General features: G+C 38.4%; 1 pseudogene; it reads left to right on the forward strand.

The window, feature by feature from the left end:
- The first annotated feature begins 22,842 nt into the window (after window positions 1-22,842).
- On the forward strand, window positions 22,843-24,634 carry LOC122729491 (annotated as a pseudogene).
- The last annotated feature ends 47,455 nt before the right edge of the window (window positions 24,635-72,089 follow it).

A 72,089-nucleotide genomic window follows, 5' to 3' on the forward strand; every position in this document is an offset into this window, starting at 1 on the left:
AAGGAATCAGGGAAAATTGGAGGAGGGACAAGCTTCCAGAGGAAAATAATGAATTTCTATCTGTTAAGTCTGAAATGCCTCTAGGACATATAGTTGGAGATATTCAACAATGATTTGTCAGTTCAGGAATGTATCTCAAGGGAGAGAGCTGAGCTGGGTAGATCAGAGAATCATGTGCATTGAGATGATAATTGAATCTATGGAAACTGATGGGATCACCAATGGTGGGCAATAGAGAGTCAGAAGAGGTAAGGGTCCAGGGCAGAGGCTTTGGGTACACCCACAGGTAGGGAGCAGAATATACATGAAGAAGTAAAAGAGAAAGGGGAGAAAATAGATAAACAGATAGGAAGAGAACCAAGAGAGGAATATTGTGAAAATCAAGAGAAGAAAGGGTTTCCAGGAGGAGAAGATGGTCAGCAAATAAATCAAAAAGCATTAAGGTTGAGAAAAGGCCAACAGATTGAGCAACCTTTCAAAAAGATTTCGAGTGGTAAAGTCAGAAGCTAGACTGCCTAAATGACAGTATGACTATATGAGTTTAGATCTAATGGAGTGACCAGATCTATTAATGGTTCTGTTTCAACTTGGAAAGACTTCTACAGTGGAGTCTTTGACCCTAATCTGTTTCACTTTTCTATCAATGACTTAGATGATGCTTATCCAGTTTACAAATGACACAAAGCTAATAATGAGAACACAGTGGTTGCAGGATCTGAAAAAGATCTTGACAGGCCAGATCATAAACTGGTAAATGTGGTCGTCCCCCTGTTTTTATCCAGCCTGTGAGCTAAGCATGATTTTCATATTTTTAGATAAAGTTTGTACCAAAATAAACAGTGGGCTGTATTTGTCCTGCAGGATTTGCTTCATTGACCCCTGTTTTAGATTATTGGCCAAATTCAAACAAGATAAATGAAATAGGGATAAATGTGGAATCTAAGTGTGGAATCTACTAATTTCATAAGTATTATATGGGAATATCATAGTTAGTTTGTCTTTTTAAAAAATCTGGGACTTTTGGAGGATTGGTAGTTAAATAAAGCTGATGCAATCTTAGGCTGCATCAAGAGGCATAGCTTCCAAGAATAAGTACGGTACAAGTCCTCTGTACTCTGCCCAGCTCAGGCCACATTTGAAGTTTTACATCCAGCTCTGGACTCCACAGTTTAGGAAGGTTGTTGGTAAGCTGGAGAATGTCAAAGTTAAGGACAACCGGAATGGTGAATGTTTTCAAGTGCATGCCTTAAAAGGGTCAGTTGAAGGGGGACAGCTAGGTGACGCACTGGATAGAGCACCAGCCCTGGATTCAGGAGGACCTGAGTTCAAATCCAGCCTCAGGTACTTGACACTTACTAGCTGTGTGACTCTGGGCAAGTCACTTAACCCCAATTGCCTCACAAAAAAATTAAAAAGTTAAAAATTTAAAAATTGAAAAGGGTCAGTTGAAGGGACTAGGATGCTTAGCCTGGAGAAAAGAAATTTCAAGTGGAACCAGAAAGCTATGTCCAAGTACTTGAAAGTCTTTCAAGTAGAAAAGTTATTAAAATTGCTTTGCTTGACTCTGGATTAGAACCAGGAACAAAGAAAATTGGCAAAGAAGAAAATTTAGATTTGATACCAGGAAAAAGTTTCATAGCAATTAGAATAACCCAAAGGTGAAATGGGCTGCTTTGGAAGGGAATGTGTTTTCACCACCTGTATCTTCAAGCAAAGGCAGTTTCAGAACAAGTCATGTGTGTTTATATTAATTATTCTTTTGAGGGAATTGGACTAAAATAAAGCTTCTTAAATTGTGGCATCATATGGGATATGGGATTGTGGGATCATATAAATGAACGTGGTTGTCACAAAAAATTTGGCAACAGCACAAGGTTATGTATAGCTATTTTATATACTGGGGATGCATAAAAATATCTTGGGCAAAAAGGGGTTGCAAACTGAAAAAGTTTAAGAAGCCCTGGACTTGGGGCAGCTAGGTGGCGCAGTGGGTAGAGCACCGGCCCTGGATTCAGGAGGACCTGAGTTCAAATCTAGCCTCAGACACTTGACACTTACTAGCTGTGTGACTCTGGGCAAGTCACTTAACCCCCACTGCTCCTCAAAAGAAGAAGAAGAAGAAGAAGAAGAAGAAGAAGAAGAAGAAGAAGAAGAAGAAGAAGCAGCCCTAGACTTAAAGACCTACAGGATCATTATGAACTCTGAGATTTGTGAATGAAAGGAAAAGAAATAGTGGCAATGAGTGAAGATAGATTTTTCTCAGGGCTTGGCTGGGAAAAGAATGAGAAATAGAGCCTAAAGAAATGATATGGTTAAGTGAAAGTTATTTGAAGATGGGAAAGACCTGGCCCTACAACAGATAGTACCAAACTAATTGCAGCTGAGTGGTGCTGTTCCATTACCTGTGGAGGTGGTGCTACTGAGGTTATTTGAGGAGGAAAGACATCTACATTTAGGACTTTTGGAAACTTCTGTTAAGACGCTTCCCTCATGTAGGTTTTTCAGTTTGTGCATTGTACACTTCAGCGTGTGTCTCTGCTCTGTATCTTGATGGGCACAGAAGATGGCACTTGATGCCATCTTCATGTGGAAAGATGCTATTATTCAAGAAAGAACTGAGGCTGTAATCAGATGGGCTGTCAGCAATAGATCTAGTTGCATCTCTGTTATGAGGCTGATTTTTATACTACATGTACATATACATATATAAAATATATATGTGTGTGTGTGTGTGTGTGTGTGTATGTGTATATATGTATGTATGTATATAACCCATTGAAAGGGGCCAGCTAGGTTGCACAGTATAGATAGAGCGCTGGCCGTGGAGTCAGGAGAGCCTGAGTTCAAATGTGACCTCAGACACTTACTAGCTGTGTGACCCCCGGCAAGTCACTTAACCCCATTTGCATTAAACATCCAGAGCTATCTCCAGTCCTCCTGATATCTATCTTGCCACTGGACCCAGATGGCTCTGGAGGAGACAATGAGGTTGGTGACCTTGCACAGCCCTTCCTCACTTAAATCCAATTCACTGCTAGTCATGACATCACCCTGGTGTCATGGTCCTCTTGGAGAACAAAGGACAGACATACACATGCACATATGTACACACATAAATATATAACACATTGAAACTTACTCCATTGCATTATCTGTACTTACTCAATTAATCATTGACATGGCCTTAAGAAATTTGCATTTTTTGTCTCCCCAGCACCAAGCACAATGCCTAGCACATAATAGGTGTTTATTCACAAGTTTGCTTAAAATGATAAGACTTTAGGGTTGTAGTTTTGAGGGGACAGTAAGATAAGTATTTTTTTATTTTCATTTTTTAAAGGATAGATTAGCTCCTTGACAATTTGAAAAGTTTGGTTAAAAGGAAAGTCTAAAATTAATGGGCTGAATTCTCATTGGTCATTTTCCACTAGCTGAAAACTACTTTTAGATGAGTCAATAGGTGTTCTCAAAAATAACAATGTGGTTTCTATCTAGATGTACAACAATTTCTTCTTTGGGTCCTGGAGAAACAAAATCTTTCTTATGTGGTATGATGAAAGGACGATATGTTACTGTCACCATTCCTGGATTTAACAGAGTTCTAAATTTATGTGAAGTGCAAGTGTTTGGCCAGAGGTTTAAATCACCTAGTACTTTCAATCCACCCACTGAATTTAGTTTTGAAGGAACAGCCATTGGTAAGTTTGTTTTCTAACCTCAGATGAATAGATTCAACTTCTAGGAAAATTTCTTTCTGTAATATACATAGTTTAGAATAAAATTATTTGTTAAAACCAGTATTAAATATAGGATGTTAACCAAATTTGCTTTTTCTTCTTTCCAAAACTATGCAAATGAGAATAAGCCAGACATAATTTTGGGTAGGAATTTGTAATTCCAATTTAATGTTTGTTAACTTTTTCTATATCAGTAATACTTATACTGCATTGTTTATATATAGAAGCAGAGAGGATGACGATGAGTGAAAAGCAGAGATGGTCAACTCTAATTATTTTGTTTCCTCTGACAAGGAAAATTATATTCTTTTGGGAAAAGATAAAATAAACATGAATAATGAGTGATTGATACCCAGAACAAGTAGGACTATAGTAATAGAATGTATAGCGACCCTTGATCAAGTCAGTCAATAACATCAGATAAGCTACGTCTTAGAGTTCTGAAAGATTATTTCTGAGCCATAATCTGTCATCTTTGAAAGATTGTGGAGAACAGAATAGATATTGCAGAACTGGGGAAGAGCAATTAGTCTTTCAAAAAGAGAGATAAGAATAGAGCCTCTAAAAATTATAATCTAGTGAACTTGACTTCAAATCCTGGCAAAATTCTGCAATGTATTATAAAAGAAATGATTAGTGAACATCCAGACAAATGAAGCAATGATTACAAAGGGTCAGAATGGCTTCCTGTGGGATGTGTGTGTCAAGCCAGAATAACCTCGTTTCCCTTTTTTTGACAGTTACTAGAATAGTTGATTAGAAGCAATGGTGTATATATAATTTACCTAGCTATCAGGAAGCATCTGAAAAAGTCTCTCAAGCTATTCTTGCGAAAAGGATAAAACAATATGGAAAGGATCATTAGAAACTCATTGAATGACTGGAAACAAATAATAGTCATTGGTCAACTCAGAAGGAGATCTCTAGCAAAAATGTGGGCTAGACACTGAACGGTCTCATTTTTTATCAGTGACTTGATGGCAAGCTCATCATATCTGAATACGATTTAAAGCTAGGAGATGTATTTGATCCCCTAGTTAACAGTCAGGATCCAAAAAGATTTCAACAAGCTAGAATATTGGTCCAAATCTAATAAGATGAATTTTTTTAAACTGAAAGGATAAGTATAAAGCTTTAAACTTGGATTTAAAAAAACAATGGTATTACAAGGACAAAAGAGGGGAGCTATAGCTAGAGACATCAGTATATCTGAAAAATATCTGGGGGCCTTTGAAGACTTCATGTTCAATATAATTCAAAAGCCAAAAAGGCTTATGCTGAATTTAAAGATATTCTGCCCAGAATGAGGGAGATGGTAGTTCTTTTTCACTTTGCCCTGGTCAAATCATAACTGGAGAATGATGTTCAGTTCTAGACAACACATTCAACACATTGTAAGAACAACATTAATGATCTAGAGAACATAAGAGGGCAATCTATATTAAGGGAACTGATGCCCACTTTAAGTAGGGAGATGATTAGAGAACACCTAGGTGTAGTTGATCAGTTCCAGTGACCAGCCTCATTCCCTATGAGGATTATTTTAATCAATTGGGAAATGTTTAACCTCAAAATACAGATACAAATGCTCATCACTGCACAAGATATGTTTTCAAATATTTCAAGGGCAATGATATAAAAGACACATTAAATTTGTTCTACTTGACTCCAGAGAGTGTAACAGAGCAATGGATAGAAGTTGTAAGAATGCAAATTTAGGGGCAGCTAGGTGGCGCAGTGGATAAAGCACCAGCCCTGGATTCAGGAGTACCTGAGTTCAAATCTGGCCTCAGACACTTGACACTTACTAGCTGTGTGACCCTGGGAAAGTCACTTAACCCCCATTGCCCCGCAAAAAAAAAAAAATGCAAATTTAGCTTCACAAGGGAAAAGCTTCCTAAAAATTGGAGCTATCCACAACTGGACCGAGGTAGTTCAGAAAATAATGGGTTCCTCCTTGCTAGTAGTCTTCAAACCAGAGCATGAGGTCTACACTATGGCTATGTTGTAGGCAGTCTTCTTGTTCAGATGTAAGTTAGTCTCACTGGCCTCTGAGTTGCCTCTCAATTCCAAAATTCTGTAATTCTATAATATGGCCAAAGGTTTATATTTCCAAGATTACTGAGCAGGCATAGGCTTCTTCTTGAACTTACAGAGATAGAAATAGGGATATTCTTAACATTATATTCTCTAGGCCAGAATAACAATAATCAAAGAAAAACATTTTAAGAGTATTCATACTTTATATTTTATAGTACATTGTAATTCTCGAAGTTCTTTTACCTCATTAATGTGATTTGATGTAATAATCTTTAGACCTACATCAATCTGCCTTCCAGTTGAATTAACCAATCTCATTTCATCCCTCTCTCTCTCTGTCTCTATACATATGCATGTATGTATATTTTTGTGTATATTTGTATATATGTGTGTATACATGTTTGAATTTATATATTCAGTCTACATATTTAGTGGAAATTTCTATGTGTGTTCATGTATGTATATGTAAACACAATCACAATACGTATAAGTTGTCTCAATTAAATACGTAGATTAATTGAATGTTCATTCAACATTTACAAATGTAGATAGAAATGTAGTAAGATCACTGGTTAGTATTATAGATGCCATATTATTTAACTGTGAGTCAGAATTGAATCCAACATGCAAGCAATTAATTTTTCAGTGTTATGGGAAAAGAGACATTGAAGAAATAAATTCATTGATAAGCTATCGACACATAATCATTTCATGATTTTATGGTAGCATAGGTTTGAGGGAGATGGCACAATGTAATCAAGCAAACAAGGAGCAGGCTCCATTAAAAGATGCTATGTGCTAGTCACTGGGCTAAGGGAAACGAAATCAGAAATGAAACAGCCCTATCCCTTAGGGAGTTCACATTCTATTGGATTAGATAATACACACATACTACATATATATGGAATAAATAATAAAGAAATACAAAATAATTCTGGAGGCACTAGCAACTTAAGGGAATAGGAAAGATTTCATGTGAAAGGTGACTTCGTGTAAACTGCTCTTGGAAGGAAATTAAACATTCTAAGAGAGACTGAATAACAACAACAACGGTCTGTGTTCCTCCTGCACTTTAGGGCATTTATTGTGAGTGAAAAGCTAGTAGCAAAATTAGTATGACAATTGCTCTGTGCCCTCTGTGAGGAAAATTCCTAACTTTTAAGCAGAATTTAGCTCTCTGCCTTAAAGTACACTTAACTTCTGGCCTCTTTGTGGTTGAGGCTGGACTCAGGCCATAGGCTGGAAACATTGGGGTGATATGACAGTGTCTGTGGATAGAAAGGTACCCAAAGAGGAAGTTGGAGGGGAAAAGTAAACCTTTTTCTTAAAAATCTGTATGGCCTTGAGGAGATGAGTACAATTAGTGGTATTAGCTCTAGTCTTCTGGTCTGAGATGCTTGTAGGGCTGATAGATTTCAACATATCCTTTCTCTGTCACAGTTTAGTTCTACCTTCTCTTTTTCCTTTTGCTGGTTGCCCAATGGTCTCTGTTTCTTTCTATCTTAATACTGTGTATGACCCTATTTGTCTGTATATGTTTTGTCCTTGGAAGTTCCATGGGGAAATCTTATCTAACTCTGTATATCCCCCAACACAGTGATCTGTACCAAGTAGATGTTGAATAGATATTTGTTGAGATGTATTTTTTTTAATAGATGGAACATTTATCTCCCTATGGCGTTTATTGTAGCATTTAAACTTTGTAATTTTCACAGAATCACAAAATTTTAGAGGTGGAAAGGACTCTCAGGGTCATGTAGTTTAAAGTCCTTATGTAGGTATACCTTTTAAAATATCTTTGAGAAAAAGTCATCCAACTTTCTATTTGAATATTTCCAATGATTCTTCTCTTGTTGCCGTTCAGTCATTTCAGTTAGGTCCAACTCTCCATGACCCCATTTGGGGTTTTCTTGGCAAAAATACTGGAATGGTTTTCCATTTCCTTCTCCAGCTCATTTTACAGATGTGGAAACTGAGGCAAATAGAGTTAAGTGACCTGCCCAGAGTCAGACAGCTAGTGTCTGAAACCAGAATTGAAATCAAGAAGGTAAAGCCCTGCACTCTAACCACTGCACCACCTAGATTCCCCATTTAAATACTACCCATTACTTTATGAGGGAGCCTATTCCTTCCTTAGAAAGAGCTGAGATCTAACACCCTGTAACTTCATTACATTTAGTATCTGTTCTATCTGGGAGAATACAAGTCACCAACTCTCTCTTCCCGTCTACAAATATTTGAAGACAGCTATCATTTATCCCCCAAGTTTTCTCTTATCCAGAATATGCATCATTAGTTCAATCAACTTATGTTCAGATGACATATAAATCTCCCCTCATTATACTGGTCACTACACTATCCCACCACAGATGTTCTCTGGTTTGTCAATATTTTTCTTAAAATGTGGTGCCCACATCTGAACCCAGAACAACAGATGTGTCCTAAGGATTTCAAAGTACAATGGGACTGTTACTTCTGCACTCTCTATTTTTCTTAATAGAGTCAAAGATTTTCCTGAAATTTCAAAATAGATATATCAAAAACTAAAGTCTGTTTATAGGAGATTATTATAGGGAATTACCAAAGGAGCTCCTTCTATGACTTGCCCACATAGCCATTGTATGGCAGCAGCAACACTTGAACCCAGGCCTTGAATCATGTTTCTCTGAAGTCAACTCCATCCTTTATGTTATGTTTCCTTTCAAAGTCTGTATATATTCTACTGAAATAAAATAACAGTAAATTAAGATAAATAAATTGACCAATATCTATCAGTTCTTAGATGAAAGCTGTAGTTCACTATGAAGAGTATTTCTTTCTACTTGTTTAATGAATGAATTTCTTTTGTGGATGGGTACCTATTTCTGTTTTTCCTTTCTGATTACTGACATATTTTACCTTTATGTATCATCATTTCAGTTGAAGTGTCAAAAAACAAAAAAACCTTCCAATCCAGTACCTTAAATCAATTTGGAGTTCCTAAAGAAATTTACAATGGGAGCTTGGCAAATGATTTTAAAATGGAATCTTGTATTGAGACACAAAGAGAAGAAGATCCTTGGTGGATGGTGGATTTGCAATCAATATACCCAATAGAATTTGTTTCTATCATGGGTCGGAGAGATTGCTGCCAAGATGAGATGGATGGAGCGCTTATTCTGGTTGGAAATTCACCAGAAAATGGTGGTAAATTAAATCTCAGGTACTGATATTTGGGCAATTTGAGCTTTTATCTTTGTTAAATATGAAACCATTTATGGATAATAAATTCATACTTTATCTGAAGAATTATAATAATTCATGTTTAAGTTTTATTCATTATTAATACTTTTTTTCAGTGGATTTTTATCATTTTAAGTTGTCATTTTGTAGGTTATTTACAAAGAATGTGCCTTTTTTTTGCAGCACTTGGTTCAGTACAGTAAGTACAGTACTTATTTGCCTTATGTGGGTGGTAGAAGACCTGGTACCATTTCCATTTCCCTGAAAGCCATTTGTTGTTCAGTCATTTCAGTCATGTTTGACTCTTTGTGACCCTGTTTGGGGTTTCCTTAGCAAAGATACTGCAGTGGTTTGCCATTTTCTTCTCCAGCTCATTTTACAGATGAGGAAACTGAGGCAAACAGGGTTATATGACTTGCCCAAGGTTACACAGCTATTAAATGTCTAAGGCTGGATTTGAACTCAGGAAAACCTTCCTGACTCCAGGCCTGGTACTGCACCACTTACTTGTCCTATTTCTATTTCTATCTAACATATTAAGACTATATCAATAATTCCTATATCTCCTAGATTTAATGCATACTTAAAAGTTTCTAGTTAATCTCTGTAAAAATTTTTTTTCTTTTTCCCTATGCTATAGTGATTTAATTTAGTAATTTTATGCTATTATTAATTTAGTGAAAGAACTGGAAGATGTGCTTCCTTCCTGAATTACTCTATTGCTTTCATATATCTTGTATTTTCTCATCTGTGTGCATGCTTCCTCCAAATAAAATGTGAGATCCTTAACAGGGACTGTTTCATTTTCTTTTCTTTGCCTGCTCAATGCCCAGCATTGTGTCTTGCATATAATAGGCACTTAATAAATTCTTGTTGAGAAAATGAATGAGCTAAAATTTGAATTGTGGAAAGAGAATGAAATTTGAAAAGACAAATTAATTCCTTTCATTTTCATAATATGAGGCTTATCTTTGCTTATTAATTAGGGAGAGGTACTAGACCTATAATTTCATTCATCTAAGGACCTCATAATTAAGGAATCTCCCTTCTCCAATTCAGGTCAGCGCCTTCTCTGAAACTTGTAGTCTTAGAGAATTGCTGGTACACTGAGAGGTAGTGACCTGAACCCAGGTCTTTCGGGCTTCTAGGCTGACTTTCCATCCATAATGCCATATAGCCTTCAGAAATAGCTTAAAAATATGAACAAAACCCCCTTGGTCAACTCTCTGTACTTATTTAAAATGAATGTTTCATTAAAATATGAATGATGCTGATGATTATTTCAATTTTCCCACATCATTTTATGTATTTAAGCACAACTTGTAACTAGAGGATATCCTCCCACGTCAGTGAGGGAAGTGAAATATGCATAGTGATTCATTTGATTGGTAGTTGTGCTTTGTTCTATGAGATAGTTCCCGATGTTTAATGGGTGACAACACAGAGAGGTTCAACAGAGCTAGAAGACATAATTCATACTATTGAAGAATTGACTATCTAATCAGAAAGGTTAAAAACAAATTAAAATGCATAAGTTCTCAAAGGAAATATGGAGTATATATATTTATATGGAGTGTATATAAATATGAGTATATATATGGACTATACATGGAATATATATTCCACATATACATAAAATATATATATTAACTACATTTCATATCTATCTGCCTATCTATCTATCTCTCTATCAGCCAAACAAAGACGTGATCTTTTCAGATGAGGAATAAACTGGATTGTGGACAGTGTAGAGGCTTAAAGGGTACTTTGAAGAACAAGAAAAAATGAGATGTTCAAAAAGGAATGAAGGGAGGTCATCTCTGAGGAAGCTCAAGGGAATTCTTTGTTATATGAAAAGGCTCACTGGGAAATGGGAAAGGAAGGATACAGTAGGAAATGTAGGCAACATAAAAACAAAATATATTAATTAAAACTTATGTTTTAAAAAAAGCTAAATGCTCAGGGGCAGGAGGAAGTGAATCTGGTATGGGGAAGAGTAGGTGTAACATACTGTAGTGGAGAATACAAACTGGTATATGTGATGATTTGGCTTCAGAATAGTTACAGGTTTTGAACTGCTTACCTGAGTGTCCAAGCTAAAAAATTTCAAATACTAGAAAAAGTTCAAGGAGAACGAGGCCTGAGAACAGGTCATTGGATTTCATAATTAAGTGGTTCTTTGTAGTCTCAGAGAGAAGAGTTTCATGGGCTTGAGAAAAAAATGTTGGTGGAAAAAAAGAGGAGGGAGCAAATATAAACATTTTCTAGAAATTTAGCAGTGAAAAGGAAAATAGGGCAATAACCTGAGAGAATGACAGTGTCAAGGGAAAACTTATTAGAATAAGAGAGCCCTGAACATGTTTTTTGGCAGAAAGGATGGAACTGGTAGTGTTTGCACTAGAGTGTCAAGATTGGGGGAGTGGGTAATTTCTGCCAAAAACGTCCATAGACTAGCATCACCACAATTTGTATTCCTCTGCCTGATGTAACCACTTCATGTATTTTTTAGGGTAGTTAGCCCTTTTGTATTTTTAAGTATTAACCCAGAGGCATAGATTTAAAGTGAAAGACTTCATTTTTTTTACTAACCCATGGAGGATACATTATTTGTTTCCTCTCCCTTTAAAGAAACTTTTATTACACCTTTTTTAAAAATTTCACTGTCAGGGGCAGCTAGATGGTGCAGTGGATAGAGCACCAGCCCTGGAGTCAGGAGGACCTGAGTTCAAATCTGGCCTCAGACACTCAACACTTACTAGCTGTGTGACCCTAGGCAAGTCACAACCCCAATTGCCTCACCAAAAATAAATTAATTAATTAATTAAAAAAAAATTCACTGTCATCTCCAATGATTCCTTTGCCCTCTACTCAAGAGAAAGCCTTCCCTTATAACCAATATGTTGAGTAAAGTAAAATAAGTCACATATTGGCCATGTCTGAAAATGTATGCCTCATTCTACTTCTATGTTCTATTTCCTTTCTACTGAGAAGAAGGAAGCATACTTGACTATCACTCCTCTGAATTCATGACTGGACACAGCATCTATCGAGTACCAACGTCATTCAGCATTGCTTTCTTTTACATTTTTGTAAATCGTTTCCCTGGTTCTACTTATTTCTCTTAGCATCAGTCACTTAGTCAACAAGTAGTTATTAAGTGCTTTGGTTCATACAAGTCCCACATTTCTCTGCATTCTTCATATTTGTGATTTCTTACAGTATGATACTGAGTTATTCTCCAATTGATGGGCACTACATTCTTTCCAGCTCTTTGCTACTACAAGAATTTCTGCTAAAAATTTTTATATGTGTGAATCTTTTCCCTGCTAGCTTCTCCTTCCCTAGAATATATTCCTAGTAGAATTATTATTATTATTGTTGAATATGTATATTTTAGTGATATTTTTATATTATTTAAGCAGCCTAAGCAGTTTTCCAAAGAATGACAATATGATCTATGTCTAGATGTGCTATGATTCCTACCTTGACTCCGGGAAAAAAACAGTATTTCAAATGCAAGGGAATGGAAGGACAATTTGTGACCCTCACTGTTCCAGGATCAGGAAAGATTTTGACAATGTGTGAAGTACAAGTGTTTGCTAAAAGACCAGATCTTAAAAACCTATCGACTATGATTGAAAATATTGACCAGCACCAGCCCACTGGTAGGTATTTTTTCTGTACTCAGTTGAATGAAATGCCTTTTGAGAAATGGTTCTCCCATATAATATAAAATTTAGAATAAAGCTGTTATGAAAATTGCAAAGGAAACTTAATGTACCTAAAATTGGGTTTTGTCTATCCCAAACTGAACAAAACAGAATTAAGCAAATAAAGTCACTGCAAGGCATTCATATTGTAAGAACTAGTTTCCGGACTATATCCTTAGTGCTTAGCACATAATTTTGTATGTACTATGTGGTGATTGCATTGATATGTTTTTCATATGTTTTCAGAATTAATTATGTGAGCAGTTCTCAGGAATCCCACTTATTTTATAATTGACTCTATTGGTTTCTACAACATAAAGTGAAGGTGTGAATAACAAAATAAATATAAGCAATATGAATGAACTCCCCCACCAAAACCCACCCAGGTTGAGCTGTTTGTTTGTACTTACCAAGTATCTGGTGATCTTAAAGAAAAACTGCACAAATAACAAATAATAAGCTTATTTGTTTGATTTATTTTATTTTAGGAGACTAGACAAACATAGATTATAATTTATAAGACTGATTCCTATAAATTTTTATTAAATTTATAGATGAGTGGGGGCAGCTAGTTGGCACAGTGGATAAAGCACTGGCCTTGGATTCAGGAGAACCTGAATTCAAATCCAGCCTCAGACACTTGACACTTAACTAGCTGTGTGACCCTGGGCAAGTCACTTAACCCTCATTGCCCTGCCCCCCCCAAAATTTATAGATGAATAAATATATTGTGATAATATTTACTATCTTCCTTCTGGTTTTATGTGCGTGATGAGTGAGTATGTACATATTCACCAATCTTTTCATTTCCTGCTATTCAGTTGAGTAGTGGGTAGCAAAGAATGACGGGTCAGAGCCTAAATTTTTCCTTTCTATCTGGTTGTCTTAAGTTGTATTCACAAGATCAGTTCGCTACAGATATTCATTAATTGATCCAGCAGTTTTAATTGATTGGTTGATTCAGTGAAATAATTAATCAAACCATGAGGATGTTATGCTCATTGCTTCTGAAAATAAATGTCCATCAGAATAAAATTTGTTTATGCTTATAAGCATAGCTACATTATCTTCGAGTTTTGTTAGGAAAATTAAAATGAAAAGTTACAAAGGGTCAGCTAGGTGGTGCAGTGGATAAAGCACTGGCCCTGGATTCAGGAGGATCTGAGTTCAAATACAGCCCCAGACACTGGACACATTAGCTGTATGACTCTGGGTAAGTAACTTAACACTCATTGCCCCAGCCCCCAAAAATTTGTTTTTAATTTAAAAGTACAGAGGTAACAATTTTGGTTGTGTGGTCACATTCTACCCTGTCCAATTTGGCATTCTATCTTTTATGTCTTCTTTCTTCACAATCTATTGAATCTTTCAGAATTTTAAAGTATGCCATCTTGTAAGGACTTAGGAACCTTAGGACTGATCTTTAGTCAATGACTAGAATCAAAACCAAATGGAGTTTTGAGGAAATTTTTCTGATAATTATGTAGGGTGTGCCTCACTCATCTCTTAACTTTTCCACATACTTAAGATTTGGTCAAATTAATGTAAAAAGCAGGATGCGTGTACCAGTGATCTCACATAATCATAGAATCTTAGAGATAGAAGAAACCACAAAGATCATCTAATCTTTCAGACTAAATCACAGATCCTTTCTCTCTATCAATCTTGACAAGTGTCCGACCATCCCAAGACCAAGCCCATTTCATTTTTAGACAGCCTCATTGTAGGCAAATTTTTCTTTGTGTCGAGTTGAAATGGGCTTCCCTGTAGCTTTTATTTATTGATCTTAGGTTGTTTTTCTGGGGCCAAGCAGAACAAGACTAATTTTCAGCAAAATAACCCTTCAGTATTTAGAGGAATCTATCATGTTCTCCTTAAGTTTTCTCATCTCCAAGCTAGGTACTTCATCCCAACCTCATAGGGCATGATTTTTAGTTCCTTTATACTCCTTGTCACACTCCTGGATTCCTGGTATCCTCTGGCCATATTGATATGACTCTTGGTCACATAAAGACATTAAAAAGGCTTAGCCACATGTAATTAAGGCCCTTCAGACTTAACAAGATGACACTGGTCGCTATACCCCACCCTGTTAACCAGGAGCATTTCCTTTCTATTCTATAACTAAGTAAATCTTGTATTTTCTAAAATTATTTGCTACTACTGTATTTTATAAATGCTATTTATATATAATGGCTATTACACCAGTTTGTCAGTAAGCATTTATTATTAATGAATATTATACTTCTCATGGTCTCAGACCTACATTGTCCAAAAAGGAAGAGCCCTCACCAAGAGACAGCATTCTGAGCCAAGGGAGCCAAGGTCAAGGGAGCCAAGAGAACCTGACCCTCCGTGGTCAAGGGTTTTATCCTCTTTTGATAGAGGCAGGTCATTATACATTGATCAAAGCTAATTGGTTAGCATCATTAAATTCCATTGGTTAACATGACTTGAGGGTGGTCTAAATTAAAAACGAACTCTACCATACATAAGCGAAGACACCCTCACTGAAGGGAAAGGTGAAGTCCAGTTTCTAGGTGTGGTTTAATCCCATCAGTTGACTGAGCTAGAAAAAAGAATCAATCCCCATTTCTTTTGTTCCTTTGGGCTTGTCCCACACAAGAGCTGAACTTCCTCAAGAACTGGACTTTCTGGAGTTGGGGGGGGGGGGTGGTTGAGGAGAGGACTGAAACTGATCTTTGGGTCCCCCCCAAGAAATTCACTGTTAATAATTAATTTTCTCACAATCTCCTTTTACTAGCTACTAAATGACCTACAAGTGTCTCATTTTATTCCCCTACCAAACCTATACTATCAGGGCATTTAGCCCAAGTCAGGCCCAGCTCTAACAATGTGGCTGAGGTGGAATTGAAAAGGCTAATGAACTGGAAAGCCATGATGTTTGAGGAGTCATCAATATGTATATTAAAGTATTAAGGGAGGGATTTTGTTGTGAACCAAGTACTGAGCTCCTTAATAAAAGAGGGAGAATGAGCTAGAATCTGGAATCAGTAGATAATTGCCACCAGGATCTGGTTAGGTGGTATATCTGGATAGAGTGAGCTTCAAAGGAGAAGTTGCTAAATGATAAATGGATGAATGAATAAATGAATAGATGGGTGAAGAATTTATTCGGCATTATATGCAAAACACTGTACCAAGCACAAATATAAAAGTAAGACAGTCCCTGCTTCTCAAGGATCTTCCATTCTAATGGGGGAGACAGCTGGAAGTTAGATGGAAAGGCCTCATGGTCCTTTGGGTGGAATGGCAAAAGCAGATGTTTATGCCTCTTCTTTAATGTGAGAATGGCAGAAAGAGGGTCTGGAAGTATTTGTGAGGAGCCAGAAGTGTACTGAGAAGGAAGGGTGTTCTTAGCCAGGCCTGATTCAGGTTGGGTAAGTGTTTCAGGCTCAGGATTGGAACAAATTGAGACACTTATAGACTATTTAATAGTAATATCTTACCTAATAATCACATGGAAAGGATGCTCAGCAAAGACACAGCTTTAATTCAGACAAAAACAATTTCTCTCTATCCTGAGACTATTCAGAAGGATGTGTTGATTCAAACAGCAATGAAAAACTATGTTTAATGCTACAGGGAGGAAATGGATCTTTAATGAAAAGACTTCCAAACATTCCTGTTTAATTTAAAAAAAAAACCCAGAGCTGCAGAAAAATTTTGAAGTTCAATCACAGGAGTTGAGACACATAAAGGGGGCAGCTGGGTGGTGCAGTGGATAAAGCACTGGCCCTGGATTCAGGAGGACCTGAGTTCAAATCCAGCCTCAGACACTTGACATTTGCTGTGTGACCCTGGGCAAGTCATTTAACCCTCATTGCCCCGCCCCCCCAAAAAAGGTAAACATGAACAAACAATGATAATTAACTAAACAAGGATAAACTAATATGGAAAATAAATTCAAATATGGAGAGATGTACATGTGTCCCCTCCAATCCCTGTCACCATTAGGGTTCATAGAATCCAATTAGGTAAAAAGTGGGAGTGGTTCTATTATGTCTTGATGATCTTAAGAAAAGAATAGAAAGAGGGGAAGAATACACTAGTTGATGGGTGGGGAGAGAAGTGGAAGAAAGGTTAGTGAAGATTATCTCACATAATGAGGTTGCACAAATAGACACCAATACAAACAAGGAGGAAGAGCAGGAGCAATTGATTCTTGAACCTCACTCTCATCAGAGAGTGGTCAAAAGAAGAAAGAATGCACATATGCATTCACACAAAGAAAGCCGGGTACAGAAATACATTTCACTCAAAAATGAAATAGGAGAGAAAAAGGGAAGGGAAAAGGGGGAAATAGAGAGAGGATAGATTAGGGGAGAGATTTGTCCTAAGCAAAACAAATTCTTAGGATGTAAATATATATATGTGTGTATATATACACACACACACACACATATATATACACACACACACACATATATATATACACACACATACATATACATATATATGTATACATACATATATATGCATATATATGTATAGCTATTTTTGAGGTGGTAAAGAACAGGAATATAAAAGGATATCCCTAAATTAAGGGATGGCTAAACAAGTTGTAGCATATAAATATGATGAAACATTATTGTGCTGAATTCTTATCAATATAATGACTGACCGGGATTCCAGAGAACTATTGATAAAACATGCTATCCATCTCTGGATAGAGAGGGGAGGAAAGCAGAATTCAGAACAAGACAAATATTTTTTAGGACATGACCAATGTGGACATTTATTTTGAATGACTATACACATGTGTAATGGGTTTGGGTTTTCTTGGAATCTCAATGAAGAAGACAGGAAAAGGAGGGAAGGTAAGAAGGAAAATCTTGATTTAAAAAAAAGTGAAGGGGGCAGCTAGGTGGCGCAGTGGATAGAGCACTGGCCCTGGAGTCAGGAGTACCTAAGTTCAAATCCGGCCTCAGACATTTAACACTTACTAGCTGTGTGACCCTGGGCAAGTCACTTAAGCCCAATTGCCTCACTAAAAAAAAAAAAAAAACAAAAATAAGGGAGGATAAAAAAAGTGAAGGGACAAACTATACAACAGGTGGAGATCACATGGAACTAGTGACCCCAGTGGGATGTACAGGCTGATAGCGAGCATATTCAAGAAGAGTTCAAATAGATTCTTCAGTAACATGCAGAATAAATTATGAAGCTCAGAAAATTTGGGGGACATCCAGAGTCTCTGGAAGTGATTTACAGTCAGTCATCCATGTACTTCCACAGCACTCTGCTAGTTCCCCTGTCAGGCACTGGGAAAGATGTGACAGTTAGAAGAGGTTCTGAGAACTGGCCCAAGGCAGAGCTAAGACCTTATTCCTGTCTCTAAACACCAACCTTCTTTCACATTAACCTCCCTTCTCCCAAATATTTGATTGGAACTTGATACTTTAAACTCAGGGCTCATTATTTTTCAATCCATTCTGGTTACATTTTATCTTTTTTATTAAGTATGCCACTGATAAAGGATAACATGTTGTATACTTGAATGAAAACCTTAGTAGATAGTTGCAACTGCAGCACCCCAAGCTGTCCTTTTTACCTGATGTCTGACATCTGTCCCACATTTGTCATCATTTCAGATCCAGGACAGACAGAAGTACAAATCTTTCAGTCGACTGTCTTCATTCCTTCTCAATTTCCTGATAGACTGATGGATGGGTCTTATCGAAGTGGTCACTGTGTTCAAACATTGCAAGAAAATGACCCCTGGTGGATGGCAGATTTGGGTTCAACACACATTATAGACTCTGTGTCACTAACTAATCGAAAAGATTGCTGTCTTGGCCAAATAAATGGAGTTATTATTTTGGTGGGAGACTTACCTGATGAGAATGGAAAGTTGAATGCCAGGTATGGATCTAAGTTTTACCTTTTTGAAAGTTGGTGAAATGATAATGAGCAGAAGCCCACTGTTACTTTTTTTTTTAAGTGAGGCAATTGGGGTTAAGTGACTTGCCCAGGGTCACACAGCATCCATTGTTACTTTTTAAACCTATTATTTATGAGGGTAAATTTTCATAAACTAAAGTGAAATGAAAATTTTAAGTTGATTCTAGCATAATACTGAACATATTCACTTTTTGGTAGCCACAGTCAGTCTTGCCCTTCTCTACTTCCTCCTCTCTCTCCCATGGGAATTTTTGAGACCATACAGCAAAAAGATTTTTTGTTTATTTAAAAAAGATCTTGGAGCCCAAAGCAGTGTCCAAAGATGATATTTTTGAGTAAAAACAACAACAATACAAGTTGAAACCTGAAGATTGAACTAACCCAGTTATGGTGGGAGATCAGAAGTGAGGCTACAAAGAGTTTAACCCCAAGGATATTCTTCATCCAACCTTTCACTAGAGAGATGAGATACTATTAACCCAATTTCTTTCCTGTTTGTAATAATTCATGCAAGAAATATTTATTGATTCTTCTGTTCATTTATTTGCTAACTCATTCCTTGGTTGCGGAAGCATGTATTATGTTCCTGCCATATGCTTAGCAGTGAATATACTGATCATTGTTACAGATAAAATATTTAGAATAAAGTCATCATTAAAGGAAAGGTCATCTAGTTTTTGCATGAAGACTTCCAGTGAGGGAGAACCCACTAACTTACAAGGCCTACTCAATCAATTAGCTAAATGTGGGACAGTGCTCTTAAAAACAAACCTAAAATGGCCACTTTGTTTAATACACCCATTAGTCCTTGTTTTGCCCTATAAAGTCCAAAAAGAACAAATCTAATTCCTTTTTATTTCCTTTATTTACATGCAACAACCCCTCAAATTTCTTTCAGGTCAAAAAGCCTCGGTTCTTTCCACTGACTCTCAAATGAGATTATCTCAAGCCTCTTCACCTTATGAATATCTTTCTCCTGGATGATCTTTAGCTTATCAATATCCCTTTTAAAATATGATAGCTGCTCATAACTCTAAATGTGGGCTGACCAGGAAGAGTATAGCAGGACTGTAAATTTGCTAAATCTTGGATACTATTCCCCTTCTAATGTAGCCCAAGATGCAATGGCATTTGTCACAGACTTGACTCATATAGGGAATATTGCTTGAAAAAAATGCGGCATGGGGTGAGTAGGCAAAGAGTAACCATTCAGTGATAACAGGGCTTTGACTATCACAAAGTTTTTATTAGGCTTGATTGACAATGCCCAGTGCCCAAATGGTTCCTGGAAGATAAAAGTCTTACTTGAGAGATGTTGCAGGAAAAGAGTTTCAATGTATAATGAAGTACTGACAGCCTAGTCTGGGAACAAAGCATGGAGTGAGATGTGGACGAGTCAGAGATCACTCTTTCCCCATCTGTGTGAATGAGATTTTAAAAAGAAATGCTCATATATGGCTTTCTATAATTTCAGTCTTCAAAACTTATCATGTTAGCAGGACACCTACAGCCCTCTACTGGGCTGTAGAGTTTTGATAACAAAAGGGAATAAATCATTTACCTATAGTTGCCCTCTAGTGCAGGCTGCATTCAATCACAACAATATTTTTATTAAATGACAATGTGGTTTCTCTTCAGATGTGCAACTATTCCTTCCTTGGATCCTGGGATGACACAGGTTTTCAGGTGTGGAAGAATGAAAGGAAGATATGTGACAATCACCAATCCAGGAGAAAATAAGGTTTTATCATTTTGTAATGTGAAAATCTTTGGAAAACCCTGGGATCCAAACAATTTGGCAACTTCCAGTGATACATTTTATTCCTTGTTACCTAATTTCGATGATATCCCAGAAACATCCTGGAGCAGTAATTTTTCAGCTACATCATATAATTTTGATTTCTCAGAAAACAACTTTGGTGAGTACATTTTCTTCAATATAGTGAATGAGTGACATTTTTGTAACACTTTCTTCAAAGCATGTATCCTTTAACATTTCTAGAGAGCACCCATGTCCTATGAGTTAAAGTGCTCATTTGCAGAATGTTATCAGTTGGTTGGACTGAAATAATATTTGAGTCTAATATAGCCAAAAGTTGTTTTTTTATAATGCCATGCTATTTAGACTGTAGTTGCCAACAACATTAAATAAATGCTTATAAAAGCCAGCAGATGTGCCTTGTAGACAATTCTTCTAACCTCCTGCATCATTTTTGCAATTCATCTTAACATCATTTCTAACCTCCCATTTGCATATTCTTAGCTTGTCACTATTTTTCAGAAATTGTAAATATCAGAATAAAATAAACAGGAAAAATGGCATTTGACCAATAAGCCAGGACTTCACAAACAAAGTTGAACAGAGAATTATGATTATAATGCAAACCATAATGTGGTCTTCATTTTTCCTTTCCACATAAATTCTTAGAAAAATATATTAGCATAGTATATTTATTGAATTATATTATGAATAAAGCTGAGAATGAGATATATTAACAAGGAGAGTGCATGATGGCTAGTCATTCTATATCACTTCTTTAACGTAATAGTACTTCTTTTGTCCCTGGGTATAAGGGACAACTCTTCTTTCTAGTAATGGACTCTGTACTTGGCATATGATGGCTGATTGACTTCTACCCTCATATATCTCATCATTTCAGCTCCAGTGCTATCAAAGGGAAAACCTGCCTTCCAGTCCAGCATCTCCTCTCCCTTTGGGTCTCCTGAAAGAGCTGTAGATGGGTCTCTACTTGGTGATTTTGAAAAAGGCACTTGTATTCAAACAAACCAAGAGACTAATCCCTGGTGGATGGTGGATTTGGGTTCGACAGAAACTGTGAAATCTGTGGCAATCACCCCCCAAACTAATTGTTGTACTGAAGAATTACAGGGAGCATTGATCCTGGTGGGGGACTCCCCCAATGAAGGAGGCATGTCCAATAGCAGGTATGAATCTCAACTTTATTTCTTTAAAACCAATCTTGAAGATCAAATGAGATAAAGCATGTAAAGTGCTTTTTGGTCTTTAAAATACAATGTGAGTGTTGGCTATTATTATAAATGAAAGAGGATAATATAGTAATAGTCAGTTCTGCCATATGCAAAGTACCATATGAGACAAAATCACACAATAAAAACCATGGGTCTTGTGAGAAAAGTAAAGTTAGGAGTATAGTACTCTAAAACCCCAACCTCCCCACCAAAAAAGAACCTTAAGAGAAAAAACCTCCAAGCGAAAGCAGAAGAAAAGGACTGAGAAAAAGCCTCTGCACTCACCTGTCTTCCCCCAGCCATCACTTGCCTCATCAGTATCCTTGTCCAGCCGCATGGGCTCCTCTTCCTCCTCCTCTTGCTCATCTGTCCCCGGCCCCCATATGTCCTTGAGGCCTCTGTGGATGGTTCCCTTCCCCCCCCCCACTTCCTTGGCCAAGTCGTCTGGCCCACAGCACTCTGCCACATGGCTTCTTCCCCTGTGTACCACCACTAGGACTATTGCTTCCAATTCTTGCCCTCTGTTCTTATCCCCTCACCTCTAGAAAGGTGACAGCTGTCACTGCCCACAGCCTGAGAGTCTGCCCCACCACCCAACTGGAATTGTCTTTATAAAAATTAGACTTCATTATGGGGACACTGAGATTTTTTCTTTCTTTTTTTTTTTTTTAGTGAGGCATTTGGGGTTAAGTGACTTGCCCAGGGTCACACAGCTAGTAAGTGTTAAGTGTCTGAGGCTGGATTTGAACTCAGGTACTCCTGACTCCAGGGCCAGTGCTCTATCCACTGTGCCATCTAGCTGCCCCTTCACTGAGATTTTTTCAAAGTCCTTTAATTGGAAAGAACTTGAGGGCTTCCTGAGGGTCCACTTGAGAGGAGACAGGGCCATTCTATTTGTGGACTCAGGATTTGAACAAGAAAGTTTGAATCTTAGATATTACCTGGGAAAGGGGGGAGAAGCAGCCCCTTTTTGTCATGTTTGTCAGTGTAGTTTGTTAAACATGTTGCTGTTATTCCTAGAAAATCATCTCTACGTTTTTCTTAAGGTTCCCCAAACTTCCATGATTGGCTCAGCTTTTCTTTTGGCTCTTATCTATTACTAAATTTTGGCTGAGGTCAATTTTTTTAAAGTCTTGTCTTCCTTTTCCCCTTGCTTTGGTTCTAGTAAGAGTTATTCCTGGTGGGGCTTAAGGCATTAGGGGTTGGGGGGTGGGGAGATGAACACTGCTGCCAATAGTTACCTCATGGCCTCCCTATATGTGGATAACTCACACTCAGATGTCACTGGGTCTGATGTCACAGAGTCATGCTCTATGCAAAGTTCCCTTCTGCTGTACCTGTGCTCTCGATCCAGACCTACAGGGACATGATTACCAAGTAATCCCTGGGGTATGCTTATGTCAACTTCCAACAACCAGCAGATCCTGAACAAGCCCTGAATACCATGAATTTTTATGAAATTAAAGGCAAACCAATCTATATCATGTGGTCTCAATGGGATCCCTCATTGAGAAAAACAGGAGTTGGAAATGTTTCCACTGAAAGCCTGAATAAAGCTGTGGACAACAAGACACTTTATGATGCCTTTTCAGCATTTGGGAACATCTTGTACTATAAAGTGGTGTGTATGATGAGAATGGTTCTAAAGGCTATACACTTGTGTGCCTTGAGACCCCTGATGCTGCAGATAGTCCATCAAGAAGATGACAACTGCAAAGTATTTATTGATATATTCAAGTCACAGAAAGAACAAGAAGCTGAGTGGGGAGCCATAGCAAAGCTATTCACCAATGTTTATATCAAAAACTTTGGCAATGACATGGATGATGGAAGATTCAAGGAACTTTTTAGCAAACGTGGTAAAGATCTGATGTAAGAGTAATAACTGATCCTAGTGGAAACCCCAAAGGCTTTGGTTTTGTGAGTTTTGAGAAACATGAGGATGCCAATAAGGCAATTAAAGAAATGAATGGAAAATTCCTCAATGGGAAAATGGTATATGAAGGTTGGACACAGAAAAAAGTTGAACTCCACACTGATTAAAACAGAAATTTGAGCCACTAGAACAGGAGAGAATTAGCTACTACCAGGGAATGAATCTCTATATTAAGAAGCCTGTATGACACCATTGATGATGAAAAATTAAAGAAAGAATTTTCTGCTTTTGGATCAACTACAATGCCAAAAATGATGCTTGAAGATGGGCAAAATAAATAGGTTTGGCATTGTCTGCTTTTCTTCACCGGATGAGGCTACCAAAGCAGTGACAGAAATGAATGGGCACACTGTGGGTTCTAAGCCCCTGTATATTGAACTTACTTACACAAAGGAAAGAATAATTTTATCAATTAGTATAGAACCCTCTATGACAAGACGATCCTTAATCAGCTTCAGCCAAATCATGGGGGAATGCTTCATGCCAACAGTGCCCCAGACTCAAAATAGACCTCTTTATTATGCTTCTAATCAAACAGCCCAGATGAGACCTCGGAATACATGATGACAACAAGGCAGGAAACTTCCAGGCTTCCAAGGAGTGCTAAACACCATTTACCAGTCTGGGTCATGCCCAATGCTCCACCACCTGGCTCCAGCCAGTAATGCTCAGACTTTTTGCAATCTCCCTAATATACCTCAGTGAGTGGGGGGTGGGTGCCTACTGCTGTGCTTTGTAGTTGTGCTCTGCTATAGAAGTTCCTGAATCTTCTATTGCTGCCCCTGCACCTAGAGCTGCCCCTCCTTGAAAATATGCCACAAGTGTCTGAAGCCCCCATCCAGCCATCCAGTCTTAGCAGACACCTTGGGCTACAGTCCATGTGCAAGGCCAGGAGCCTTTTACAGCTTCCATGATGTCTGTTGCTCCTCCCCAGGAACAGAAGCAGATGCTAGAAGAAACATTTGTTCCAATTCATTCAAACCATACACAATCATTTGGCAGGGAAGATCACAGATATGTTGCTAGAGGTTGATATTTCAGAACTGCCTGGCATGCTTGAGTTTCCAGAATAGCCATGCAAAGGTGGAGCAAGCCATCGCAGTATTACAAGATCACATGCCCAGAAGGAAGCTGCTCAGAAGGTGGTTATTGCTATCTCTTAGACCAGTAAAACTGGGTATTCTGAAGGTAAATAGCTCCTTTGTTAGATGTTCACTTAATGGGGCAGCTAGGTGGCACAGTGGATAAAGCACCAGCCCTGGATTCAGGAGGACCTGAGTTCAAATCTGGCCTCAGACACTTAACACTTACTAGCTGTGTGACCCTGGGCAAGTCACTTGACCCCAATTGCCCTGCAAAAAAAAAAAGAAAAAAAAAGATGTTCACTCAATACATGGAGACTTTTTCATTGTACTACAGATGAAACAACAGATGGCAGAGAAGATACTGCTATTGTGTATGTTTTTTCTTTGGGAAAAATCCATTTGAAAGATCTGTTCTTAAAAACCTTAGAGTTTTCAGTGGTCAAAATTTACAGGTTTCTTGTACGTGGCCTGAATTCTTTTAACCTTTAATTTAATTTTATTCTGTTTTTCTCTTTTTTAAAAAAAATTTTCTGACAGTGTTTTGGTCTTGGTTTTATCAGGAATTGCTTTTATTTGAAATATCCAATTTACAGAGACCAGACAATTGTTCCTCAATAAAGAAGTAAAACCTTCTAAAAACTTTATCAGTGACACATAAAACAAAATGGTAACCTAATTAAATGGTTGCAACAGTTTTCTGTATGATAAATGATTTATATATATGAATACTGCAATGCATTGTGGTCAAGTCTATATCTGGACTTCTCCATGCACTTGGGCAAGGTACAACTCTTGGGGAGAGGCATTGGTGGAGGCCATGGCAAAAGTGTTTGGGGGTAGAGATAAGAATAACTTCTGCATCAAAAGTTATTCAATAGGGAGCAGCTAAGTGGTACAGTGGATAAAGCACCGGCCCTGTATTCAGGAGGACCTGAGTTCAAATCTGACCTCAGACACTTGACACTTATTAGCTGTGTGACCACAGGCAAGTCACTTAGCCACACAAAAAAAAAGAAAAAGAAGAAAAAGAAAAAAGTTATTCAATAAACATGACACTTTTCCTTGGCAATGACAGTAAGTTTGCTTGTGGAAATGGGTGTCAGAAGGGTTTCAGGCTTGTGAATTATTTTGAAGCGGTACAGTTTTCTATATTCTCACTGTTTCTCAGAGAAGGAATTATGCAAAAGCAAACTAGAAATTTGGATTATGCTCAAAGTGTTCCCTTAAATGTCAAATGAGTTGGAACAAATTCAAATTTTTGAAACACATAATAGCAGAACTGACTGTAGATGCATGTTGATTCCCTTTAGACATGGAGTTCTTTTTATAAGCCATAACTGTGAATAAGAATTGAGAACTTTTTCTTGACAATTGAAGCATACAACCTTTCCCACTCCATCATCACTTTCCCACCTCAGTCTTTCAACATCTCATGTTTAAATGCGTCTTTGTCTTAATTCCCCATATTTCATGAAATTAAGAATTTCCTAGCTGCTCCAAGTTTCCTTTCCATAATTATTTTTTCAGTCATGTGGTAAAGATATTTTTAAATGAAATTATATATTCAGAAAAATTGGAGAGGGTGCCAGATTTGGCTGATAGACCAGTTTGAGACCTAAATGGGAACTAAAGCTTAAAGGGATGCTACATCTTATTTGATTCAGAATGAGTCCACATGAAGAAATTATTCCCCTCTTCCCATTTGCTTATCCAAACTAGTAATTGAGCAATCATTTTACCTCATTAGTTTCCCATAGTTTTATAAATCATTCATATCATTTTAAAAGGTGATATGTGGTTAGTGTAGCATGGAGTTCACACTAAAGAAGGTAGAAGGGGCTGGGATCAAAGATGTGGGAAAAGGTGGCCAGAGATGCAGTGTTGTTAGGAGGGAGTCAGGTCTCCATAAACACCAGAAGATGGAAAGGGTGACAAATGAAAAGGTTTAAGATGAAAACAAGTTTATTAATTATGGAGCCGACCTGCCAGGGAACATTGAAGGAGCAGAAAGATCTAGAAATTGGGTGGGGAAGAATGTTGAGGGAAATCGGAGTAAGAAAGCAGGAAGTTGGGGGTGGGGAATAGAGTTTATATGCTAGCAATAAAAGGATCAGAAAAATCACTGAAATTTGGAGAGTATGAGGAGGTGGGATGTCAATGCCAAGCATTGAGGACTGAGTACTCAATTAGTTGCTAGAGAGCAATCCCTTGAGGAATGTGGGTGATGAGATGTTTCAAGGTCCTCGGTAATGAACCTGTGAGGTCCAGAAGGCCAACCTCATAGCATGTCTCTGGAGACTCAGGTCAAGAAGCATGATGTGTCAGTGGGAGATGGGTGTTGTCTGGCTTGGCCTCTTGAGAACTGGAGAAGGCTCTGGGTGAAACCTCAACCCAGGAAGATACTAGTAATTCCCCCATAAGAAGAGGTCATAGCCAGGTGGCTGGATTCCTAAATGAAGCAGAATTGGCAGGCCTCTATAGGAAGGTCTCAGTAGGAAGAACGTCTAGAGCTGGGCATCAGCGATGTTAAAAGACCTTGAGTTCATGCCTTTTAGAATCCTGTTCATTTGCTGTTTTCCCTTAGGGGAAAGGAGCAGCAGGAGATGGAAAGAACAGGATCAGAGAAAAGTCTTGTTTCTCTTTTCACCTGAGGTTGGAGATTAGGGGGCACTGCAGGAAATGGGTCATCTTCTCTTGAGTCCCTAGCCCTCTATTCATTTCATGGATAGCACCCTGCCAAGCTTCAGCCTTACATCCACCAAGAGGCCCTTTGCTCCTAACACACATGCTGCTGAAAGGAGAGGGGGAAATCATGCAACCATTCTGACTGGTTCCAATACAAATTTCTATTACTCAATTTCAAATGAGCCCTCACAGCTGTTGTTGCTGTTCATCCATTTTTGGAAAGGACCATCTCACAGCTGCTAGGCAACCCTACCATCCAACCTCCATCATCAACTCACTCTCCTGCTGTTCACAGCAGCTCTTCCAAAGTTTTCATCACTCCTTAAAACTTCCATGTCTCCCTCTCCCTCACTCTCTCAGCTGAGAATCTTGCTTCATATTTTACCAAAAAAAAAAGGCCATTGGGGCAGCTAGGTGGCACAGTGGATAAAGCACCGGCCCTGGATTCAGGAGGACCTGAGTTCAAATCCAGCCTCAGACACTTGACACTTACTAGCTGTGTGACCCTGGGCAAGTCGCTTAATCCCAATTGCCCCGCAAAAAAAAAAAAAAAAAAAAAAAAGGCCATTAGTTATGATCTCCCTCTCATCCCCTCTTCCTCATTTCATATCAGTCATATGCCTTCTGCCACTATCTCCTCCGTTACCCCTGACTCACATGATAAGGTGGTTTTACTTCTTACTAAAGCCAACCCTTCTACCTGCCCAAGCAATCACAATCCGTCCTTTCTTCTCTAATAAACTGCCCCCTCTGTCATCCCCCCTTTATTGCTTATTTTCAGTCTCTCTCTCTCTCTCTCTATTGGCTACTTCCCTACTGTCTACAAGCATGCCCGTGTTTACCCCATCCTCAAAAAACCCTCATTCTATCCTTCCATTCCCCACTACCATCCTCTGTCTCTTTGGTCTTTGGGGGCTAAACTCCTTGAAAAGGCTGTCTACAATAGGTGGCTCCACTTTTTCTCCTCTCATTCTCTTCTGAATCCCTTCCAATCTAGCTTCCAGTCTCATCATTCCACTGACACTGCTTTCTCCAAAGTCACCAATGATGTCTTAATTATCAAATCCAAAGGCCTTTTCTCAATCCTCACCTTTTTCCAGCCTGTGACACTATGAATCACCTTTCTCCTCCTTTATACTCTCTTCTCTGTGGGTTTTTGGGACACCCCCCTCTCTGGGTTCTCCTCCTCCTTCCTCATCTGACCAGTTTTCAATTTCCTTGGCTGAGTCCTCATCCAACTCTTGTCCTGGAAACATAAACATGTAACAGTGTTCTGTTCTGGACTCTCTTCTCTTCTCCAACCACATTACTTCACTTGGTGATCTCAACTCCCACAGATTTCATTACGATCTCTATGCTGATGTTTTTCAGATCTGCTCCAACCTCTCTGGTGACCTCCAATCTCTCATCTCCGGGTGCCTTTTAAAACATCTGGAACTGGATGTCTAGTAGACATTTTCAACTCAACATGTTCAAAACTGAATGCATTCTATTTCTTTTTTTAATTTTTTTTATTTTTTAGTGAGGCAATTGGGGTTAAGTGACTTGCCCAAGGTCACACAGCTAGTAAATGTTAAGTGTCTGAGGTCGGATTTGAACTCAGGTCCTCCTGACTCCAGGGTCGGTGCTCTATCCACTGCGCCACCTAGCTGCCCCCTGCATTCTATTTCCTTCTTTCTAATCACTGCTCCCCTTCTTCCCCTTTCTAGTAAGATAGAAGGCAATACTATCCTCCCAGTCCATCAAGCTCATAATCTCAATGTCACTCTCAGCTCCTCACTCTCACCCTGCATCTCCAATCTGTTACCAAGACCTATTGAGTTCACTTTTGCAACAGCTTTCAAACAAGCTCCCTTCTCTCTCCTAACACTACGGTGATACCCTCATTATCTCACACAGGGGGTTATTACAATAGCCTGCTAGTGGCTCTGCCTGCCTCAATCCTTGTTCCATTTCAACCCACCCCCATTTAGCCATCAAAATGATTTTCCTAAAGTGTGGGCCAACCAGGCCACCACTCACATATCCACCCCGACCCCTCATACCCAATAAACTCTAGTGGCTTTCTGGAGACAGTAGCCACCAGCATTAAATACAAAATCCTCTAGAGTCCAAAGCCCTTCGTAACCTAGATCCTTCCTACCTTAGCAGACTTCTTACATCGTACTCCCGCTATGTACTCTTTGATCCAATGACACTGGACTCCTTGCTATTCAATGAACAAGACATTCCATCTCAGCTCTGGGGATTTTCTCTGGCTGTCCCTGTGCCTGGTGTGCTCTCCTTCCTTATCCCCATTTGCTGAAGATGAGGTTTCCTTTAAGTCTCAGCTAAAAATCCATCTTCTACAGAAGACCTGTTACAATCCCTCTAAATTCTAATTTCTTCCCTTTTCTAAAATTTTCCAACTTATCCTGTATATAACTTGCTTGTACATAATTGTTTTTAAGGTTTCTCCCCATCAGATTGTGAGCTCCTTTAGGACTGGGACTATGTTTTATTGCCTCTTTTTGTATCTACAGCACTTAACATATGGTATGCCTAAAAAATGTTTATTGACTGACTGACTGAGCTCAAGATCTCCCCAGATTTGAGAGCCTTTCTCCAAAAATTGCTTTGTATTCATTCTGTGGATACTTAAGTATTTGCTTGTATGGTCTTCTCTAAAAGAAGGCAAGTTCTTTGAGGATTCAGGCTGTCTCCTTTTTTATCTTTGAAACTTCAGTGCCTACTACAATATTTGGCATACAGGAGCAGTTGCTAAAACAAGGCTCATTAATTCATTGAAATGCAACTTCCTTATACTTCCAGCACTTGACGCCCTTCATATTCTTCTCATCTAATACCCATTAATCTTTCTTATATGAACTTTATGGTGGGCACAAATAGGTCCTTGTATATGACTCCAAGATATGCTAGTGCAAAACTAGGAAAGTAAAGAAGAGATGTTGTGTTCAAGAGATACCATTGCTTCCAGCTTTTGAATATCAGGAAGAAAAACTGTTATTATATTTGATTGGCAGGCTTATAAGTATATGATCATGGTTAGGGAAATTATTAGACAGGAATTGTGTTTGAGAAAGGAAGACCCAGGTAACTGTGACTTGGGTGAACTGAAAGAGGAAGAATCTAAAAGTAGAGACTAATTAGAGGACTGTTTATGATCACCCATTCAAGAGGTGATGTGGGCATATACCACATAAGAACCAAAAGCTTTTATTCAATTACATGCCAGCTGACAGCCATTTTGAAGTGTCTACTATGTTCTAGTAATGTACTCAGGTCCAGGGACCTCGAGTTAGGTGTGGAAGAGAAGAATAAAAAGTTAAATCCGGGAGGGGGGAGCTAGGTGGTACAGTGGATAAAGCAGCAGCCCTGGATTCGGGAGGACCTGAGTTCAAATCTGACCTCAGACACTTGACACTTACTAGCTATGTGACCCTGGGCAAGTCACTTAACCCTCACTGCCCCCCCCCAAAAAAAAAGTTAAACCTGGGACATGTCAAAGATGAGGAAGAATAAACAAGATTTAGTAACTAGGAGAAGAAGCTGTATGGAAGTTGTGTGAGGATAAAAGATAAAAGGAAATTATCATACCTATCATAGATATTCCAAAGTAGGCGATGATGTCATTTGCAGATGTGAGGACAACTTTCTGTAATGTTCTTCTTGATAAGACTTTTTATTATTCCCAGTGCATAAACCAAGTTTAATGTTGGTTTGACAACCCCTCTTAAAATAAGTGAGGCAAGGAAGTAAACATCATTGACTGACCTCTATGTAATTGTTTTCAACTAACACATTTGATTCTCTTTTTTTTTGTATATTTTCTTTTCTTTCTTTTTTTTTGGGGGGGGGGCGGGGCAATAAAGGTTAAGTGACTTGCCAAGGGTAACACAGCTGGTAAGTGTCAAGTGTCTGAGGCCGGATTTGAACTCAGGTCCTCCCGAATCCAGGGTCGGTGCTTTATTCCCTTCGCCACCTAGCTGCCCCATCACATTTGATTCTTTACAAATAAAACTATGGTTTGCTTTTAGATGTGCAGTCATTGACTTTTTGGCCTACGGAAAAACAGAGTTTTTCAGATGTGGAACAATGAGAGGAAGATATGTGAGTGTTGTCAACCCAAAGAAAGGAACGTTTCTATCTTTCTGTGAAGTACGAGTCTTTGGGAAAGCATCAGAAACATTCTCTCCTGGTGTCCTATCACCCAGTTCTGAGTTTGGGCCTTCATCACCCAATGCCAGTGATGTCACAAGCTTATTTGGTGAGTATTCTAGGAGGCACAGTGGATAGAATGCTGGTCCAGAAGTCAGGAAGACCTGAGTTCAAATCTGACCTCAGACATTACTAGCTATGTAACCCTGGACAAGTTACTTAACCCTGTTTGCCTCAGTTTCCTCATCTGTAAAATTAGCTGGAGAAGGAGATGGCAAAATACTCCATTATCTTTGCCAAGAAAATCCCAAAAAGCCATCAAAAAGGGTCTTACATGACTGAAAATGACCTAACCGCATTCTTTCCTCATAATAGACTTGAGTAGCATAATCTAGAATTCTCATAAAGCCAGAGTTCTTAATCTAGGGTCCAGGAACTTGTTTTTAATAGTTTGTTTGTTTTTTTAATTTGTATATCAATATATTTGGCTAGCTGTGAACTTCTATGTCCTTTATATTATACATTTAAAAACGCTACTCTGAGAAGAGGTTCGTAGATTTTCCAGATTTCTCCTGCTCCCTGTGAAGCTGGAAAGCCTGCCACTGGAATGCTGAATTACCTTTCTCTTTTGCTCCTCTACCCTATTCCTCTTCCACTATTGTAAGAGATCTAACCCATTTTGGACAACAAGGACCAGTTAATGGTGGTTTTCCTCTCCAAAAGAGATTTACACCTGATGACACCCAGCCTGGAAACATGATATCCTTGAGACTCTCTCTTGTTACCCCAGAAATCAACCAGTATCAACCAGGAAGAGATCAAGAAAAAAAAAAAGAAAACTAGGTAGAAACCTCAGGAAATCTTGGCCACCACCCAAATACTTACAACTCTTTTTCAAGTCTTGCCATGAAAACCACAGAGACTTACATGAAACCTCAAGTCCCCTTTCACAAAGCAGTTTCAATTTGTCAGTCTCTGAGTCTAAAGTTTTGGGGTGACACTCTGTGGGGAAAAAATACTCTTAAAGGGAATGACATATTTATTGCAGAAAGGAAATATGATTCTTTTTCCTGATTAAAAAGGCAGGGCAGGAAACCTTCAGACCACCTTCAGTTTTCTCTGTCCAAAGGAATTAAAGTAAGTAAAGTTGGGATTTATTTACCCTTCCGTTGCTTACTGCTTTTAAACAACCAACCTGAAGACACCAAGCAAGCCCTGCTATCAGCCCCTACATTGGGACTCCCAGATTGAAGGTGAATCCCAAAGTGCTTCCAACTTGTTTTAAAATCAGGAAGCAAGTGAAAAGTAAGTAAAATTTCATATTTTTCTGTGAAGGCTATAAATATATATAATTTATTAGGATAAGAAGGCAGAAGAAATGGACTTACCCTTTGAGCAATCTGAAAGGAAAGAGAAAAAGTTATACCTTGAGCCCTTCAGAAAATTAGTTTCCATCAGATGCTTTTTTTTTTTTAGGAGTACAATTCCTGTTAACTGAAATTAACCTATGAAGCCAAAAGTTTGTTGTTGTTGGGTTTTTTGTTTGTTTGTTTGTTGTTGGTTTTTTTTGTGGGGCAATGGGGGTTAAGTGACTTGCCCAGGTCACACAGCTAGTAAATGTCAAGTGCCTGAGGCTGGATTTGAACTCAGGTACTCCTGAATCTAGGGCCGGTGCTTTATCCACTGCACCACCTAGATGCCCCTGATGTTTTTTTTAAAGCAGATACTTTAAAACAAGAAAACATTATGTTAAAAATCAAAGGATCTTTCAAATGCAAATCATCATTGACCATTTGACAATATGGCAAATTTAATTATAGATGAAAAAGGATAATAATCTGCTTTACTATCAAAGAGTTAGTGAAAGTGGTAAAAAGTCATTAGGGAAGGCTATCAAGTCTATATAAGTCTCTTTAAACATGGAAGAATTTGTAAAATTACTGTTGTTTAATTTATACGTACTTGTTTTAACCAGAACCAATGTGACATTCACAATTGTATTCCAATAATTATAATCTCACCATCACTTTTCAATTTGAGTTAGTTTTTAAAATTAAAGCATGAGAGGGGGCGGCTAGGTGGCACAGTAGATAAAGCACTGGCCCTGGAGTCAGGAGTACCTGAGTTCAAATCTGGCCTCAGACACTTGACGCTTACTAGCTGTGTGACCCTGGGCAAGTCACTTAACCCCAACTGCCTCACTTAAAAAAAAAAAAATTAAAGCATGAGCTAACTGATCACAGTAGGCCCTGAACTTTAAAATCCTGGCAATTAATGACCCCTGTGAAAATTGAGATTTTAAATTCTTAATAGTGATTATACAATCAAATTAGTGTGATAAGGATTTCTGTTCATTTAAAATCATTAGAAAATTAACTCCTCTTTGATGAGGGACAAACCAAAAACTCCTAACTGCTTAATTAGATACAAAAATTTCAAAACCTACAGCATTGGAAAATATCACAAATTTTGTAAAAGGAGGCAATTAAGAACTAAGATCTTTCATTGTTAAAGAAAAAGTGCTTACAAGTTTCTTTACATTTTTAGGTACCAGAACCAAAATGGAAGTTGCTTTTATACAATATACTGTGAATTGAGAAAACAGTTAAAATGGGGAGGGGGACTGTATGTAGTAATTAAAAATTTACTGTTACACAAAGAGCGACAGAAACCCTTTAAGGTACCATTATCTGTGAGGCTCCTGTTCCATAATTGGACTCTTGCCAATCCCCCATTGCTGAGTAAGCTCTTTGTTGAAATAGGTAGATGAATGCTTCTCAAGGACCAAAGAGGTTAACTTTGAGGAGATAGCTGATTTCTTCATCCTGCTTACTGAAATCTGTGACACTCTACAATGAGGAATCCAACAGAAAGAGAAAATGCATACTTTTACTTAGTCATCAGCTTTAACACCTACATTTTCCACTATTGCACTTTGTGAGAATGATTCTTGAGGTCCTTTTTGTATCTGCCTTATTGATAAATAAAGTTAGACTGTGGAAGGTTTTGTTGAAATCTTAAAAAAGGATTCACCGGCCCTGGATTCAGGAGGACCTGAGTTCAAATCTGGCCTCAGACACTTAACAATTACTAGCTGTGTGACCCTGGGCAAGTCACTTACCCCCAATTGCCTCACCAAAAAAAAAAAAAAAAAGATTCAGATGGACAGTGTTTTCTTCTTCTCTTAATTGGAAAATGTTTCTCACAGTGCCTGTCATGTAGTGTGTTATATAATTGTTGCCTATTGCTATTGAGCTACTTTAAGGTTCTAAGTTATTTTAAAATATAGAGAGAAAAGTCACCTTGGTCGAATTTGCAAATAATAAAGAAGTTGGGAGGGAGGGTCAATATGGCAGAAGACTAAATAAAGGGTGAAACACTTTTCCTCAGGCTGCAGTACTAGAAACTAGAGGTTGACCTCCAGATCTCCAAGAGTTAAATACTTTGCAGAACTGAGGCCACTACAACAGCTTTTTCATGGTTGTGGGTTTTTTTCTTTTCTACAAATCTGTAGAGAAGAGTCAGGTCAATGGCATATATTTCATGGTATGTGATCATTATAGATGATAATAGATAATAACATTAAGAGCGACATATCTTGGGGAAGTTAGGTGGCACAGTGGATAGAGCACCAGCCCTGGATTCAGAAGGACCTGAGTTCAAATCTGGCCTCAGACCCTTGACACTTACTAGCTGTGTGACCCTGGGCAAGTCACTTAACCCCAGTTGCCTCACCAAAAAAAAAAAAAGAGTGACATACCTTGACAATGATAGCAGGTAATTGATCCATGTTACAAATGTCCCTTTTGCCCCTGGAGTAGTTCTTCCTTCTCAGCATGAAGTCACAGGACCTGAGATGCAGAACTTAAAAGGTCCTCAAAGGATTTGGGGTCAATTCAACATCCTCATTTTGCAGATGAGGAAAGAGAGGCCCAGAATGATGAAGGGTCTTGTCCAAAGTCTCACAAATAGTATGTGTCAGAACTAAAACTTGAACCCCAGTTTTCTGAACCCAAAGCAGCAATCTTTCCCAAATACTAAGTTATAATCCACACAAATTGCCCCCTAGGATGCACTTGTCACCTGGTCTCTAACATCTAGTCTCACTTTTCTCATCACTTCAGGTCCAATACTGTCAATACAAAGACCAACCTCTCAGTCCAGTGTCTTCATTTCTTCCCAATTTCCTGAGGGACCTATGGATGGGTCTGTTCTAAGTGACTATTGTGTTCAAACCCTACAAGAGAATGACCCTTGGTGGATGATAGATCTGGGTTCAACACAAACTCTAGGTTCTGTGTCCATCACCAATCGAAAAGACTGCTGTCCTGAACAAATACAAGGAGCCCTGATTTTGGTGGGAGACTCACCTGATCAGGGTGGAAAGTGGAATGCCAGGTATTGACCTAAGCTTTGTCATGTAAAAGCTGGTGGGTTGGGTTGTAATGGAGTGATGAATCACTTTTCCAATATGGTATTTGTGAAGGTAAATTTGTATACAGCTGACATGAAAGTTTTAGGCCAATGAAATAGATTCCAGTATAATCTTCAGCATATTCACTTCTTGGTTGCCACAGCCTGTGCTCCCTTTTGTTCCTACTTTCTCCTTTCCCTCTATTAGATATGTTTGGGACCATAAAGTCATAGTACTTTTTCTTTGCTAAGCTAGGACCTGAAGGCAAAAAAAAAAAATAGTATTCAAAGATTCTATATCTGAGTAAAGAATATATGTTGGAAGAAAACATTTTTTTTAATTCTTAGGGAATAAATAGAGCTCAACTATTGGGCTGTAGAGTCATAATAACACAAAAGGATGAATATTCATCCTTAAGACATTACATCCTCCTGTATAGCCTGTATTTAATTACCACAAAACTCTCACAAATAACAATATTGTTTCTCTCCAGATGTGCAGTCATTCCTTATTTGGGACTAGGGATAAAACATGTTTTTAGCTGTGAAGAAATGAATGGAAGATATGTGACACTCATTAATCCAGGGAGAGAAAAGGTTTTATCATTTTGTGATGTGAAAGTCTTTGGAAAAAAATGGAATTCAGACAACAATGTGTTCCATGATTCCTCTTCTGATGATAACCAAGATATAACCAGTCATGGTTCCTATGATCTCTATTACAATTTTGATCTCACAGAGAACAGCTTTGGTGAGTCTATTTTTTTTCACCACAATGTATCAATAACTTTTTTTGTGTCTTTTTCTCTCATATCATATGTTTGAGGGAGCATAATTCCTAAAAAGTTTTGTGAAATGTGTGTTCTCTTTTGATGCTACTCGCTTCCTTTAAAAAATATTTCCAATCCTCACTCAGTTTCCCATTCACTTTCTATTTTTTGTTTACTCTTTCCTCTAATCCTTTTGCCTATTCCTCTCAACATTCATATCCAGCTCACAAAATATGAGTGCATCCTGTATTACAGGTTACCTTTCAGAAAGAACTCTAGGAATTGTGATAAATATGGTGGGGAAGAATAATACCATAAGAGCTATCAACAGAATCATAAAATATTAATGAGTTCTTCTTTTCTTACATAGACCCTTTTAGATTTTAAGAACTAGATATTTTAAATATTTCTAAATATATTCTCAATTTTTTAAATTTTTCATCTGAAATGCTTTGTGTAGAATTGGCTAGAATTAATTTATTCATTTTGCCCTTAAAGTTTCTAGTCCTTTTCAGCAAAAGAATGAGTTTTAAAATTGAGTTAAAATGATCACTTGCAGAATATGTCAATTGGGTTAAAGAATTGAACACACACAAGATGGCATAGTAAAGGCAGAGATTCACCCAAAATTTCCAAAATTCCACTCCAAACAACTTTAAAATATGCCTCAAAACATATCTTGGTACAGCAAAACCAACAAAGGACCAGGTGAAACTATATTCTAACCCAAAACAACTTAGAAGGTGGACAAGAAAAATCTGTCTCACTGGGGTAACAGTGGAGTGAGGTACAATGCAGCTGTACCTAGCAAACCAGCTAGCACAAGTCAGAAACAATGCCCTTTGCCTTGGCACAAGCCAGCAGTGAGACCCTGAGCTCCTCACCAAGCAGTCAGTAGTGGACCACATCTGATGCAAGCCAGCAGCAGGCCTTGAGGCAACTGAACCTGTGGCAGTGATTTCTGGAGCTTTCAGCCCAAAGATGGTAAGGGGATCAGACAACTCATCAGAAGAAGATTACAAGGGACCTTTTGATGGCACTGAGTGCAGGACTCTGTTGCATTATCTATACTCAGTTCCAGGTATCAGTCCCAAGGTAAGGAGGAACACTAGCACACTAGAGTTTTTAGCCGGAGGGGAGAGGAGACCTTGGTCACAGTTTCAGGGCAGAAAATGGTACTTAAGGCTGCTCACAGACCAAAGTACAGGCCAGGAGAGAAATGACCACACCTCTACTTAGATCATATCACCTTGGAAAAACCGAAAACTTACAAATACCCAGAAGTAGCTGTGAAAACCACAGAACAAAAAATCTAAAGGTTTGGACAGTGCCTTCAGACAGGAATTATATGAAAACAATTATAAAACACTTCACACAAATAAAGTCAAATCTAAACAATTGGGAAAATATAAATTGCTCTTTAGTAGGCTATGCCAATATAATAAAAATGCCTATTTGACCTAAATTAATATACTTATTGAGTACCATATCAATCAATCTACCAAAAACTTATTTTACAGAGGTAGAAAAAATGAGAACAAAATTCATCTGGAAAAACAAATAGGTCAAGAATATCAAGGTTATTCATTTTTTAAAAATGAAGAAAGGTGACATAGCCATATAAGCTCTCAAATTATATTATAAAGCACTAATCATCAAAATAATCAATGGTACTGGCTAAGAAATGGAGTGGATCAGTGGAATATATTAGATACATAATATATAGTAGTAAATTACTATAGTAATCTCATGTTTGATAAACTCAAAGATCCAGATTTTGGGACAAGAACTCACTATTTGACAAAAACTACTAGGAAAACTACAAAACAGTTTGGCAGAAACTAGGTATAGACCAACACCTTACACTTCATAGAATATAACTTCAAAATGGGTACGTGATTTAGGCATGGAGGGTGAAACCATAATTAAATTAGAGGAACATGGAATAGTTTACCTCTCAGATCTGTTGAAAAGGGAAGAATTTATGACCAAAGAAGAATTAGAGAACATTATGGGATGTAAAAGGAATAACTTTGATTACATTAAACTAAAAAGGGTTTGCACAAACAAAACCAATGTAACAAAGATTAGAAGAAAAGCAGAAAACTGGGGGAAATTTTTACAATAAGTTTCGCTGATAAAGAACTTATCTCTCAAATATGTAGAGAATTAGGTCAAATTTATAATGGTATGAGGCGTTCCCTGATTGATGTGTCAAAGGATATGAATAGGCAGTTTTCAGAAGAAGAAATCAAAGCTATTTATAGTCATACGAAAAAATGCTTTAAATCACTATTGATTAGAGAAACACGAATTAAAAAAAAAAAACTAAGGCACCACCTCACACCTATCAGATTGACTAATAACAGAAAAAGAAAATGATAAATGTTGGAGGAATGTGGGAAAATTGGGACACTCATACATTGTTGATAGATTTGTGAACTGATCCAACCAATTTGGAGTGCAATTTAGAACTATGCCCGAAGAGCTATAACATTGTGCAAACCCTTTGACCCAGCAATAACACTATTAGTTTTATATCTCAAAGAGTTCAAAAACAAAAAGGAAAGGGCCTCTATCTACAAAAGTATTTACAGCAGCTCTTTTTGTGGTAGTAAAGAATTGGAAATTGAGGGAATGCCCATAAATTGGGGAATTGCAGAACAAGCTGTGGTATATGACCATGATGGAATATTAATAATAATTAATAATATGTGTTATAAGAAATAATGAACAGAATGGTTTCAGAAAAATCTGGAAAGATTTACATGAATTGATGCAAAGTGAACTAAGCAGAACCAGGAGAATATTGCACACATTAACAGTAATATTATAAGATATTATGAATGACTTAGCAAAGATCCAAGACAATTCTGAAGGATCTATAATGAAAAATGTTATCCACCTCCAGAAAAAGAACTAATGGAATTTAAATGCAGATCAAAGCATACTGGTTTTTTTTTTTTTTACTTTATTTTTCTTGGGGTTTTTTTGTCTGTGTTTTCTTTCACAACATGTTGTAAAAATATTTTATTAACTAGGCCTAATTTGGGGGGACTAATCTGTGGATGACTAATTTGGGGACTTTTGACTATTTGGCTATCTGACTGCTATTAACTTAGCATGGGCCGTTTATAAAGTTCCACCACACTGCTCCACTCCCAAATTGATAAGCAAAATATTAAGAAGCCTCTTAACTAAATAATCAAAGCAGAGTTTATTTATGAGATACTATTTAAAATTAAGAATACAGGGAAATAAAATGTACAACTGACAACCGGTGCTTCCACCTGCTGCCCCTGGAACTTTTTTAATACAATAAGGGCCGTAGCAGCCTCTTGCCTTAGGGTATGCTCCACCTTTCTCTAACTTTCACTCTTTTTCTCCTTCACTCCAGCTTCCCTGCTTCACTTTCACTTCTAACTCCACCTGCCTTAATCTTCTCTTTCTCCAACCTGTACCCTGTGCTGACTGTTTCTGTGCTCTCCGCTGCCTCCTGTTCTGTCTGTCTGTCTGTCTGCTCCGTCCTCTGCCACCTTTGCTGCCCCTCTAATCTTGTCAGCTGGCCTCCAGTCCTCTTGTCAGCCCCACTTGCTGTCTTACTCCCAGGTCTATATATATCTTTCTTATCTCCACTCAAATCTCGGGGCCTTTTTGTGCACCCATGGACCAAGCTAATCCACCAGCCAGGGCTGTGCCTGGGGCTGGGGGGGGACACTCAAGCATCACGTGCCTCAGAACAGGCTATGTCAGAGCCCCAGCCTGGACAAGCCCAGGATCTCTCGGTTAGCTCCGCTCAGGGAGGAGGGAGCTAGCACTCCCTCCCCCCAGCTGTCTGACCTGGCCCACGAGGCTTTTTGGCTCAGCTGAAGCAGAGGGGGAGGGGCACCAGCACCTCCCACACAGAAGAGACCCTGAGGGCCTAAGGCTTTTTAATTTCAGCCCAAAGGTAGGGTCCCCAAATCAAAATAAATTTCCACAGTGTCTAATATTGAAATGTTATATATGACTGTACATATATAACTTTTACCAACTTGCATGCCTTCTCAATGATAGGGGAGGAAGATATCAAAAAAGAGGGAAAAGGATCCATTTGTATGAAAATATTTATAGCAGCTTTTTTGTGGTGGCTAAGAATTGGAAATGGAGGGGATGCCCATCAATTGGGGAATGGCTAAACAAGCTGTGGTATATGATTGTGAATGGTATATTATTGTGCTATAAGAAATGGCAAGCAGGATGATTTCAGAAAAACCTGGAAAGACTTACATGAACTGATAAAGTAAGTAGTACCAGGAAAACATTGTACAATAGCAACAGCAATATTGTATGATGAACAACTGTGAATGTCTTAGCTATTCTCAGCAATACAATGATCCAAGACAATCCCAAAGAACTCTAGATGAAACATGCTATCCACCTTCAGAGAACGAACTGAGGTTGTCTCAGTACAGACTGAAGCATATTATTTTTCACTTTCTTTTTTGTTCAAGTCTTCTTATATAAAATGAATAATATGGAAATGTTTTACATGATTGCACATGTATAACCCATATTGGATTGCTTACTGGCTCAGGAGGGAAGAAAGAGTGAATAGGAAGGATAGAATTTGAAACTGAAAAGTTAAAAAAAAAAAAACACCAAATGTTAAAAATTGTTTTAACATGTAATTGGGGGAAGGTGGGCAGCTAGGTGGCGCAGTGGATAAAGCACTGGCCCTGGATTCAGGAGGACCTGAGTTCAAATCCGACATCAGACACTTGACACTTTCTAGTTGTGTGACCCTGGGCAAGTCACTTAATCCCAACTGCTTCACCAAAAAAAAAAAAAAATGTAATGGGCGGGGTGGGTAAAATATTATTTAAAAAACAAAATGAAATAAAAAAAGTTAGGGAAGGGGAAGTGAGGATGAGAGAATCTGGAACTCAAAATTGTAAAAAAAAAATGAAGGTTAAAAATTATTTTATATATAATTGGGAAAAAGTGAAATATTAAAATTCAAGAATTAACCACACAAAAGTTTGTGGTTGCTATGGCATTTAGACTGCAGGTACCAGGAAAATTAAATAAATGCTTATGGAAGTCAGCAGATGCAACATGGAGACAAGATCCATAGCTGCACCACTTTGCTATTCACCTTAAATATAATTTATTATCTTCTAATTGTGTGTGATTAACAAATGTAAGTATCAGGATGAAAGAAGCCAAAAATTGCTTTTGTTCTATAATGGATGATGAGTATGTTACCTATATCACTTATTTATGATAGTAGTACTTTTTTCTCTGGATGGAGGGGACGACTCTTCATTCTAATCATGGAATTCGCACTTTGCATCTGGTGGTTGATTTTTACCCTTATATATCTCATCATTTCAGCTCCAGTGTTATCAAAGGGGAAACCTGCCTTCCAGTCCAGCATCCTCTCTCCCTCTGGGTCTCCTGAGAGAGCTGTAGATGGGTCTCTACTTGGTGATTTTGAAAAAGGCACTTGTATTCAGACACAACTAGACTTCAATCCCTGGTGGATGGTGGATTTGGGTTTGTCAGAAACTGTGAAATCTATAGCAATCACCCCTCGAAAAGATTGTTGTATAGAAGAATTACATGGAGCATACATTCTGGTGGGCGAGTCCTCTAAAAATGGTGGCATTTTCAATTCCAGGTATGAATCTCTTGAATTTTATCTCTTGAAAATAAAATGAGATAACATGGGCAAACTACTTTAAGAACTTCATATTCTCTTTTAAAAGCTAATATAAATATTATTTAATATGATTAAAAGCTCATGTTATAGCAAAAATGTGTATTTTGACTCCCTTTAGATATGACATTCTAAATATATGCCAGAATTGGCAAGAATTGAGGATGTTTTCTTGTTAATTCAAGCATTCTACCCTTTTCCACTCAATAATCCCTAAATATCAAATTTGAGATTTTGTCCTTGACTCTGTCTCCCACATTCTATGAAATCAAAGCAGTGAAGTTGATGTCATGTCCTAGTTTTTCCAAGTGTTCCTGTCTAAAATTATTTTTACTATCATGTGATAAAGCCATTTTTAAAAATAAGATGAAATATTCAAGAAAGATAGGGGAGTTTCTAGTTTTGACTAACCATCCAATTGGAGACCTCAATGGCATCATACCCCTAAAGAAATACTACATTCTATTTCATTCGAATAAATCCAAATGAAGAAAAGATTCCCTTTACCCCACTTTCTTATCAAAATGGTTAATCATTCTGCCATATGACTTTGTTGATTTCTCATATTTTCATGAAATATTTATTCCTGTTATATTCTGAATACATTGAATGATAGGAATAGTAGGAAGTCCATTCTGGAACTTAGGGAGGTTGGAAGGAATGAGGGTAGAAGCAAGAGTATATGTAAAATGATTTGCCTTAGCAAAGAAAGGCTATAGTGAACATAAAGCCATGTCTGGAATCAGGAAGACTCATCTTCCTGAGTTCAAATCTGACTTCATATACTTACTATCTGTGTGACCCTGGACAAGTCACTTAACCCTGTTTGCTTCAGTTCCTCATTTATAAAATGAGTTAAAGAAGGAAATGGCAAAGGACTTTTAGTATCTTTATGAAGAAAACCCCAAATGGAATCACAAAGAGTAGGGCATTACTGAAACAAATCAACAACAGCAACAGCACCTCTTTATGTGAGTCAGGCTGAAGGAGCAAATAGTAAGTCAAGATGTGTGAGTGAAGTGAGATGAATAAGAAGAAAGACGAGGGTAAGAGCTCTTAGTATATGACGACAATATTTTTTTGTTTGTTTGTTTGTTTGTTTTTTTTTAGGTCAGGCAATTGGGGTTAAGTGACTTGCCCAGGGTCACACAGCTAGTAAGTGTTAAGTGTCTGAGGCCGGATTTGAACTCAGGTACTCCTGACTCCAGGGCCGGTGCTTATCCACTGCGCCACCTAGCTGCCCCCACCACAATATTTTCAGTGAAGAATGAGTCAAGTCCTCAGCTGACTCTTTAGGAGGGGTGTTATGAGTAGCTGAAGGGAGGAAGAAAACATTTTTGACTGTCTCTATGAGGAGTTCGATAACAATTTGATTAGGAAAGTATAAAAGGATTTTCTGGCTACAGTGGTTATCATATCACATAAATTTGTAGTAAACCCTATCAGTATGGTTTCTTGATGTTCTCCAACTTTGTTTAACAACATGTGAATAGGGGCAATGGAGGTGGATGATGGAAGAAATCTCAAGCTGGGATTTGGTAAGGCATTATCATTGATAGTAAAATGAGGCAAGGGTTTTGACTGTTGAAAACAATATAGGTTTTAAGTGATTCATGAATGGTAGGATGATGGCCTAAAAGGATTGATGATTGGAAAGATTATGGGTTAAGGGTGAGGACAAAGAAAATAGGCAGGGATCATTAGGTCTAGGAAAAGATAGAATGATCAAAGATAATCCAGTAAAATAATTCTGTATCTCATGAACATAGAAGTGGACCATGTAGGTGAATGCATACGCAAGGCTATGATCATATACTGTGTGACTGATGGGAAGTAGGTGATGAGGACATTAGATGGTGGCATAGAGAAGTTAGGGTATTTGAAGGAAAATCAATATGGATGTTGAAGTCCCCTACTATGAGGACAAAAGTTGTATTGGAGAGAAAGGCTATGACCTGGGCACTGGTAAAGGAAAGAAGGGGAATGTTCTGGAAATCTATAAAAAAGGGCCACCCAAACCCAGAATGGGTGATGAACTTGAATTTCATGGCTCCCAAAGCAGAGACTGCTGAGTGAGAGTGGTGATAAAAGAGTCTGGAAGAGGCTATGGAAGAGTCATCTCAACTCCAGAGAACACAGTGGAAGAAGCAGATTTAGAATGAGTGTTTGCAGGGATAGGGTTGAAGGTCATCATAGTTTTGGGACCATAGGATTGGGACTGGCTTTTGTATACTGGCATTTGAGGCTTCAAAATCGCCAGAAAGGGGTGAGCATATGCTAACCATTGAAGGATGAGTCCAAAAGGAGTATTTGTAGATAGAATGAGATCCATCGAGGGAGGGACTGGAGCCCAAGAGGGAGGGATGAAATATATTAACCTTCACCTAAAGCTTTCCATTTAATACATAAATAAATTTGCCTGTACCAAGGAGTTGTTATAGAATTTCACTTGAGTGGAGAACCATATAGATGTTGCAGCAGAAGATGATTCAGCCTCTTTTTTATCAAATACTTTAGTCACAGAGTCATGTTTAGAAGAGAAAGACCCTTTCCTAAAAGATTGGAGTATCACTGTCCACCCCCTTGATTCAGTTGAAAGTGTCATCAGGTTCTTATTACATTTCAGGAGTCCTAAAGGAGTGGTGGAAATATGCCCTAATCAAGTGAAGGCATATAAAGATACAGACACACCCAACACCCATTTTCCTATAATGCCCCAGGAAATTACTCTTTTCTTTCATTACTGGAATGGCTCCACTCAAGGGATCAGTCATGAAAGCCACCTTCATCTGGCACCTGAAAAATACATGCAATTGTAGGATGTACATGGAGGTTTCATATGCCAGCCCCCATTCCTATTCTTGTAGCACAAAATAAGGTGGTCTGGAAAGTACTTGGTGGGCTAGAACATCACATGTTCTGGTCTCATAGAGAAAACTATAGTCCACTAAGGGGCCTATCATGTTGAGCAACAAGATCTGTTGATGGAATCTGTATCTCTTGGAGTTATTCTCTTAATTTCTGTATTGTCATTCTCAAATGATGAAGGAAATCAATCCATTCTACTGGCTTTGTGAAGGAGCTACTAATTTCCTTTGTTGTATACTTTCCATTGCAAAAATGGAAGATCCTCAGAAACAATAAAACAAATATGCTCACCAGCAGAACTTGACCATCTTTCACGTAATACTAATATGGAGCTCCAGGTGGACTACAATTTCTTCCCCCTTCTCCATTAAGGAACAAAGGTTGATGGGTCTAAATCAGATGAACTTCTCTCCATAGATACATGCTGATTAGATGCAATTAGCTAAGTAGATAAGAAGCAGGAAAGTCATACAACTCAAATATAGAGAAAGAGGAAAAGAATTCCTAGACAACTGAAGTGGGAAGAAGCAACTTATTGCTCTAGGTTTAGATCAAATATGACAATTGCAAATGTATAGAGCATACATCACAAAGCTCTTACTTATATGTCAGAATGAATGGCTTCATTCTTTAAAGCTCAGCTCAAACAATCTCCTTCCTAAAGAAGAGCCTTTCTAGATCTCCCTACCTATGAGGACCTTTCTCCAGATATCATCATCTACTTATTCTTTAGACACTTAAGTATGGGCATATATTGTCCTCCATAAGAGAATATAAAGCTCCCTGAGGGTAGAGGCTCTCTCCTTTTTGTCTTTGTCCAGTGTCTAGGACAGTATCTAGCATATAAGAAATGCTAAATCAAAGCTCATTGATTTATTGAAATGTAAATCCTGTTGTTTACCTAAAGTTGACTCACTTTGTATTCTTCTTGTTTAAAGCCTACTAATCTTTCTTGTATGGACTGGAGGGTGGGCAAGAATAGGCTCTTGCATATATTTGCAAGATATGTTAGTGTATAAATAGGGAGGTGAAGAATAAATCTTGTGGTCAAGAGGTACTTGTCATTGCTTTTAGTTTCTGAATGTCAGAAAGAAAAGCTATGATTAGAATAAATTGGCAATGTTATTATTACTATAAAATCATGGTTAGGGAAATGAGAAAGGAAGACCCTAGTGGCTGTGTCTTGGAGAAACTGAAAGGGGCAGAGCCTAGAGGTGGAGAGACCATTTATGATCACCCACCAAGGAGGTGATATGGACATAGACCTCCTAAGAAGCAAATGCTTTAATTCAATAATATTCAAATCAACAGGGGCAGCTAGGTGGCACAGTGAATAGAGCACTAGCCCTGGATTCAGGAGGACCTGAGTTCAAATCCGGCCTCAGACACTTAACACTTACTAGCTCTGTGACCCTGGGCAAGTCACTTAACCCCAATTGCCTCACCAAAAAAAAAAAAATTCAAATCAACAGTCATTTTGAAGTGTCTACTACATGCCAGCATTGTGCTCAAGGCTGGAGACACCAAGCTAGGTGTGGAAGAGAAGTTAAAAAAGTTAAACCCAGAACATGTCACAGAAGAAAAAGAATGAACAAGCTTCAGTGACTAACAACAGAAGCTGTATGGAAGTTAAGTGTGAAGATAAAGGGGAAGGGGAAACGATCCTACCTAAGAAGGATATTCCAAGGAGATAGTGGATGACAATGTAATTTGCAAAAAATTGGGGACAACTTTCAGTGATGTCCTTTTTGACAAGACATATTATTAATCTCAGTGTAAAACTGGTCTTAATGTTGGTCTGAGAATCTATCCTAAAATATAAGTGAGTCAAGGGATTAGTCATTCTCTACTGACCTCTATGTAGATGTTTTCAAACAGCACATTTGATTCTTGACAAATAAAACTATGGTTTGCCTTCAGATGTGCAGTCATTGGTTCCTTGACCCGTGGAAAAACAAAGTTTTTCAGATGTGGGACAATGACAGGAAGATATGTGAGTGTTTTCAGCCCAAAGAGAGGAACATCTCTATCTTTCTGTGAAGTACGAGTCTTTGGAAAAGCATCAGATTCAATCTCTCCTGCTCTCCCATCACCTAGTCCTGCATTTCAGCCTTCATCACCCATGGATAGTGATGACACTGCCTTAACTGGTGAGTATTCTTTCCTCATGATAGGGACTTCAATAACATTATCTAGAATTCCTTCTGTGAAAGATTCATAGTTGAGAATATCATTCATGTAAAGTCAGAGTTCTTGAACTATGGGCCAGGTACTTGTTTTTAAAAGTATTCTGTAGTGGATAAAGCACCAGCCCTGTATTCAGGAGGACCTGAGTTCAAATCCAGCCTCAGACACTTGACATTTACCAGCTGTGTGACTCTGAGCAAGTCACTTAACTCTCATTGCCCTGCAAAAAGAAAAAGTATATATTCTATTATTTGTATAGCAATATATTTGGCTGACTTTGAACTTCTATGTCCTTTATATTACACAATTTTAAAAATTATTCAGAAAATAGATCCATAGATTGTTCAGATTTCTGCTCTCCGTGAATTCCAGAAACTTGCCACTGGAAAGCTGATCTGCCTTGCCATATTTGTCATTCACTATAACATTGCCCTTTGCTATCCTCCTCCACCATCCTTCATTGGCACTGTGTGCTTCAGGCTTTCTTAAGTAGGATCCACTGACCTCTCTGCCCAGCCACTTCTACCCACTGCTGAAAAATGTGATTTAGCTTTATAATGAGACTCCATACCCCAAACTAGTTGGTATGCCTTTATTTCAGCCATTAAAAGTCTTACAATCTCTGTCGACTTGAGCTACAAAATGGTGGTTGAAGGGGCCATGAAACTTCCATAACTTACCTTTCCAAAGCAAGGTCCCTAGTATCTTCTAGTTGTGTTAGAGTTATTGAGATCCTTTCATCTTCCCTGGGTCAGGATGGATGTGGGCCTCCCTTCTCTTCACAGAAACAACACTTTACCTGATTGTTTATGAGTCTGGCTATGTATACACAAGGATCTCTTTTAATTTGTCTTTTCATCTCCAGCCATACATGTTTATGCTTCTCACATAGAACCTCCCAACCATAACACTGGCCCTAAAGTTGCTATAGGGCTTTAGAAAGCATGGAAAACAATGGTGGATATTCTTGCTATCGTCTTGCTATCAACCCTTCTATGATTCTTCTATAGATCAACAGGAAAATACTGTGAGGCCTAAGGGTACCACTCAAATCACATCAGATAGGGAGAATGCCAATTCCAACCTCTCCTAAATCTAGATATGCGAGGCTGTGGTATCACTTTTGCTACCTAAAATAGCAACCTTTGGAATCAGTGAAAGCCAAAATTACACATCAGACAAAGATCACAGGGAACTAGTGACACCAATAAGGGGGTAAAGGCTGAAAACAAAAAGGTTTAAGAAGATGTTGAATACATTTCTCACTAATATATGCAAAATGAATTATGAAGTTAATCTCAAGAAAGTTTGGGGGATTATCCAGAGCCTCTGAGGGTGATTTTCTAAAGGTCATATATGCTTCCATAAAACTTTTCTGGTTGTCCCTGTCAAGAACAGAGCCTTAAGAGATAAGAAAGAACGTCAGAAAAGGTCCTGAGAAGGCCCAAGCCAGGTCTGAGACCTTACTTCTATCTAACAGACCAACCTTCCTTCACATGAACCTTCTATTTCCCAAGCATTTAATTGGAATTTGATCATTTGAACCTAAGGCTCACTGATTTTCGCTCGCTAATGTTAAATTTCATCTTTTTAGCAAGAGTGACAATGATAAAATATCATATGTTCATCTTGGATGAACATTTTAGTAGAGAGTATTGGGGCAGGAGAAGATACAAAAAATTGGGAGGTGAAAAACAAGTGCCTACTTTGCCAAGTGTGCCTGCTACACTGAGAAGTGATTTGGCTTCGTGAATAGAAAGCCAGTCTCCCAAAAACCAAGATGACGTGGGTTCAATTCTTACCTCTGATCTATACTGGCTGTTTGAACCTGGGCAAGTCATTTGACCTCACAATGCCCCAAGAAACTCTCTAAAACTCTTAAGTTGCAGAGAAGTGCCAACCCACTTTAGTGGAGGGATTTTTCTCTCCACAAAGACCCCTTTAACCAAAGAAATTAAAGGTCCAATCAATATACTTTTCTTTTTTTTTTTTTGTGAGGCAATTGGGGTTAAGTGACTTGCCCAGGGTCACACAGCTAGTAAGTGTTAAGTGTCTGAGGCCGGATTTGAACTCAGGTACTCCTGACTCCAGGGCTGGTACTCTATCCACTGCGCCACCTAGCTGCCCCTATAAAACAGTCTTTTTTTATTTTTTTGGCGGGGCAATGGGGGATTAAGTGACTTGCCCAGAGTCACATAGCTAGTAAGTGTCAAGTGTCTGAGGCCGGATTTGAACTCAGGTACTCCTGAATCCAGGGCTGGTGCTTTATCCACTTCGCCACCTAGCTGCCCCAATATACTTTTCTATTCACTGACTTAGACTAAGCACTAAGTGCAGGTATATGAAGGAAGGTCATTTGGTTTTTTAGAAAGTGTAGAAGAACTGAAATTTGAGATATATGGGTAAATAAAGAAACAATAAAATACAATAATATATGACTATTTGCAAAGAGTAATGATTAATAAATAAATGTTCATCTAAAGGGTCTGGGTGAGACCTCTCTACCCATTCCTGTTCGGGGTTCTTTGTTTTGTCAGTGATTTTTTAGAAATATGTAAAAGTCAGCTTGATTAGATTTACAGATGACAAAAAGTTATGAGGAAAAGTCAATATGGCAGATGACTAAATCAAAATTGAAAAATCTTCCCCTCAGTCTGAAGGACTGGAAAGTAAAAGTTGACCTCCAGGTCTCCAAGAGTTAGACACTTCGCAGAACTGAGACCCCTATGACAATTTGTGGATGGGTGTGATTCTGTGGATTTGTAGAGAAGAGTCAGATCAATAATGTATGCTACATAGATTGTGGTCATTATAAGTAGCAATAGATCCTAAAATTAAGAGTGACATATATTGACTATGACTTGAAGTGAATGTTCCTTTTGTCCCTGTAACTCTTCATTCTCAGCAAGAAGTCATAGAATCAGAGATGCAGAACTTAAAAGGTCCTCAAAGGATTTGGGGTCAATTCAACATCCTCATTTTGCAGATGAGGAAAGAGAGGCCCAGAATGATGAAGGGTCTTGTCCAAAGTCTCACAAATAGTATGTGTCAGAACTAAAACTTGAACCCCAGTTTTCTGAACCTAAAGCAGCAATCTTTCCCAAATACTAAGTTATAATCCACACAAATTGCCCCCTAGGATGCACTTGTCACCTGGTCTCTAACATCTAGTCTCACTTTTCTCATCACTTCAGGTCCAATACTGTCAATACAAAGACCAACCTCTCAGTCCAGTGTCTTCATTTCTTCCCAATTTCCTGAGGGACCTATGGATGGGTCTGTTCTAAGTGACTATTGTGTTCAAACCCTACAAGAGAATGACCCTTGGTGGATGATAGATCTGGGTTCAACACAAACTCTAGGTTCTGTATCCATCACCAATCGAAAAGACTGCTGTCCTGAACAAATACAAGGAGCCCTGATTTTGGTGGGAGACTCACCTGATCAGGGTGGAAAGTGGAATGCCAGGTATTGACCTAAGCTTTGTCATGTAAAAGCTGGTGGGTTGGGTTGTAATGGAGTGATGAATCACTTTTCCAATATGGTATTTGTGAAGGTAAATTTGTATACAGCTGACATGAAAGTTTTAGGCCAATGAAATAGATTCCAGTATAATCTTCAGCATATTCACTTCTTGGTGGCTATAGGCTGGGCTCTCCTTTTCCTCTACTCTCTACTCTTGCTCCTTTAGATATGTCTGGGACCATGAATTCAATGAGTTTATTATTTTTCTTAATTAAACTAGGACCTAAAGGCCAAAAACTTTGTCCAAATGTGCTTTATTTGAGTTTTAAAAAATATGCTTGAAGGAAGCTTTTTTTTAACTTCTTAGAGAATAAATGGAGATGAATTATTAGACAGTAGAGTCATGATAACAAAAAGGAATATATAATTCCTCCTTACTTTTCCTCATGCATAGCTCATAATGCAATCCCCAAAATACCCTGCCAAATAACAATATTGTTTCCCTCCAGATGTGCAGTTATTCCTTATTTGGGACTAGGGATAAAACATGTTTTTAGTTGTGAAGAAATGAATGGAAGATATGTGACACTCATTAATCCAGGGAGAGAAAAGGTTTTATCATTTTGTGATGTGAAAGTCTTTGGAAAAAAATGGAATTCAGACAACAATGTGTTCCACGATTCCTCTTCTGATGATAACCAAGATATAACCAGTCATGGTTCCTATGATCTCTATTACAATTTTGATCTCACAGAGAACAGCTTTGGTGAGTCTATTTTTTTCACCACAATGCATCAGTGATATTTTGGTTACTTTCTTTGTTCAAATCAGATATTATCGAGTAAGTATAATTCCTAAACCTTTCTATGAAATGTATACTCTCTTCTGATCCTACTTGCTCAAACTTTCTTACTTTTTAAAATATTTCCAATTTTCATTCAGCTTCCTCTCCACTTTCTATTTCTTTGCTTACCCTCTTCTTTCCATAATTCCTTTAACTATTCCTCTCAGCATTCAAAACAAATTTACAAAATATGAATGCATCCTGTATTGCAAGTCATCTTTCAGAAAGAACTCTGGGATCGTGTGAAGTTTGGTGAGGAGAGTTAATACAATAAGAAACACAATCAGAATGATAAAATATTTAGTGAGTTCTGTTTTCCCATGGAACCTTTTTAAATTTTATTAAGTAAATATTTTAAACATCTCTAAATATACTTGCAGTATTTTTAATTCTTGGAAATTTCCACTAGAATATTGTATGTAGAACTGGCTGGAATCCATTGACATTTTTCCCTTGAAGTTTGTAGACAGGATCCAGCTCCTTTATAGCAAAAGAATGAGTTAAAGTGCTCATTTGCATGATGGGGTCATTAATTTAAAGAATTTACCTCACAAAAGTTGGTGGTTGCCATGATATTTATTCTGCAGTCAACAGAAAAATTAATAAGTTCTTATGGAGACAAGATATACAGTGGCTTACACCACTTTGCAGTCCACTTTACACATCAGTTCTGACCTTATAATTGTGTGTGATCAAAATAGGGAAATATCGGGATGAAAGAAGCAGAAAACTTCTTCTGATCTATGAATCAGGCCTTCACAAGCCAAGTTAAATGGAGAAATGTGAATGCTATACAGACCATCCTGTAGGCTTAAGTTTTTTATTTCCACTTTCCTGCTTAGAAGAGAAGGGAATACTAATGTACCACATTTTATTTGGTTTTATTGTGAACTCATTAAAGTGAAATTAAAATATATTAGCAATGTAAGTGAATGATGACTACATATTCTATATCACTTCTTTAAAGTACAGGGTGGGTCAGAAGTCACAATATTCAATGATTCCTTTATTTTTAATTTAAAATATCATAGCATTATAGAGAGTATATGACTTTACATTAGATGTGAAAAATAAAATCTCATAAATGGTGAAAATTAAAGAAAAAATAATTTTCAAAAAGTTATTAAAACATCAGACCCCTTCATGACTTTTAACCCATCCTGTATGTAGTACTATTTCTTTTGTTCCTGGGTGGAGGGGACAATTCTTCATTCTAGTCATGGAGTCTGTACTTTGCATCTAATGGTTGATGGATTTCTACACTCACATATCTCATCATTTCAGCTCCAGTGCTATCAAAGAGGAAACCTGCCTTCCAGTCTAGTATCTCCATTGCCTCTGGGTCTCCTGAGAAGGCTGTGGATGGATCTCTACTTGGCGATCTTGAAAAAGGCACTTGTATTCAGACACAACAAGAGATCAATCCCTGGTGGATGGTGGATTTGGGTTCAACAGAAACTGTCAAGTCAGTGGCAATCACCCCTCGAAAGGATTGCTGTACTGAAGAATTATATGGAGCATTGATCCTGGTGGGGGCGTCCCCTCAAAATGGAGGCAGTCTCAACTCCAGGTATGAGTCTAACCTTTATCTCTTGAAAACAAAATGAGATAATACTTCTAAAGGACTTTACAAACTTTATATTGGCTTTCTAAAGCAGATGATGGAAGGAATTCAAGATTGGGTTTTAGTAAGGTATTATCATTAATAGTAAATTGGGATGAGGGATTTGACTTTAGAAGACAATATAGATTTGAACTGATTCATCAGTGAGTAGGAATAGGGAAGAAAGGCCAATGGAACCAGTGCTGGGTGATGGACTGTGAAAAAACTAATGTTTGGGAAGATTGAAAGTTAGGATGAAGAAAGTAGGCAGGGATCAAAAAGTGTAGGAAAACATGGTATGATAAAAGATGATCAGATAAAATAATTTTGTATCTCATGAATATAGGGAGGTGAATGCATGATCAAGGGTATGATCCTACATTGTGGGACTGATTGGAAGTAGAGAAGTAGGTCGTGAGAACGATATTAGATTATGGGATAGAGAGGTTAGGGTATTTGAAGGAGCATCAATATGAACGTTCAAGTCCCCTACTATAAGGGCAGGAGTTGTAGCAGAGATAAAGAGTATGAGCTAGGCACTGACCAAGAGAAAAAGAGGGGATGTTCTGGAGATCTATAAATAATAACCACAAAGATCCAGATTGAGTGATAAACTTGAATAGCATGGATCTCAAAGGAAAGACTGCTGAGTGATGGTGCTAGGAGAATCTGGAAAAGGCAATGAAAGGAATGAGTCATCTCAACTCCAGAGAGCACAGTGGAAGAAGCAGATTTAGAGTGAGTGTTTGGGGGCGTAGGGTTGAAGGTCATCATAGTTGGATTGGGATTGGATTTTCTATACTGGCATTTGAGACTTCAAAATCACTAGAAAGTGGTGAGCATATGCTAACCACTGAAGGATGAGTACAAAAGGAGTATCTGTGGAAAGAATGAGGTCCATTGAGGGAGGTAGATTATTAGACTTTCCACAACCCTTCCTCAAAATTTGAGCTTATAGCAGACAGGGATGCAGTGTTCAGTGAGACCCACACATGCCACGTCACAACAGAAAGTACCAGATAAAGGGCTGTCCTACCACAGTCAGTATGAGAGCTAGGAGGTGGCAGTGAGAAATGTTTCTAGCCTGTGGATGGTCTCCAACACACCAGAAAAGGTCCAGTGGTAAAGAACTGATCTCAAGATAATGTTGGGAAGGCCCTAAGAGGAAGACTGAGGCCACAGACAAGTGATCTATCCCCAAAAGAGGTAGGATATACAGGGCTCTCTGCAGGGAAGAAGATCCACAGAAAGACAGCTGGAATTTAAAAGTTTATGTTCATTCCATTAATGATCATTTGAATGAAATGGAGATGTTCAGTCTGCAAAAGGGAAAACATAGGGGGAGATGACAGCTATGTCCAAGGACATGAATGTCTGTCATGTCTGAAAGTAACTTAAAGTGTCATAGATCATGGGCTCTGAGGACCACAGACTTGGAGGTGGCCCAGGCAATTGAAGTTATCTAGGTTCCTCTTTTGTAAGATGCAGAAACCAAACCAAAGTTACCCATCCATTAAGTGGCAGAGCAGGAAATAAACCTAGATCCTGTAACTCCAAGTTCAGGGAAATTTCAACTTCAATTAAATTCAAAGACATTTTGAACATGTATAATATAAGCCAGGCCCAGAGCTAGGTACAGGTGGTACAAGGGCAAAGAAGGAATTTATCATTTTAACCATTAGTTGGTGCTACTACACAATCCTATTAAGGAAGGATCCTAGTCAGACAAATTCTATGCCAACCTCGATACTGGCATGGTTCACTCATCATATGTAAGGGCTTCAGCAGTACCAACCTCCCTGTGGATCCAATAAAAGGAATACTCTCCTAGCCCTCCCCTCCAGCTCTCTCCATGGGTACACAGAGCAACTCGATGTCTGGGTGAAGTATTCAACATGCAACCAGCTCTCGAGCTGCCCTATCTGGCAAACCTCTCTTCTCCTGGCATATGCTATACTTTACTGAGTCCTTATATGTGCCTGTTATGCAACAAAGTTGTATCCAATAGAACATGCTTAACTTTAGAAATTGCTTTACTCTCAGCATTGACTCAATAAAGACAATAAAACCTTACATAACAACCATCTACTACTGTGCTCCTGTAGTTTCTTCAAGATTCAGACAATTCTGGATAGGACATGGGCTGTTGTGAACTTAGGAGTCCTAGGGATGACATAGTTACCAACTGATATTGAACTCAGACATGCAGTCATTAGGTGAAGACTCAGAGACTTTGGACTTCTCACAGCATAAGATAGAAAGAGACTCAGGATCCAATGAACTGAGGAAGAGGAAGAAGCTCCTTTTAAAGAGTAAATATTTTCCTATTTGATGTCATACCATGAGCTACTTCCTATAGCTAATTCATCATGGAGTAGGGTGAATGACCTTCCTTAAAGCTGGTTCTATAATGGTGAAATTTGCTGTCCCATACTGTCTCTGCATCTCTCTGACCTTGACTTTTTTATAATAAAAGCTAGCATTCATATAGTGTCAGAGTTCACAATGTGTTTTTTTTTCTTCTTTTAGCCTCACAACCCTGTAGGTAAATGTTATTATTAGCACCATTTTATAGGTGAAGAACCTGATTGGAGGGAGAATAAGTTGTTTTTCCAGAGTAACACAGCTAATAAGTGTCTTAGTAAGTGTTCCCAGTGTATAAACCAGGTTTAATGTTGGTCTGAGAAGCCATCCTAAAATATAAGTGAGTCAAGGGATTAGTCATTCTCTACTGACCTCTATGTAGATGTTTTCAAACAGGACATTTGATTCTTGACAAATAAAACTATGGTTTGCCTTCAGATGTGCAGTCATTGGTTCCTTGACCCGTGGAAAAACAGAGTTTTTCAGATGTGGGACAATGACAGGAAGATATGTGAGTGTTTTCAGCTCAAAGAGAGGAACATCTCTATCTTTCTGTGAAGTACGAGTCTTTGGGAAGGCATCAAATACAATCTCTCCTGCTCTCCCATCACCCAGTCCTGCATTTCAGCCTTCATCACCCATGGTTAGTGATGACACTGTCTTAACTGGTGAGTATTCTTCCCTCATGATAGGAACTTCAGTAACATAATCTAGAATTCCTTCTCTTTTTTTCTTTTTGTGGGGCAATGAGGGTTAAGTGACTTGCCCAGGGTCACACACCTAGTGTCAAGTGTCTGAGGCCGGATTTGAACTCAGGTCCTCCTGAATCCAGGGCTGGTGCTTTATCCACTGTGCCACCCAACTGCCCCTAGAATTCCTTCTGTGAAAGATTCATAGCTGAGAATATAACTCACATTAAGTCAGAGTTCTTAATCTAGGGTTTTTAATGATATTTTGAAATTTGTATATCAATATACTTGCCTAGCTTTGAATTTTTATGTATTTTATATTATTCATTTAAGAAGATTACTCTGAGAAAAGTTGCATAGATTGTCCAGACTTCTCTTACACCCTGTGAAGCTGGGAATTCTGTCACTGGAAAGCTGAACTACTTTGCCATTGCTGTCATCCCATCCAGCTTTGTTCTTTGCTCTCCTTCTCCTTCCTCCACTGGTACTCTTCCCTTGTTCTTCAGATTTCTTAATTATAATCTTCTGAGCCTTGCCTGATTTCCTACTCCCCACTGCTGAAAAATGTTACTAATTTTTATAGTGTGATTCCTTGACCTCCATATCCCAGGCTACTCATGATGTCTCCATTTTAGTCATTAGAAGTCCTAGTCTCTGTCTAGTTGAGGTACAAAAGGGTGATTAAGGTGGTGGCTAGACTTCCATGACTCATCCTCCCAAAGCAAGATCCCTACTATCTCCTGGTTGTGTTGGAGTGGTTGAAATCCTTTCATCTTCCATGAGTTGGGATGGATGTAGGCTTTCTTTCTTCACAGAGTTAGCACTTTACTATGAGTTTTCTGAGTTTGGGGATATATACAAAGATGCCTTTTATTTTGTCATGCCTGTTTATTCTCCCCAGTAATTACCCCCCAACAATGAAAATGGCTCTAAAGTACCTATAGGATTTCAGAAGACATTAAAAAAAAAACTAGTGTGGGGCAGCTAGGTGGCGCAGTGGATAGAGTACTGGCCTTGGAGTCAGGAGTACCTGGGTTCAAATCCGGCCTCAGACACTTAACACTTACTAGGTGTGTGACCCTGGACAAGTCACTTAACCCCAATTGCCTCACTAAAAAAAAAGAAAAAAAAACCTAGTGGATATTATAGTTATCCTCAAAGGTCCTTGGACCCCTTGTATGGCTCTTCTGTAGGTCCCTCAGGAAAAGACTTTGGGGTTTAAGAGCACCCCTTAAATCAGATAAGGTAAAGAGGATGCCAATATCAACCACTCCTAAACTCAGGTATGTAAAGTTTTGCTCTCTCTTTTGCCATCTAAAAAAGCGATCTTTGGAATAAATGAAAGCCAAAGCTACTCATCAGATAAGGATCACGTGGAAATAGTGACACCAATAAGGGGCACAGGCTGGAAATAAACAGGTTCAAAAAAGTTCAAATAGATTCCTCAGTAACTCATGAAAGATGGATTATGAAGCTGAGCTCAGAAAGTTTGGGGGAATATCCAGAGTCTCTAAAGATGATTTGCTTGGGGGCAGCTAGGTGGCGCAGTGGATAAAGCACGGGCCCTGGATTCAGGAGTACCTGAGTTCAAATCCGGTCTCAGACACTTGACACTTACTAGCTGTGTGACCCTGGGCAAGTCACTTCACCCTCATTGCCCAGCAAAAAAAAAAAAAAAAAAAAGATTTGCTGAAGGTCATGCACGTGTTTCCACAACAATCTGTGTCAGGAACAAATCCCAGGAAGTGATAAAAAGTTTGGGCAGAAGAAGTCCTGAGAACAGGAACAAGATAGGCCTGAGATCTTACTTCTGCATCTAACACACCAACCTTCCTTCATACGATCCTTCTACCTCCCAAGCATTTAATTGGAACTTGATCATTTGAACCCAAGGTTCATTGATTTTCATCCACTACTGTTCAATTTCACCTTTTTAGGAAGAATACCGATGATAAAGGATCACATGAGGTACTTGGATTGATATTATGTAGAGTGTCAGGGTTGAAGAAGAGATTAAAAGTGGGGAGGTGAGAAACAAATGCCTACTTTTCCTTGGGTGCCTGCTACATTGGGATGCAATTTAGCTTAGTGGATAGAGAGCCAGTCTCTACAAAAACAAGAAGAGCTGGGTCCAAGTCTTATAACTTATATATACTTTGTGACTAGGCAAATCATTTCATCTCTCAGTGTCCCAAGATAAACTCTAAAACTCATAAGTGGCATGAAGTACATCCTGAATTAGTAGAGTGAGTTTCCTCCCCTGGTAGTTCCCTTTAACTTTTCAAATCAAAGGTTCACTGCCTATGCCTTCACTAAATTAGACTAAACATTTTGGTGAAGATACATAAAGAAAGGTCATTTGGTTTTTACAAAATGTAAAAGTGAAATGTGAGCCAGGTTATAGTACAATAAATTATAATTACAGATGATTTAATAGCTGCATGAAAAGATCAATGTTCATCTGGAGGGAAGTGTCTTGGGGAGGCCTCCATCCTTGTCCCTATTCATTATTTTTATCAGTGATTTGAAAGAAAATAAAGAAAGGATCCTGATCCCATTTGGAAATAACACAAAACTAGGAGGGATAGTCAATATGGTAGGTGACTAAATCAAATTTGAAAGTCTTCTCCTCGAGTTGGAGCATTGGAAGTAGGAGTTGACCTACATTTTTATATAGGTTGCTGAATTGACACCCCTGGGCCAACAGTTGAACAGACATGTTTCAATTCTTTGATAAATCTTTTGGAAATGGTTGAATTTCAATGGTATGGTATTATTTAATTATAAGTAGTATGATTTTTCATTTGGCAGCTAAGGAAATTGAAGCCCCAAAGGTGACAGATCTTGCCCGAGGTCACACATATAGTATCAAAAGTGAAGCCTGAAACCAGTTCTTCCAATTCATAGTTAACCAGCTTTCCACTCTAATTCATCTCATATAATTTCCCCTAGACTGTACTTTTTACCTGATGTTTAACATCTGCCCCACATTTTTCCTCATTTTAGGTCTAATACAGACAAAAGGATTAAAAGCAACTCAGTCCAGCATCTTCATTCCCCCTCATTTTCCTGATAAACCAATGGATGGGTCTATTCACAGTGGCTTTTGTATTCAAACATTGGAAGAGAATGAGCCCTGGTGGATGGCAGATTTGGGTACCACACAAATTATAGACTTTGTGTCAATCACCAATCGAAAAGATTGTTGTAAAGAACAAATAAATGGAGGCATGATTTTAGTGGGAGACTCATCTGATCAGGGTGGAAAATTCAATGCAAGGTATGGAATTAAGATTTGTCTTTTGAAAGCTGGTGGCATGATAATACATTTCTTTATAACTTTTAAAATCTATTCTATTTGGGGATAAATTTGCATAGAGTTGAAATGAAAATTTTAGGACAGTGAAATCAATTCTAGCATAATTCTGAGCATGTTCACTTCTTGGTACCCACAATCTGTCTTCTCTCTTTCCCCCTCTCCCTCCCTTATATATACTTGGGACCATAAAGTCAATGCATTTGGAGAAGGAGGAAACTAAAATAGGACTTCTACCATGAAATAGTGTCCAAAAGTGCTACATTTGAGGAAAAACAAATCTATCACCAATGTTTTTCCTCTATTTATAGCCATTCAACCATGATCTCCAAGAAACATTCATTTAATCTTCTATTTATTTGCTCACTCATTCCCTAATTGAGGAAGCATTTATTGTGTGCCTGATATATGCTTGGCATTGTACATAGGTCTTTGTTATAGATATATATTAAGTAGAGGAAAGGTCATCTGCTCTCAAGTAGTTTACGATTTAGTTAAGGAAGCCAAAGGTCATAGGTGTATGTAAAGTATAAAACAAGTATGACATACTATGTGCTCAATGCTCATGACACTTTTCTGGCTTTTACAGCCATCATCTATTACTTCCCTTATTCCTTTCTGTCCATGTGTCTGTTTTTTCTAACTAAAGTAGGTACAGTCTAGATGTTGATACCATTTCTAGTAATGTGGATAAGCTTTCTACAATTCCAATATTTAGCGATTGATCATGTTGGCTGGAAACCTTTTTTTGTTTTTGTTTGTTTGGTTGGTTTTGGTTTTGGTTTTTTGTGGGGCAATGAGGGTTAAGTGACTTGCCCAGGGTCACACAGTTATTAATTGTCCTGTATCTGAGGTCAGATTTTAACTGAGGGCCTCCTGAATCCAAGACTGGTGCTTTATCCACTGCACCACTTAGCTGCCCCCAGTCTTTTTTCATTATTAAGGAATAAATAGAACTAAACTTTTAGACTGCAAAGTCATGGTGACACTAGAGAATGAATCATCCATCATTTTTCTAACTAAATTAGTTTCCAAATTCCCTATACATTCAAATACATATCAGTCTCAATAGAAACCTATTCCTATTTTTCTCATCAGAACTGTACCCTAATATTTCTTTATAATTTCAATATTTCCCATCCTCTCTGGACTAATTTTCTCTTTAGAATTTTAGTTTGTGGAATCCAACTAAGTCTTTCCCTGAATACTTTGAAAAATTCTCCCCAGACTTAAGATGCATATCATACTACTCCTTGAGTTTCTTTCTTTTTCTATAAGAAAGCATATGAATTTTAAAATATATTCCCCTAGATTTGATATTGTGTAGGCAAGTAGGTCAAGAATGGGAAGAGTAAGCAAAAGACAATAGGGCTTTGGATAATATCACAAGTTATGATTAGTCTTGATTGACAATATCCATTGGCAAGCTCATGGCTGGAAAGGGGATGGGGTGGGGGGGTTCCAAGCCTAAGAGATCTTGCAGGCTAAGAAGTTTCATTAGGAAAGGCTGGCTGGACAAAAGCATGGAATGAGATATGGAAGAGTTAAAGATCACTCTTTCCACATCTTTGTGAATGGGATCCAGGATAGAGGTTGGTGCCATTTCCAGTAATGTAGATAAGCTCTCTACAATTTCAATATTTAGCAATTGATCGTGTTGGTAGAAAGCCTTTTTGTAATTATTAGGGAATAAATGGAGCTAAACTATTGGGCTGCAGAGTCATAATAATGCAAAGGAATAAATAATTCCTCTTGTATAGCCCATATACAGTCATCACAAAACTCTCACAAATAACAATATTATTTCTTTACAGATGTGCAATCATTCCCTCCTTGGGTCTAGGAGCAAAACATGTTTTCAGTTGTGAAGCTATGCATGGAAGATATGTAACAATTATTCATCCAGGGAGAGAAAAGATTTTATCATTTTGTGACGTGAAAGTCTTTGTTAAAACCTGGAATTCAGAAAACAAGGCTTTCGGTCACATGGTTTATACTTTATTACCAATTTCTGTGGATGACCAACAGATAAGCAGGATGTATGTATTTCCCAAAAGATCATATGTTTATACTGTCAAGGAGAACCATTTTGGTGAGTATATTTTCTTCACCACAATACGTCAGCAACATTTTTGTGGCATTCTTTCTTCAATTAAGATTTGGTTGATGGGGCAGCTAGGTGGTGCAGTGAATAGAGCACCAGTTCTGGAGTCAGGAGGACCTGAGTTCAAATCCAGCCTCAGACACTTAATATTTACTAGCTGTGTGATCCTGGGCACTTAACCCTAAATGCCTCAAAAAAAAAATATTTTTTTGATGTAATGTAATTCCTAAAAAGTTTTGCTTATAACGTTAATCCCTTAAACTTTCTTCCTTTTAAAAATATTTCCAATCCTTACTCAGCTTCTCCACTTTCTATATTTTTGTTTACTCTTTCTTTCCCTAATCCCTTTTTCTACTTCTTTTTTTTTTCTTTTGTGGGTCAATGAGGATTAAGTAACTTGCCCTGGGTCACACAGCCAGTAAGTGTCAAGTGTCTGAGGCCAGATTTGAACTCAGGTCCTGCTGAATCCAGGGCCAGTGCTTTATCCACTGTGCCACCTAGCTCCCCCTTACTTCTTCTTTTAGCATTCATATCCAGCTCACAAAATATGAATGCAAGCTACCTTTCAGAAAGAGCTCTGTGGATTGTGATAAATATGGTTAAGATTAATGCTCTAGGGGGCGGCTAGGTGGCACAGTGGATAAAGCACCAGCCCTGGATTCAGGAGTACCTGAGTTCAAATCTGGCCTCAGACACTTGACACTTACCAGCTGTGTGACCCTGGGCAAGTCACTTAGCCCCCATTGCCCTGCAAAAAAAAACAACAAAAAAAACTTAATGCTCTAGGTGGGCAGCTAGGTGGCACAGTGGATAGAGCACCAGCCCTGGAGTCAGGAGTACCTGAGTTCAAATCTGGCCTCAAACACTTTTAACACTTACTAGCTGTGTGACCCTGGGCAAGTCACTTAACCCCCAATTGCCTCACTAAAAAAAAAAAAAAAAAAAAAAGATTAATGCTCTAAGAACCACTCTGAAAACCACAAAGTATTTAATGAACTCTTCTGTTCTCACATGGATCCTTTTATATTTTTAATAACTAGATGTTTTTTTTAAATTCTTAAGTATATTTCTTCTTTTTTTTTTTTTTTTGCAGAGCATTGGGGGTTTAGTGACTTGCCCAGGGTCACACAGCTAGTAAGTGTCAAGTGTCTGAGGCCTGATTTGAACTCAGGTACTCTGAAATCCAGGGCCGGTGCTTTACCAACTGCACCACCTAGCTGCCCTCTTAAGTATATTCTTAATATTTTTAGTTACTAGAAATTTTAGCCAGGATATCATATGAAGGATTGAATAGATTTAATTAACTCATTTATTCCTTAAAGTTTCTAGAGAGAACCCAAGTCATTTTTAGCAAAAGAAAGACTTAAAGGAGATAAAAATGTCCATTTACAGAATGTATCAATTGGTTTAAGAATTAACCACACAGAAGGGCAGCTAGGTGGCACAGTGGATAAAGCACCGGCCTTGGATTCAGGAGAACCTGAGTTCAAATCCGGCCTCAGACACTCAACACTTACTAGCTGTGTGACCCTGGGCAAGTCACTTAACCCCAATTGCCTCACCAAAAAAAAAAGAATTAACCACACAAAAATTTTATAGTGCCATGTTATTTAGACTGGAGTTCCTAGAATCAGTAAATAAATGTTTATGATAACCTGCAGATGAAACAAGGACTTAAGGCCCCCAACCCTGTAGCATTTTACAATCTGGGTGTAAGGGACAACTCTTCATTCTAGTAATGGAGTCTGCACTTTGTATCTCATGGCTGATTGACTTCTACCCACACATATTATTGTTGCAGATACAGTACTATCAGGGGGGAAACCTGCTTTCCAGTCCAGCATCGCCAGTCCCTCTAGGACTCCTGAAAGAGCTGTAGATTTTGAAAAAGGCTCTTGTATTGAAACACACCAAGAGAACAATCCCTGGTGGATGGTAGATTTGGGTTCTACGCAAACTGTGGAATCTGTGGCAATCACCCCCCGAGAAGATTGTTGTATTGAAGAATTATATGGAGCATTGATCCTAGTAGGGGACTCCTCTGATAATGGTGGCACATTCAATTCCAGGTATGAATCAAAGCCTCATCACTTGAAAATAGAACAAGATCACATTTGCAAAGTGATTTGCAAACTCTAAAGTAATATATAAATGTTAGTTACTAGAAAATATAATTAGAGCTAATTTGATAGCAAAAATAAGTATCTTGGCTCCCTTTGGAGATGGTGTTCTGATTTAATTGAACTTTACCTGCTACCTTTAGTCAACTCTGTGCTGCTGCTAAGTCTTGTCACCTTATTTCTCAACTTCCCCACAGTTTGAGGAGGGAGAGCACACTAGGGAAGAAGGTTTCCCATAGGTATCACTTGAGTTGGACCTGAAGAGAATCTAAAGAGGCAGCTGAGTGGTGCAATGGATAAAGCAACAGCCCTAGATTCAGGAGGACCTGAGTTCAAATCCAGTCTCAGACACTTGACACTTACTAGCTGTGTGACCCTGGGCAAGTCACTTCACCCTCATTGCCCAGCAAAAAAAAAGAGAGAGAGAGAGAAGCTAAGGATTCTTAGAGGCTGAGGTGAGCAGGAATGGCATTCCTGGCACACAGGACAGCCTGTGAAAAGTCTCAGAGACAGGAGATAGAATGCTAATTTCATGGAACTGTGTAATTTAAATTTCTAAATGTAGGTTCTAATCTGTCCCCCCAGTTTTGGAGGAAACTGACTAAAATCACTGATAAACAAGTTTAGGTTTTTAAGGGTTTATTGAAAGATAGTAAAAGAAAGAGAAAGATTGAGAACAGAATTCCTACAACCTGGCAATCCTATCTTTCCTCAACTTCCCTGTGAAGTCCTCTGGAGTCTAGTCTCCACCATGGCCAGGTCAGGAACCAAAAGAGAGCAAACTCCCCCGCCAGCATCCACTTCCCACTTCATGTGTTCCTCCCAGAAAATGGGAGGCTCCTCAAGTCGATTGGCTGGTAGCCTTGATAGACAGTACCCATGAGCAAATGTCACTTCCTGACACCAAAGAAAAGCCACATGGCCTTGCCCTCAGAGGCCTTCTCCTCATGGTGGGGCTTTCCTACAGTAAGTCTCCAGCAGGTGGCGTCATTCCAATCATTACAGAACAGAAAGTAGATCCACTAAGCTGGAATGCTAAATACATAATAGGGAGTAGTAATATGAAATAAGTCTGGAGATGGAGGCTGAATCCAGCCTGGGAAAGGCTTTAAATGCTGATCTGAGGAGTTTCTATTTCATCCTAAAGACAATAGCCATCCTTGGGGCAGCTAGGTGGCGCAGTGGATAGAGCACCAGCCCTGGATTCAGGAGAACCTCAGTTCAAATCCAGCCTCAGACACTTAACACTTACTAGCTGTGTGACCCTGGGCAAGTCACTTAACCCCAGTTGCCTCACCAAGGAAAAAAAAAAGACAATAGCTATTCACTGAAGATTCTTGAGCAGAGAAATGGCATGGTCATAACTCTACTTTAGGAAGATTATTTTGGCAACCAACTGAAAACAGGGAGACCAAGTAGGGTTTGGGGAGTAATAGAGACAGAGGGGAACTTGGAACCAGGAAAATCAATATTCAAGTTCCACCTCTGATACAGACTGAATGAGAGACCTTGGGCAAGTCACTTGGGCCCTCTTTGCTCTAAGACAATGAGTTGTAGAGAAAGTGCTGACCAGCATTTTTAGGGGGAGTTTCTTCACCTAGGAGTTGCCTCTACTTATGGAACCCCCTATCTCTGTCCCTTTCCCTTTACTAAATAGACCCCAGGAATTAATACACAGGCAAACTCTTCCTCCAAATTGAGCACAAAAAACCAACACTCTGACTAGAGCCCAAGAGGGAGAAATGAAATATATTCCTACCAAACCTTTACCCAAAGCCTTCCATTTAATCCATACATCTGCCTGTATCAGAGAGCTGTTCTAGAATTTCACTTGATTGGATCACCATATGAATTTTTCAGTGGGAAGTAATTCAGCCTCTTTTCATCAAAAACTTTCCTCAAGTGACTTTTAAAGTAAATGACTTTATTTAAATGACTCTTTTCTTTCATTGTTTGAATGGTTATACCAAAGTGGCCCATCGTGAAAAGGTCTTCATTTGGTTCCTGGAAAATATGTGCTTGTTGTGGAATGTATGCAAGCCCCTTGCCTGCTATATTCTTTTCCTATTCTTGTTCCTTAAAATAGAGTAGTCAAGAAGTACTTGACCAATGAGTACACTATAAGTTCTGGCCTAGTATAGAAAATTATAGTCTCCTGAGTGGGACTCTCATGGTGAGTGGCCAGCTGTATTTGAGAAAAGATGATTCTAGTAACTTTGTCCTGGGTAAATTTAAAGGGGCAGAGCCTAGAGACTTAGCTAGAAGACCCTTTATGATTATCCACCCAAGAGGTAATAGGGGCATATGCCACATAAGAACCAAAATCTTCAATTCAATTATATTAAATTCAACAAGCAATTTTAGTGTCTTCTATGAATCAGCAGTGCTGGTGGCACTGTTAGGTGTGGGAGAGAAGATAAAAGAAGGTAAAAGATAAACACAGGCTTGTCAGAGACGAGGAAGAATGAAAAAGACTTGGTAACTGTAACAGCAGGAATGGTGGGAATATTAACTTTGAAGATAGAGGAAGAAAAGAAAAATATCACACTAATCCTATGTAGCAGACAATGGATGCTTATGTCCTTTACAGCTATGAGGACAAATTTCTGTAATATCCTTTTTGATTGAATTAATCATCTTTGACTTACCTCTGCGTAGCTGTTTTCAATCAGTACATGAGCATCCTTACAAATAAAACTATGGTTTGCTTTCAGATGTGCAATCATTGGTTTCTTGAGCCATGGAAAAACGGAGTCTTTCAAATGTGGTTCATTGCATGGAAGATTTGTGAGTATTTTCAACCCAGGAAGAAAAAAATTATCTCTATGTGAAGTACAAGTTTTGGGGAAAGCATCAGATTCTGCCAGTCCTGAATCTTGGTCTTTCTCACCCAAGGGTAACGATGACATAGGCTTAACTGGTGAGTATTCTTTCCTCATAGTATGAACTTCAATGACATAATCTATCATTCCTTCTGTAAAACATTAGAGTTAAGAATATGGTTCATACAGGACAACATTGTACACAGTAACAGCAACATTGTATGATGATAAACTGTGATAGACTTGGCTCTTCTCAGCAATACAATGATCCAAGACAATTCCAAAGGACTCATGATAGATAATGTTCTCTGCATCAAGAAAAAAAGAACTGTGGATTCTGAATGTAGATTGAACCATACTGTTTCTACTCTTTTTTTTTTCTTTTTTGAGGTTTTTTCCTTTTGTTCTGATTCTTCTTTCACAGCATGACTAATGCACAAATATGTTTAATGTGACTGTACACAAATAACCTATATCAGTTTGCTTTCTGTCTTGGGGAGGGGGGAGGGAAGGGAGGGAGAAAAATTTGGAACTAAAAATCTTATGAAAACAAAAAAAACCAACCACACACAAAAAATATGGTTCATATTAAGCCAGCATACTTAATCTAGGGTCTAGGAACTTGTTTTTAAAGATATTTTGAAAATGGTATGTCAATATATTTGGCTAGCTTTGAAATCTTTTTTTCTTTTCTTTTTTTTTTTTTGCGGGGCAATGGGGGTTAAATGACTTGCCCAGGGTCACACAGCTAGTACGTGTCAAGTGTCTGAGGCCGGATTTGAACTCAGGTCCTCCTGAATCCAGGGCTGGTGCTTTATCCACTGCGCAACCTAGCTGCCCCCTGAAATCTTATGTATTTTATGTCATGCATTTAAAACTATTTCTCTGAGAAGAGGTCCATAGATTGTCCAGAATTCTCCCTCTGAAGCTGAGAAGTCTGCCATTCAAATGCTGAACTCCCTTGCCATTGCTGTCATCCACTACAGTTTTGCCCTTTGTTATAATTCAATTCCCCTTTCACTGGCATTGGGTCATTATGCTTCAGGCTTCTTAACTATGATCTGCTGAGCTCTGCCCAGTTCCTACACCCCATTGCTAAAAAATGTTACTAATGCTAGTCCACATGACTTCAGTTTGACCATTATAAGTCCTATAGTCAGGGCAGCTAGGTGGCACAGTGGATAAAGCACCGGCCCTGGAGACAGGAGTACCTGAGTTCAAATCCGGCCTCAGACACTTAACACTTACTAGCTGCATGACCCTGGGCAAGTCATTTAACCCCAGTTGCCTCACTAAAAAAAAAAAAAAAAAAAGTCCTATAGTCGGGACAGCTAGGTGGTGCAGTGGATAGAACACCGGCCCTAGATTCAGGAGGACCTGTGTGACCCTGGGCAAGTCACTTAACCCCAATTGCCTCAAAAAAAAAAAAGTCCTATAGTCTCTGTACAATTGGTGTACAAAAGGGTTTTTGAAGTAGCTGTGAAACATCTATGAAGTACCCTCCCAAAGCAAGGTCCCAAATAGCTCTTACTTGTATGAGTGACTGAATTTCTTTCTTCTTCCATGGATCAAGATAGATGTAGACCTTCCCTTATCACAGAGACAACACATCACTATGAGTCTTTCCATGTCTGGAGGTAAACACAAGGGTCTCTTTTAATTCAGCCATTACCTTTGTCCTCCCCATTAATTAGTCCCCAACCATGAAAATGGCTTTAAAGTAATTATAAGATTCCAGAAGGTATGAAAAACAATAGTGGATATTCTAGTTACCATCAAAGGGCCTTGGACACCTTATATGGCTCTTCTGTCCATCACTCAGGAAAATACTTTGGGGCTTAAGAGCACCCCTTAAATCATATCAGGTAGGGAGAATGCCAATTCTTAACACTCCAAAGCCCAGGTATGTGAGGCTACGGTATCTCTTTTGCCATCTAAAATAGTTGAGTTTGGAATAAGGCAAGAATCACATGGAACTAAGGATGCCTATTAGGATTACCCCCCAAATGGAGCATATGGTGAAAATGTTCAAGAGTTCAAAAGTTTAAATATGTATCTCAGCAACATATGCAAAATGCATTATGAAGTCAAGCTCAGAAAGTTTGAGGAAAAATCCAAAGTCTCTAAGGATGATTTATAGGAGGTCATTTCACTGTTAAGCACAAAGCCCTGGGAAAGATGTGGTCAGAAAACGTCCCGACAACAGACCCAAGATAGGCCTGAGTCCTTATTTCTGAATCTAACACACCAACCATCTTTTACATAAACCTCCCAACTCCCAAACATGTAACTTGAACTTGATAATTTAACTCAGGTTCATTATTTTTCATCTACCCTGATTAAATTTCTTCTCTTTAAGCACCAGCCCTGGATTCAAAGTACTTGAGTTCAAATCTAGCTTCATACACCTGACACTTACTAGCTGTTTGACCCTGGGCAAGTCACTTCACCCTCATTGCCCTGAAAAAAAAAGAATATTTACAATGATGCTATTGTGATGTGGGACTTGAATGAACATTTTTGTAGAGTATTGGAATTTGAGTAGAGATTAAAAGTCAGGAAATAAGAAACAAATTGTGCTTACTTTGTGTAAGCAGAACCCCAAATCACATTGGTATGGGACTCTCTCTTCTTTGTGGAGACTAACACCATGCCTGCATGAGGGGCTGGGCAAAGTCAGCAAAAGCAAGAGAGAAGAAAGATCTGGTCTCTTTTAGTCTCTTTGGGCTCTTCAGTTGCTTTGGATGTTCTGCCTTTCAGCTTCAAGAGAGAAGATGGACAATACCAACCCCACTTCAGGTTTTGAATGGAAAAAAAGACTCTGGGAAGAAATCAACATGAGAGAAATTTGTAGTCTCCATCATGTCACTATCCCTAGCTTTATACATTAGAGATTTTGGAGAATTTCTACCTTTGTGTGAAACTGGTGACCGTCTTGGTTGAGCTGAGTAACCTTACTCTCTGTGAGAGAACTCTTTTACTATGTATGATCTGGAATATATTCTCTCTGGTTTCTATTTTGCTATCAACTTGTATTTATTGGTTTCTTTGCCATATGCTATATATGCTTATTGTGCAACTGGCATTTGGTGGGAAGTGGAGCCTTAGATACAAAGTTTGAGATTCTCCTTTCCCTTTTAAGAAATAACTATCAGGGGGGCAGCTAGCTGGCACAGTGGATAAAGCATTGGCCCTGGTTTCAGGAGGATCTGAGTTCAAATATGGTTTTAGACACTTGACACTAGCTGTGTGACCCTGGGCAAGTCACTTAACCCTCACTGCCCCACAAAAAAAAAAAAAGAAAAAGAAAAAGAAAAAGAAAAGAAAAAAGAAATAAGAAATAACTGCCAGGGCAGCTAGGTGGCGCAATGGATAAAGCACTGGTCCTGGATTCAGGAGGACTTGAGTTCAAGTCCAGCCTCAGACACTTGAACAAGTCACTTAACTCTCATTGCCCCACAAAAAGAAAAGAAAAGAAAAGAAATAACTGTCAGGAGTTTAGCTTGAACCTTGGAAATGACAACCTCTAGATGTTTAAGGGAACAGATAGATAGAATTCTAACCTGGCACCCATCTCTCTGAGAAGAGCAGAGCAGCTGCAGCCTCAGGCCCTAACATCCTATATCCCCTCCCAGAAGGAAAGTTTGGGGAGGAATGAGTGGAGTAGATTTGAAAGATATGTCTATTCTGACCTTCCTTTGAGCCACATCAGGAAATTCCATGCTGCATATCAGGGACATCCTTATACTACATTTACAATGTGTACCTACTGCCCTGAGAGGCAGATGGGCAGTCAGTCTTCTGAAAGCCAAGAATAACTGGGTTCAAGTTTCACCTCTGACATACTGGCTATGTGACCCTGGAAATTCTCTGAAACTCTCTTTTTTTTTTTTGAGGCAATGAGGGTTAAATGACTTGCCCAGGGTCACACAGCTAGTAAGTGTCAAGTGTCTGAGGCCGAATTTGCCCCCTCTGAAACTCTTTAAGTTTCAGAGAAGTGTTGACCTGCATTATTAGAGGAAGGTTCCTCCCCTGGAAGTTAAATTACCAGTGAAATCAAAAATCCAATCATGATCCCTATCCCTTCACTGAATTAGAATAAATATCTAAGCATATATACATAAAGGAAGATCATTTGTGTTTTTAGGAAGTATAGAAGATGAGAAATAAATTACAATTTTAGATGATTTAAGAGTTATATTAAAAGAGTAACATTTCATTGCTCTTAATCAATTAATTAATTGATTCTTTAGTTAATTAGGCAGTTAGGTGGTACTGTGGATAAAGAACTAGCCCTGGGGAGTCAAGAGGACCTGAGTTCAAATCCGGTCTCAGACACTTACTAACTATGACTTTGGGCAAATCACTTCACCTCTGCAGTTTCCTCATCTGTAAAATAAGGTTAAAAGCAGCACCTACCTCCAAGGATTCTTCAGAGGATCAACTAAGATGATAATTGTAAAGTACTTAGTTCTGCTAAAGAGAATCTGTACTTTTTACTGACACAAATAACTCACAACCACCAATGCCAATCTCTTCTTTCCTTTCAGCTCCATTGGTATCAAGGGGAAAACCAGCCTTCCAGTCCAGCATCTTCAGTCCCTTAGGATCTCCTGAGAAAGCTGTGGATGGGTTTTTATTTAGTGACTTTAACGCAGGATCTTGTATGCAAACTCGCCTAGAAAATGATCCCTGGTGGACAGTAGATCTGGGTTCAATCTACGCTGTGGAATCCGTGTCAATCACCAGCCGAAAAGATTGTTGCTCCGAACTGATGAAGGGAGCTGCGATCCTGATCGGAAACTCCCAACACTTGGATGGCAGGTTGAATCCCAGGTAAGTGATTTACTAACCACTTTTAATTCCCAGAAAGTCTGAGTTTTTAATGCAACTGGAATGAAGAATTGAATCAATTAGCTATATAAATCAAGTATTTCTTTTGACTGGCTATGTTTTGTTTTTCTTTAGTTTTCAATAGAAATGAGGGTTGGATTTGGGGGTAGAAGGATGAAAAGGTGGATTTTTACTGTATGTGTGTATGTATGTGTGTGTGCATGTATGTATGCATGCAAATGCATGTGTGTATATACACGTGAACATGTATATGTGTATATACACATGAACATATATGTGTGTATACACATACACACACATACCTGCATATGTATATATACATTTTTTAAAGAGAATCCTGGGAGGGGCAGCTAGATGGTGCAGTGGTTAGAGCACTGGCCCTGGATTCAGGAGTACCTGAGTTCAAATCCGGCCTCAGACACTTAACACTTACTAGCTATGTGACCCTGGGCAAGTCACTTAACCCCAATTGCCTTACTA

Source organism: Dromiciops gliroides, chromosome 5 (assembly GCF_019393635.1).
Source record: "Dromiciops gliroides isolate mDroGli1 chromosome 5, mDroGli1.pri, whole genome shotgun sequence".
NCBI lineage: Eukaryota > Metazoa > Chordata > Mammalia > Microbiotheria > Microbiotheriidae > Dromiciops > Dromiciops gliroides.